Source organism: Pistacia vera, unplaced genomic scaffold, assembly GCF_008641045.1.
Source record: "Pistacia vera cultivar Batoury unplaced genomic scaffold, PisVer_v2 Contig506, whole genome shotgun sequence".
In the NCBI taxonomy this organism is placed as follows: domain Eukaryota; kingdom Viridiplantae; phylum Streptophyta; class Magnoliopsida; order Sapindales; family Anacardiaceae; genus Pistacia; species Pistacia vera.
The window spans coordinates 1-72089 of record NW_022196342.1 but is presented as its reverse complement, the minus strand read 5'-3'; the positions used below and the strand labels follow the sequence as shown (position 1 = coordinate 72089).

Here is a 72089-nt window from a genome sequence, read left to right as displayed (position 1 = left end):
ACTTGAGATCACATATGGAATCCGGTGATTGTTAGAGTAGATGTGATCTCAAGTCACCAGATTCCATATGTGTACTCAAGTCTAAGGATCACATGCACCACCATTCGTTAAGGATTTGTTCCATAGACATTGGGCTTACCATCCATATGAAATCCTCTGGTGGGTCAGTCCAGTGAACTTGCCTACAACAAGCACCCATGTGTTGCACCAGGTTGTCACCAAACAACCTTGACAAGTGAGATCAGTCACTACCTTTCGATAGGGTCGTTCAACACTATGATAGCCTTACCGTATTATCTGTGCCCTTACTTCAGAATAATACTGGGGTATGGACGTTTCTAGAATGGCCACCATGTAGCTCATAGGGTTCTCACATCAAGATTTGAAACACTGATACCTTCATCACGGTCTACCCATTCTAATGACATAATCAATACATACAATGATGATTTACGCGATATAGTATAAAATGCCTTTTATGATCAATTAACTTATTACGAAGAGTCAATTCTACAATAATTGATTGGCCTAGGGCATTACTCTAACAAGTCGTTATACTTATTAAGGTGAAAAGCAAGGTGGACACATCACTCACCACACATATTTCAAAGAGAGAAACAATCTTTATGACTCACCACAGATCATATACACTTGTAACTTTAAAGACAAATAAATTTTTTTCTCGTGACATTATTAAAGGAAAAACTCTACTCAAGTTGAGTTAGTCCAATAGACTTTCTCAAATTCACAAAGGTTTGAAAGTCTAAAGCCTTTGTAAACAATTCAGCAAGTTGAGACTCAGGTTCACATGTGCCAGGGTGATCTCTCTATCTTCAACTAAGTCTCTAATGAAATGATGCCTAATATCAATGTGCTTATGTAAATACTATATAGCTAGTAATTCTTTGAGAAATATATGGTAAAATCCACTAATTCAACCAAATTGTGAGCCAAAAACTCACTAAATTTAGTATCAAACCTGGCCGAATTTCTCACTTCTCTACACTCCAAAAATTTCAACACAAAATCTTCCACAACTTCATCAAATCATCACACAACCATACACACTTCTCATGGCTAGAATTTATACATCATTAAACATAAACAACAGCCAATAATTCTCTCATATCATCACATACAAACATGCAATAATTCATTCACACAAGTCTTGCTCAAATTAAGGTTCAAACTAGGTTTACTTACTTGAATATGTGAGATCACTTCCCTTTTGTCTAACTCTCTTCCTCTTGACCTAGATCATATAAAACCATAAAAAATTAAAACTTTAAAGTTTAATCACACTCTTTTTACTAGAATCTTACCTTAGGATGCTTTAGGATTGAAAATCTATGAAAATTCAAGCAAATCTAGAGTTTCCCTTTGAAATTTAGTGAAGAAAATTGAGAGAAAATGGGGAAGAGATGGTGTGAACAAGGGCTGCATTTTGGTTAGGGTTCTTCAAATGAAACCTATATAAAATAATATAGCATGTATTCCCATTTTGCCCTTGCACTTTCTATGAAATTCCATCTATGTCCTTTAGTCAATTACTAAAATACCCTTATTTTTATTATCTTCTCACGTTATTTTGCTTCCTTTTACTTCCCACTTTTGCAACGAATTAGGAGTGAAAAAACCATTTTACCCGTAATGAAGTTTTAAAGAATTTTCCACATTTGTCTAAGGTAACTTCAAGAAATCCAACTAAGGGTATTAGGGCATAAGTAAAATTACGTACCTTGATGTGGGTGTTACAGCTCAATTCTAGAGTGGTGAACTGGATCTTGGAAATTTAATTGCATTTGTATTATCACAGAAAATAGTAACACATTCTTGATCAAAACCATGGTCACTCAACATTTGTTTAATCCACAAAACATGGTACAACAGCTCCCTGTAGCAATGTACTTTGCCTTTGCTGTTGAGAGAGAGATGGAGTTTTGTTTGCTCTGTACCAAGTTACCATGTTGTTTCAAGAAAAAAAATCCTCTAGAAGTACTCTTCTTGTCATCCAAGCTTCCAACCCAATCTGCATCACTAAAGCCAACCAAGGTAGGGTTAGTGTTATATGCAACCACAATCCAAAGTTCATATACGAGACATATTTCATGATTCTCTTCACAACAGTAAGATGGAGTTCAGTAGAATCAGCTTGAAATCTTGCACAAACACCTACATTGAAACATAAGTCAGGCCCACTTGCAATTAAAACAAGTTTCTATCATACTTCTAAACAATTGTTGTCTACCTTTTCCCATTCACATCCTTGGAAAGTTTTAGGGTAGAGTCCAAAGGTGCTTTAGCATGTTTTGCATTTTCAAGGTTGAATCTTTTAAGCGTGTTCTTTGCATATTTGATTGTGATACAAACAAACCACTATCAAATTGCTTAATTTGTAGTCCTAAGAACATGTTAATTCTTCTACCATGCTCATTTCAAACTCATCTTTCATTAAGTAATAAACTCCTGCAATTGTGTGTGTGAAGTGGAACCAAATACTATGTCCTCAACATAAATTTAAGCACAAAGAAACTCACCAATACCATGTTTAATAAAAAGAGTCTTATTAGCATTACATCTTCCAAAATTGTGATCAAGGAGGAATGAGGTAAGTCTTCATACCATGCTCTTGAGCATGTTTCAATTCATATATTGCTTTCTTCAGTTTGAACACATGATCGGCTTGTAAAGGTCCTGAAATCCAATAGGTTGCTCCACATAGACTTCTTCCATAAGTAAACCATTCAAGAATGCACTCTTACATCCATTTGATAGAGCTTCAACTTTAAGCAACAAGCAACTCCCAAAGCAATTGGATTGACTCTAATCTAGCCACGGAGCAAAGGTTCATCAAAATCAACCCCTTCTACTGTGTGGTACCATGAGCAACAAGCCTGGCCTTATTTCAAACAATATTTCCAAATTCGTCAGACTTGTTCTTAAAGATCCACTGGTTCCTATGACATTAATCCCTTCAAGCCGAGGAACCAAGCCCAACAAATTTTCTCTCGAATTGTTCAAGCTCCTCATGCATGGCAGCAATCCAGCAATCATCCGCTAGAGCTTGTTTTACGTTCTTTGGTTTTGAAAGAGAAACATAACATACACGATTAATTTCATTAAACATTTTTCTCCTTGTACCTCTTTAGGATTCCAATGCAGAGAGTGGATTAACCTTTCTTGATGTAAGATGGAGGCTCTTTGGTCTTGGGAGTCCTTCTCTAAGTGAGTTCATCTAATAGATCAACTACAAGTCAAGTCCTTTTTTTTGAGAAACAGATCCCTGTTGAGTGCAGTGAGCTCATTCAGGTTCTGGGGTGGTCACCTCATTTGGATTGTTCTAGAAGGAGTCACGATGGGCATTTCGTCACGATTGTGGTATCTCAGTAAAGCAATCATATCATCAATTTCATCTTCCTGTGAAAACTATGAGGTAATTTTCTGAATCAAAGAAAACACATTAAAAGATTCAATGATATGTTCTGTCCTCATGTTACAAACCCTATATGCCCTACTGTTTGATGATTCTCAAGGAAAACTCCTTCATCACTCTTAGCACCAAATTTCCCTAGATGATCTCTATCGTTCAAGACATACACCTTGCAACCAAAAACATGGAAGTATGAGAGATTTGGCTTTTTACCTTTCCATAACCTATGGAGTTTGAGATGTACCTTTCATTACAAAAATTTGTTGGAGATGTGGCATGTAGTGTTTATTGCCTTAGCCCAAAGTCTTGTAGGCAACTTTTGCATTTAACATAACTCTTGCCCTCTTTGAAGAACTCTATCTTTCTTTCACAAAAACCATTCTGTTGGGTGTCTTAGGGGCAGAAAACTCATGCCAAATGCCTTGCATTTCACAACTGTTAGAAAAATCAGAATTTCAAACTCCCTCCCATGATCACTTCTTATCCTCATCACCTTCTTTAACAGCAGTTTTGCTCCACTTGCAACCTTTTCACAAGACACTTAAAAGCTTCAAATGCATCAGATTTTTCTCTTAAAAAATCAACCTGTGAAATCTAGAAAAATCATCAACACAAACTAAACATATCTCTTTCCACCTAAAATTTCAGTTTGCATTGGACCATAAGATCCATATGGAGAAGTTCTAAAACACAGGGGGTAGTCAAATGAGATAGAGGTTTGTGAGATCTATTGGTTTGCTTACCTTGTTGGCAAGGCCCACAAACTTTACCTTTGGGAAACACAAGCTTCGACCGTCCTTTAACAGCATCCTTCTTGGAGAGTTTCATGAGATCTTTGAAGTTCATATGTCCAAGTTTCTTATGCCATAGAGTAACGGATAGCATGGTGGGCCTTATTGCTACCCGCCGCTTCACACTATCCGTCCTTCACGGCAGGCATTGTCCTCCCCCCTTAAGGGATATACTAACACGTCCCATACCACTCGAACCCATGCCCAAGGGGCTATAGGCAAATGGGAAGTAGCCCAGTGGCAAAAATGTACTGATAGTAACCCAAGCCCATCTTGACTGGCTCTTGGTTTGCACCACCGCTACACCCTTCATTGCTTGTTGATGAACCATTGACGAGACAACACAAGCGAGGCTTTATGGAGCATCTGCTCAAGTCCATCATGGACAAAGCAATCTTAAGTCTATAAAGGCAAATCACAGGGTGGAAGGAACTGTATCCAAAATAGTCCAAGCCCTAAACCAAGATAGATTCCCAGGGGCTGTATACTCCAATGCCTAGTTGCCATGCATGGCATGAAACGGTCGAGTAGTAGTAGGCCCACCATGCTATTCATTACATAAAAAGGCATGTGTCCTTCATGTCGAAGTTTCTTATGCCATAGATGTAACGGATAGCATGGTGGGCCTATTGCTACCTGGCCGTTTCACGCCACGCATCCTTCACGGTAGGTATTGTCTTCCCCTATTAAGGGATATCTAACGCCTCCCACACCACCTAAACCCATACCCAAGGGGCTATAGGCAAATGGGAAGTAGCCCAAGTAGGCAAATGGGAAGTAGCCAAGTAGGCAAAAATGTACTGATAGTAACCCAAGCCTAATCTTGACGGCTCTCGGTTTGCACCACCGCTACGCCCTTCATTGCTTGCTGAAACCACTGACGAGACAACACAAGCGGGGCTTTCTGGAGCATCTGCTCAAGTCCATCATGGACAAAACAATCTTAAGTCTATAAAGGCAAATCACCGGGTGGAAGGAACTGTATCCAAAAATAGTCAAGCCCTAAACCAAGATGGATTCCCAGGGCTGTATACTCCAATGCCTAGTTAGCCCAATGGTACACACCAAGCTTCCCATTTTCCTATAGCCCCTTGGGCATGGGTTCGAGTGGTGTGGGAAGCATTATAAATCCTAAGGTGAGGGGAGGGGGGGGGGGGGGGGGGACAATACCTACCATGAAGGATGCATGGCATGAAGTAGCCGAGTAGTAGTAGGGCCCACCATGCTATTCATTACATAAAAAGGCAGCGTCCTTCATGGTAGGATAGTCCTCCCCTCCAAGGGATTTCTAACGCCTCCCACACCACTTGAACCATGCCAAGGGCTATTTAGCCCAATGGTACACATCATGCTTCCCATTTGCTTATAGCCCATTGGGCATGGGTTTGAGTGGTGTGTGAGGTATTAGAAATCCCTAAGAGGGGGAGGGACAATACCTATCGTGAAGGACTCGTGGCATGAAGCGACCGGGTAGAGTAGGGTCCACATGCTATCCGTTACAAAAGCATGGTGTGTACCAGGGCTAAGTTAGTCCAATGGTATACACCATGCTTCCCATTGCCTATAGCCCCTTGGGCAGGGTTCAAGTGGTGTGGGAGGCGTTAGAATCCTTTAAGGGGGGGGGGGGGGGGGGGGGGGGAGGGAGGGGGGACAGACAATACCTACCGTGAAGGACTCGTGGCAGAAGCGACCGGGTAGCAGTGGCCCACCATGCTATCCGACATAAAAAGCATGGTGAAGGACTCATGGCATGAAGCGACGGGTAGCAGTAGGGCCCACCCATGCTATCCGTTACATAAAAAGCATGGTGTGTACCATTGGGCTAAGTTAGCCCAATGGTATACACCATGCTCCCATTTGCCTATAGCCCTGGGCATGGGTTCAAGTGGTGTGGGAGGCGTTAGAAATCTTTAGGGGGGGGGGGGGGGGGGCAGACAATACCTACCGTGAAGGACGCGTGCTTTTTTGTACGGATAGCATGATGGGCCTTACTACTGTTAGGAAACAACCCAGTTGCGCAGCAGAAAACAAAATTTTATACAACCGTAGGTCGTTCCTTAAAGCCCAAAATCAGCTTAGATTTATAACCACGTTGCACCCATGTGTTGCACCAGGTTGTCACCAAACAACCTTGACAAGTGAGATCAGTCACTGCCTTTCGACAGGGTCGTTCAACACTATGATAGCCTTACCGTATTATCTGTGCCCTTACTTCAGAATAATACTAGGGCTACAGATGTTTCTAGAATGGCCACCATATGTGCTCATAGGGTTCTCACTATCAAGATTTGAAACACTTGATACCCTCGTCACGGGTCTACCATTCTAAGGACATATATCAATACATATTGCAATAATAATGATTTACGCGATATAGAATAAAATGCCTTTTATTATTGATTAATGAACATTATTACAAAGAGTCAAGTCTAAAACAATTTATTGGCTCTAGGGCATCTACTTTAACATTCCATATGGGAATAGGGCAATTAAATTTTACTATAAAAGAAAAAGGTTATTTGTAAAAGGCAAGAGTTATTTCATTCGTTCACTATTCATTAAAAAGAGAAAACACACAGCCCCCAAAAACTCTCTCCCACGCCAGTTTCAGTTTTGATTGAAAATCAAAATACTCTTCATTTCTTCTTGTTTCTTAAGGCTAAAGAGGATCTAGCAAATCCCTCTTTAGCTCCTTACGATTGTCCTCGTGTGGACTTCATTGGTTCGATCCTACACTTGGGTCGATAGCAAAATATATTCAGAGACAACTTGGAAGAGCCTCCAAACGTGCGTATGATTTCTTAAACTCTAGATTAATTTTCTGCAGATTCTTATTTTGATATAAATTGTAAAATTGTACCCTGATCTTAGTTCTATGGAACGATCCTTGTTATTATTGTTTTTGTTTTTCGCTGCCTCAATGGATCGTTTTTTAATAGAAAATGTATTGATAAAACGAGCAAAAAGTTGAATAGGCCCGATACGCCATTTTACTCAGTTTTTTGACCTGTAATGGATCTCGATTATGGGTGAATCGAGGGCTATTTTTGGAGCATTCTCTTTACCATCTAATCAATACAGAGGTTAGGTAAGTAGCATGGTAGTTTTTGCTCGTTTTATCATCAGATTTGGAATAGGATCGAGCATGTTGTTTACCTAACCCTAGTATTGATTAGACGGAGAAGAAAACGCTCTATAAATAGTCCTCTATTCACCCACAATCGAGATCCATAACCGGCTGAAAAATTGAGTAAAACGGGGTATCGGGACTAAGCAGATTTATGCTCGTTTTATCGTCAAATTTGGGATAGGATCAAGCATGTTTTTTACCTGACCTCAGTATTAATTACACAAAAATAAAATGCTCAAAAAATAGTCCTTGATTCACCTACAATTGAGATCCATTACCAGTTGAAAAATTGAGTAAAACAGGGTATCAGAACTATGTGACTTTTTGCTCGTTTTATCATCAGATTTTTGATGACATCAAGCATGCTATTTTCCTAACGTCAGTATTGATTAAACATAAAAAAAACACCCCAAAAATGGTCCTTGATTCACCCACAATCAAGATCCATTACCGGTTGAAAAACTAAGTAAAACGGGGTATCGAGCTTATGCTGGTTTTTGCACATTTTATCATCAAATTTTTTATGAGATTAAGCAATTTGTTTACCTAACCTCAGTAATGATTAGACAGAAAAGAAAACGCCCCAAAAATAGTCCTCGATTCACCCACAATCGAGATCCATTACCAGTTAAAAAACTAAGTAAAACGAGGTATTGGGCCTATGCCGATTTATGCTCGTTTTATCGTCAAATTTTGGATAGGATTGAGCATGCTATTTTCCTAACCTCAGTATCGATTAGATGGGAAAGAAAACACTCAAAAAGTAGTCCTTGATTCACCCACAATCGAGATCCATTACCGATTGAAAAATTGAGTAAAACGGGGTATTGGGCCTATGCGGGTTTTTGCTCATTTTATTGTCATATTTGGGATAGAATCAAGCATGTTGTTTACCTAACCTTAGTATATATTACACAAAAAAGAAAGCGCTCCAAAAATAGTTCCCGATTCACCCACAATCGAGATCCATTACCAGTTGAAAAACTGAGTAAAACGGGGTATCTGGCCCCTGCTGGCTTTTGCTCATTTCATCATCATATTTTTTATGAGAACAAGCATGCTGTTTACCTAACCTCAATATTGATTTGACAGAAAAGAAAATGCTAAAAAAAAAGTCCTCGATTGACCCACAATAGAGATCCATTACCGGTTGAAAATTTGAGTAAAATGGGGTATCGGGCCCATGTTGGTTTTACTTGTTTTATCATTAGATTTGGAATAGGATCAAGCATGCTATTTACCTAACCTTAGTGTTGATTAGACAAAAAATAAAACACCCCAAAAATAGGCCTCGATTCACCCACACTCGAGATCCATTACCAGTTGAAAAACTAAGTAAAATGGGGTATCGAGCCTATGCGAGTTTATGCTTGTTTTATCATCAGATTTTGGTTAGGATAAAGCATGTTGTTTACCTAACCTCAATATTGATTAGACACAAAATAAAACAGTCAGAAAGTAGTCCTCGATTCACTAACAATCAAGATCCATTACTAGCTGAAAAACTAAGTAAAATGGGGTATTGGGCCTATGCGAGTTTATGCTCGTTTTATCGTCAGATTTTGGACAGGATTGAACATGCTTTTTACCTAACCTCAGTATAAATTAGACAGAAAATAAATTTCTTAGAAAGTACTCCTTGATTCACCCACAAACGAGATCCATTACAGGTTGAAAAATTGAGTAAAACGGGGTATTAGGCCTATGCGGGTTTTTGCTCGTTTTATCATCAGATTTGGGATAGGATCAAGCATGCTCTTTACCTAACCTCAGTATTTATTAGAAGAAAAAGAAAACACTCAAAAACTAGTCCTCGATTCACCCACAGTTGAGGTCCATTATCGATTGAAAAATTGAGTAAAACGGGGTATCGGGACTGTGCAACTTTTTGCTCGTTTTGACATTAGGTTTTCAACAAGATCAACCCTAATATTTACCTAACCTCACTATCGATTACACGGAAAAGAAAATGCTCAAAATGAGTCCTTGATTCGTATTACCGAATGAAAAACTGTGTAAAACGGAGTATCAGGCCTATGCGCCTTTTTGCTTGTTTTGTCATCAGGTTTTCGACAAGATCAACCCTGCTGTTTACCTAACCTCAGTATTGGCTAGAAAAAATAGAAAACACTCAAAAACTAGTCTTTGATTCACCTCCAATCGATATCAATTATCAATTGAAAAATTGAGTAAAATGGGGTATCGAGTCTATGCAGCTTTTTACTCATTTTGTCATCATCTTTTCGATGAGATTGAATTTTCTATTTACCTAATCTTAGTATTGATTAGATAGAAAAGAAAATGATAAAAAACTAGTTATCGATTCACCCACAATCGAGATCCATTATCGGTTTAAACACTGAGTGAAATGGGGTATCGGGCCTGTGTGGTTTTTTGCTCGTTTTGTCACTATGTTTTCTAAGAGATCGACACTGTTGTTTACCTAACCTTATTATTGATTAGATAGGATAGGAAATGCTCAAAAAAAAAAAAAAAAATTCCTAAATTAATGTCCAATTGAGATCAATTACTAGCTGAAAAATTTGAGTAAAATGGGGTATCAGGCCTATGCGGGTTTTGCTCGTTTTGTCATCAGGTCTTCAATGAGATTGTCTGTGCTCTTTACCTAACCTTAGTATTTATTAGACAGAAATGAAGACGCTAAAAAAATGGTCCTCGATTCATCCACAATAGAGACCTATTACCGATTAAAATCTAAGTAGAACAGGGTATTAGGCCTATGAGGCTTTTTGCTCGTTCTGTCGTCAGGTTTTCGATGAGATCAACTCTACTATTTATTTAGCCTTAGTATTGACTAGGCAGAAAACAAAATGCTCAAAAACTAGTCCTTGATTCACCTCCAATCAGATTCATTACCAGCTGAAAAACTGAGTGAAACGGCGTATCGGTCCTATGCGGCTTTTTGCTCATTTTGTCATTAGGTTTTTGATGCGATCAACCCTACTATTTACCTAACCTCAGTATTGATTAAATGGTAAAGAAAATGATCAAAAAATAGTCTTTGATTCACCCACAATCAAGATCCATTATTGGCTGAAGAATTCAATAAAACGGGGTATAGGGCCTATGCTGCATTTTGCACGTTTTGTCATCAGGTTATCAATGATATCAACCTTACTATTTACCTAACCTCAGTATTGATTAGATGGAAAATAAAACGCTCAAAAACTAGTCCTTGATTCACCCACAATCGATATCCATTATCGGCTGAAAAACTGAGTAAAACGGGGTATCAAGCCTGTGCGGCTTTTTACTCGTTTTGTCATCAAGTTTTCATTGAGATTGACTTTGCTATTTACCAAAACTTAGTATTAATTAGAGGGAAAATAAAATGCTAAAAAGCAAGTCCTCAATTCTCCCACAATCGAGACCCATTGTCACATGAAAAACTAAGTAAAACGGGGTATTTGGCCTATGTGGCTTTTTGCTCGTTTTGTCATCAATTTTTTGACGAGATCGACCATGTTGTTTACCTAACCTTAGTATTGATTAGAAGGAAAAGAAAATGCTCAATAATTAGTCATTGATTTACCCACAATCGAGATCCATTATCGGTTGAAAAACTGAGTAAAATGAGGTATCGGGCTTTTGCGGCTTTTTGCTCGTTTTGTCACTATGTTTTCTAAGAGATCAACCCTACTGTTTGCCCAAACTTAATATTGACTAGACGGAATGGAAAGTGCTCAAAAAGTAGTCTTTGATTTAGTCACAATCGAGATCTATTACCAACTAAAAACTTAGCAAAACGGGGTATTGCGCTTGTGCGGCTTTTGCTCGTTTTGTGATCAGGTTTTCATCAAGATTGACTTTGCTATTTACCTAACCTTAGTATTGATTAGAGGGAAAAGTAAACGCTGAAAAACTAGTCCTCAATTCACCCAATCTTGAGATCCATTATCGGCTAAAATTGAGTATAATGGGGTATCGGGCCTATGTGGCTTTTGCTCGTTTTGTCATCAGGTTGTTAGAGTAGATGCCCTAGAGCCAATCAATTATTATAGAATTGACTCTTTGTAATAATGTTCATTAATCAATAAAAGGCATTTTATTCTATATCACGTAAATCATCATTGTATGTATTGATAGATGTCCTTAGAATGGTAGAACCGTGATGAAGGTATCAAGTGTTCAAATCTTGATAGTGAGAACCCTATGAGCACATATGGTGGCCATTCTAGAAACGCCCGTAGCCCTAGTATTATTCTGAAGTAAGGGCATATATAATACGGTAAGGCTATCATAGTATTGAACGACCCTGTCGAAAGGCAGTGACTGATCTCACTTGTCAAGGTTGTTTGGTGACAACCTGGTGCAACACGTGGGTACTTGCTGTAGGCAAGTTCACTGGACTGACCTACCAGAGGATTCCATATGGATGGTAACCCCAGTGTCTATGGAACAAATCCTCTAACGAATGGTGGTGCATGTGATCCTTAGACTTGAGATCACATATGGAATCCGGTGATTGTTAGAGTAGATGTGATCTCAAGTCACCAGATTCCATATGTGATCTCAAGTCTAAGGATCACATGCACCACCATTCGTTAAAGGATTTGTTCCATAGACATTGGGCTTACCATCCATATGAAATCCTCTGGTGGGTCAGTCCAGTGAACTTGCCTACAACAAGCACCCATGTGTTGCACCAGGTTGTCACCAAACAACCTTGACAAGTGAGATCAGTCACTACCTTTCGATAGGGTCGTTCAACACTATGATAGCCTTACCGTATTATCTGTGCCCTTACTTCAGAATAATACTGGGGCTATGGACGTTTCTAGAATGGCCACCATGTATGCTCATAGGGTTCTCACTATCAAGATTTGAAACACTTGATACCTTCATCACGGTTCTACCATTCTAATGACATATATCAATACATACAATGATGATTTACGCGATATAGTATAAAATGCCTTTTATTGATCAATTAACATTATTACGAAGAGTCAATTCTACAATAATTGATTGGCTCTAGGGCATCTACTCTAACAAGTCGTTATACTTATTAAGGTGAAAAGCAAGGTGGACACATCACTCACCACACATATTTCAAAGAGAGAAACAAATCTTTATGACTCACCACAGATCATATACACTTGTAACTTTAAAGACAAATAAATTTTTTTCTCGTGACATTATTAAAGGAAAAACTCTACTCAAGTTGAGTTAGTCCAATAGACTTTCTCAAATTCACAAAGGTTTGAAAGTCTAAAGCCTTTGTAAACAATTCAGCAAGTTGAGACTCAGTGTTCACATGTGCCAGGGTGATCTCTCTATCTTCAACTAAGTCTCTAATGAAATGATGCCTAATATCAATGTGCTTATGTAATATACTATATAGCTAGTAATTCTTTGAGAAATATATGGTAAAATCCACTAATTCAACCAAATTGTGAGCCAAAAACTCACTAAATTTAGTATCAAACCTGGCCGAATTTCTCACTTCTCTACACTCCAAAAATTTCAACACAAAATCTTCCACAACTTCATCAAATCATCACACAACCATACACTACTTCTCATGGCTAGAATTTATACATCATTAAACATAAACAACAGCCAATAATTCTCTCATATCATCACATACAAACATGCAATAATTCATTCAACACAAGTCTTGCTCAAATTAAGGTTCAAACTAGGTTTACTTACCTTGAATATGTGAGATCACTTCCCTTTTGCTCTAACTCTCTTCCTCTTGGACCTAGATCATATAAAAACCATAAAAAATTAAAACTTTAAAGTTTAATCACACTCTTTTTACTAGAATCTTACCTTAGGATGCTTTAGGATTGAAAATCTATGAAAATTCAAGCCAAATCCTATGATTTCCCTTTGAAATTTAGTGAAGAAAATTGAGAGAAAATGGGGAGAAGATGGTGTGAACAAGGGCTGCATTTTGGTTAGGGTTTCTTCAAATGAAACCTTATATCAAATAATATAAGCATGTATTCCCATTTTGCCCTTGCACTTTCTATGAAATTCCATCTATGTCCTTTAGTCAATTACTAAAATACCCTTATTTTTATTATCTTCTTCACGTTATTTTGCTTCCTTTTACTTCCCACTTTTGCAACGAATTAGGAGTGAAAAAACCATTTTACCCGTAATGAAGTTTTAAAGAATTTTCTTCACATTTGTCTAAGGTAACTTCAAAGAAATCCAACTAAGGGTATTAGGGCATAAGTAAAATTACGTACCTTGATGTGGGTGTTACAGCTCAATTCTAGAGTGTTGAACTGGATTCTTGGAAATTTTAATTGCATTTGTATTATCACAGAAAATAGTAACACATTCTTGATCAAAACCATGGTCACTCAACATTTGTTTAATCCACAAAACATGTGTACAACAGCTCCCTGTAGCAATGTACTTTGCCTTTGCTGTTGAGAGAGAGATGGAGTTTTGTTTCTTGCTGTACCAAGTTACCATGTTGTTTCCAAGAAAAAAAATCCTCTAGAAGTACTCTTCTTGTCATCCAAGCTTCCAACCCAATCTGCATCACTAAAGCCAACCAAGGTAGGGTTAGTGTTATATGCAAACCACAATCCAAAGTCATATGTACCTGAGACATATTTCATGATTCTCTTCACAACAGTAAGATGGAGTTCAGTAGAATCAGCTTGAAATCTTGCACAAACACCTACATTGAAACATAAGTCAGGCCCACTTGCAATTAAATACAATAGGCTTCCTATCATACTTCTAAACAATTTGTTGTCTACCTTTTTCCCATTCACATCCTTGGACAGTTTTAGGGTAGAGCTCAAAGGTGCTTTAGCATGTTTTGCATTTTCAAGGTTGAATCTTTTAAGCGTGTTCTTTGCATATTTTGATTGTGATACAAACAAACCACTATCAAATTGCTTAATTTGTAGTCCTAAGAACATGTTTAATTCTTCTACCATGCTCATTTCAAACTCATCTTTCATTAAAGTAATAAACTCCTGCAATTGTGTGTGTGAAGTGGAACCAAATACTATGTCCTCAACATAAATTTAAGCACAAAGAAACTCACCAATACCATGTTTAATAAAAAGAGTCTTATTAGCATTACATCTTCCAAAATTGTGATCAAGGAGGAATGAGGTAAGTCTTTCATACCATGCTCTTAGAGCATGTTTCAATTCATATATTGCTTTCTTCAGTTTGAACACATGATCTGGCTTGTAAAGGTCCTGAAATCCAATAGGTTGCTCCACATAGACTTCTTCCATAAGTAAACCATTCAAGAATGCACTCTTTACATCCATTTGATAGAGCTTCAACTTTAAGCAACAAGCAACTCCCAAAAGCAATTGGATTGACTCTAATCTAGCCACCGGAGCAAAGGTCTCATCAAAATCAACCCCTTCTACTTGTGTGTACCATTGAGCAACAAGCCTGGCCTTATTTCAAACAATATTTCCAAATTCGTCAGACTTGTTCTTAAAGATCCACTTGGTTCCTATGACATTAATCCCTTCAAGCCGAGGAACCAAGCTCCACACATCATTTCTCTCGAATTGTTCAAGCTCCTCATGCATGGCAGCAATCCAGCAATCATCCGCTAGAGCTTGTTTTACGTTCTTTGGTTTTGAAAGAGAAACATAACATACACGATTAATTTCATTAAACATTTTTCTCCTTGTACCTCTTTAGGATTTCCAATGACAGAAGATGGTGGATTAACCTTTCTTGATGTAAGATGGAGGCTCTTTGGTCTTGGGAGTCCTTCTCTAAGTGAGTTCATCTAATAGATCAACTACCAAGTCAAGTCCTTTTTTTTGAGAAACAGATCCCTGTTGAGTAGCAGTGGAGCTCACTTCAGGTTCTGGGGTGGTCACCTCATCTTTGGATTTTGTTCTAGAAGGAGTCACGATGGGCATTTCGTCACGATTTGTGGTCATCTCAGTAAAAGCAATCATATCATCAATTTCATCTTCCTGTGAAAACTATGAGTAATTTTCTGAATCAAAGAAAACCACATTAAAAGATTCAATGATATGTTCTGTCCTCATGTTACAAACCCTATATGCCCTACTGTTTGATGAATTCTCAAGGAAAACTCCTTCATCACTCTTAGCACCAAATTTCCCTAGATGATCTCTATCGTTCAAGACATAACACTTGCAACCAAAAACATGGAAGTATGAGAGATTTGGCTTTTTACCTTTCCATAACTCATATGGAGTTTGAGATGTACCTTTCATTACAAAAAATTTGTTGGAGATGTGGCATGTAGTGTTTATTGCCTTAGCCCAAAGTCTTGTAGGCAACTTCTTTGCATTTAACATAACTCTTGCCCTCTCTTGAAGAACTCTATTCTTTCTTTCCACAAAACCATTCTGTTGTGGTGTCTTAGGGGCAGAAAACTCATGCCAAATGCCTTGCATTTCACAACTGTTAGAAAAATCAGAATTTTCAAACTCCCTCCCATGATCACTTCTTATCCTCATCACCTTCTTTACACAGCAGTTTTGCTCCACTTGCAACCTTTTCACAAGACACTTAAAAGCTTCAAATGCATCAGATTTTTCTCTTAAAAAATCAACCTGTGAAAATCTAGAAAAATCATCAACACAAACATAAACATATCTCTTTCCACCTAAAATTTCAGTTTGCATTGGACCCATAAGATCCATATGGAGAAGTTCTAAAACACAGGGGGTAGTCAAATGAGATAGAGGTTTGTGAGATCTATTGGTTTGCTTACCTTGTTGGCAAGGCCCACAAACTTTACCTTTGGGAAACACAAGCTTCGACCGTCCTTTAACAGCATCCTTCTTGGAGAGTTTCATGAGATCTTTGAAGTTCATATGTCCAAGTTTCTTATGCCATAGATGTAACGGATAGCATGGTGGGCCTTATTGCTACCCGGCCGCTTCACACTATCCGTCCTTCACGGCAGGCATTGTCCTCCCCCCTTAAGGGATATCTAACACGTCCCATACCACTCGAACCCATGCCCAAGGGGCTATAGGCAAATGGGAAGTAGCCCAAGTAGGCAAAAATGTACTGATAGTAACCCAAGCCCAATCTTGACTGGCTCTTGGTTTGCACCACCGCTACACCCTTCATTGCTTGTTGATGAAACCATTGACGAGACAACACAAGCGAGGCTTTATGGAGCATCTGCTCAAGTCCATCATGGACAAAGCAATCTTAAGTCTATAAAGGCAAATCACAGGGTGGAAGGAACTGTATCCAAAAATAGTCCAAGCCCTAAACCAAGATAGATTCCCAGGGGCTGTATACTCCAATGCCTAGTTAGCCCATGCATGGCATGAAACGGTCGAGTAGTAGTAGGGCCCACCATGCTATTCATTACATAAAAAGGCATGTGTCCTTCATATGTCGAAGTTTCTTATGCCATAGATGTAACGGATAGCATGGTGGGCCCTATTGCTACCTGGCCGTTTCACGCCACGCATCCTTCACGGTAGGTATTGTCTTCCCCTATTAAGGGATATCTAACGCCTCCCACACCACCTAAACCCATACCCAAGGGGCTATAGGCAAATGGGAAGTAGCCCAAGTAGGCAAATGGGAAGTAGCCCAAGTAGGCAAAAATGTACTGATAGTAACCCAAGCCTAATCTTGACTGGCTCTCGGTTTGCACCACCGCTACGCCCTTCATTGCTTGCTGATGAAACCACTGACGAGACAACACAAGCGGGGCTTTCTGGAGCATCTGCTCAAGTCCATCATGGACAAAACAATCTTAAGTCTATAAAGGCAAATCACCGGGTGGAAGGAACTGTATCCAAAAATAGTCCAAGCCCTAAACCAAGATGGATTCCCAGGGGCTGTATACTCCAATGCCTAGTTAGCCCAATGGTACACACCAAGCTTCCCATTCATATAGCCCCTTGGGATGGGTTCGAGTGGTTGGGAAGCATTATAAATCCCTTAGGTAGGGGAGGGGGGGGGGGGGGGGGGACAACCTACCATGAAGGATGCATGGCAGAAGTAGCCGAGTAGTAAGGGCCCCACATGCTATTATTACATAAAAGGCACGCGTCCTTCATGGTAGGTATAGTCCCTCCCCTCCAGGGATTTCTAACGCCTCCACACACCACTTGAACCATGCCCAAGGGGCTATTTAGCCCAATGGTACACATCATGCTTCCCATTTGCTTATAGCCCATTGGGCATGGGTTGAGTGTGTGTGAGGTATTAGAAATCCCTTAAGAGGGGGAGGGACAATACTATCGTGAAGGACTCGTGGCATGAAGCGACCGGGTAGCAGTAGGGTCCACCATGCTATCCGTTACATAAAAGCATGGTGTTACCATTGGGCTAAGTTAGTCCAATGGTATACACCATGCTTCCCATTTGCCTATAGCCCTTGGGCATGGGTTCGATGGTGTGGGAGGCGTTAGAAATCCTTTAGGGGGGGGGGGGGGGGGGGGGGGGGGGGGGGGGGGAGGGGGAGGGGGGAGACAGACAATACTACCGTGAAGGACTCGTGGCATGAAGCGACGGGTAGCAGTAGGGCCCACCATGCTATCCGTTACATAAAAAGCATGGTGAAGGACTCATGGCATGAAGAAGGCGGTAGCAGTAGGGCCCACCATGCTATCCGTTACATAAAAAGCATGGTGTGTACCATTGGGCTAAGTTAGCCCAATGGAACACCATGCTTCCCATTTGCCTATAGCCCTTGGGCATGGGTTCAAGTGGTGTGGGAGGCGTTAGAAATCCTAGGGGGGGGGGGGGGGGGCAGACAATACCTACCGTGAAGGACGCGTGCCTTTTTATGTACGGATAGCATGATGGGCCTTACTACTGTTAGGAAACAACCCAGTTGCGCAGCAGAAAACAAAATTTTATACAACCGTAGGTCGTTCCTTAAAGCCCAAAATCAGTTAGATATACCCACGTTGGAGGCTCCACCAATATTGTCTCTGAACGTGTTTGCTACCGATTCAAGTGTGTAGGATCGAACCAAGAAGTCTACACGAAGACAAACCACAAACCAAGAGGGATTTTGCTAGATCCTCCTTGGCTTTAAGAAATCAAGAAGAAAAGGAAATATTTGATTTTTCAATCAAATAGTGAAAAGTGGCATGGGAGATGTGTTCTTTGGTGTATATGTTTTCTTTTTCTTAAAAGGTAAATATGAATTAATTAACAAATCACACAACACTATTCTTTATAGGCAAACCAAGTTGCCCTATTCCACAGGAATTGCTTGGGCTCCAACAAACACCCCATGTGCCAAACACTCCACTTAGATATTTTATTAATTCATCATTATCTCAATTAAATCAATTAATATTATATTACATTTAACAATAATGATGATTCAATTAAATATGTGCGAACACACATTTAACAGTAATTTCACTTATTTAATTTTTCTACAAATTAAATAAAGGCTACGACCCCAGCAAATTTAATTGTACTGTAAAATTACCAAATACCTTTCGCCTAAAAAGATGAAAAAGCCCTTCTTTCTTTTTGGCTCTTAAATTATCTTCTATGTGTGTGACCCATAGGCTCCTATCATACCGACAGTGTAGTATCGCGATTAACACCAATTAATCGTCTTACTAATACACATACAAGATTGGCCCCTAGCAAGGCATCATGGCTACCCGAGAGTTCGGATTCAGCAAAGTAGCTACCTGTAAATGATATGGTTACCGTGCAATTCGATCCTTCATCATTCGTTATCTCGACGAGACGAAGGCATAGAAATAGTGTCAACCTTCGATTACTCTCGATATTATGTATTAGTTTCTGGACCAATGATCGTATTATAATCGGATAGAGCAACAACTCAATCCCACTGTGGCCACAGTTTTAGTGTCATTGCCATATACTGAATGCACCGTGAGATAACTTCTCCCATACCCGGGAGTGATGATCCTCTATCAATCCACCATAGTCTTGATACACTCCTTGATGCAGCCAATCACCACCGTATTGACAGCTCTGAAAAGAACTGCGTTAGGCTAGTGTCAAACTGCACCAATCGGTGCACAAGGCGCTCCGGTGATCTCAAGTCTAAGGATCACATGTACCACCATTCGTTAGAGGATTTGTTCCATAGACACTAGGGTTACCATCCATATGGAATCCTCTGGTGGGTTAGTCCAGTGAACTTGCTATAGTGTATCCGCCTACAACAAGTACCCATATGTTGCACCAGGTTATCACCAAACAACCTTAACAAGTGAGATCAGTCACTGCCTTTCGATAGGGTCGTTCAACACTATGATAGCCTTACCGTATTATCTGTGCCCTTACTTCAGAATAATACTGGGGCTACAGACGTTTCTAGAATGGCCACCATATGTGCTCATAGGGTTCTCACTATCAAGATTTGAAACACTTGATACCCTCGTCACGGTTCTACCACTCTAAGGACATATATCAATACATATTGCAATAATAATGATTTACACGATATAGAATAAAATGCCTTTTATTGATTAATGAACATTATTATAAAGAGTCAATTCTACAATAATTGATTGGCTCTAGGGTATCTACTCTAACAACTACTACTTGGCCGCTTCACGCCATGCATCCGTCACGGTAGGTATTGTCTCCCCCCTCCCCCCACTTAAGGGATTTCTAATGCCTCCCATACCACTTGAACCCATGCCCAAGGGGCTATAGGCAAATGGGAAGCATGGTGTGTATCATTAGGCCTTTTTATGTAACGGATAGCATGGTGGGCCCTACTGCTACCCGACCGTTTCACGCCACGTGTCCTTCACGGTAGGTATTGTCCCCCCTTAAGGGATTTCCATCGCCTCCCACATCACTTGAACCCATACCAAGGGGCTATAGGCAAATGGGAAGCATAGTGTTTACCATTAGGCAAATGGGAAGTTAGCCCAATGGTAAGCACAATGCTTCCCATTTGCGTTTAGCCCTTTGGGCATGGGTTTGAGTGGTGTGGGATGCATTAGAAATCCCCTAAAGGGGGACAATACCTGCCGTGAAGGACACGTGGCGTGAAGCGGCTCGGTAGTAGTAGAGCTCACCATGCTATCCGTTACAATAGATCAACACAATATGATTTAGTGCTCAAATAAGAAACTTTGTTAAGCAATAAATAGCAATTATCATTTGATCTGTTTCCCTTAAGCAAACAAGAACCATTAACATTCAAGGCTTGACACATATTCTTTGAGAATTGAATAACATAATTCATATCACAAATTTGACTAATGCTAATAAGATTCGCCTTTAGACCTTCAACATAAAACACATAATTTAGCATTGGGAAACTAGGAATGACAATAGAACCTTTTCCAAGAATCTTACCCTCTTTCCCATCGCCATAGGTAACATGGCCATCTTCCACAAGTTCAAGATTAATCAACAAGGCTTTGTTACCTGTCATGTGCCTCGAACAACCACTATCAAAGTACCACAAGTCATTTTGAAAAGCAAGCAATGAAGTATGGACAATAAGACAGTCGGCACTAAGCTTAGGTTTCCACACTTTACGATTTTTGAAAAAAATTGTTCTAGTATGGTGACATGAGAGACTGAATTGGTGACCTTACTAAATTAAAATCATGATTTCCAGTGCATCTTTTCAAATACGAAATGAGTTTAAAACAATTTGGACTAATATGACATTTCTTTTAGCAAAAATGACAGATAAGAATGAATCTTTCTACCATCAAGGTTTGATCAGATGGGGCAGCAACTGTTTTCTAAATTGATTTAGTGGCTTTCACGAAGGTGGTCACACCAGGTTTGGAGGTGCTAGCACCAGAAGAGAATCCCAAACCTCAATCTCTACCTTTAGTCAAACTACATACTACCATAGATAGCTCCAAGTACACGAAATGACTTGGTCAGCCTTGAGCTCCCCTCAAGGTACAGCAATGAAGATCCACTTCAATTGAGCAAGCTTAGCAAGCTTCGAGCATCAGCTACGTAACCAAACGTAGAGAGAAAGGACAATTTCTAAGAACTTTGAAGAAAGTATTTGTAAGCTTACCTAAGCATAGAAACTTGATAAAAACAAAAGAAAACTTTAGAAATATTCAGAGTACTTTCAAGGAAATAATCAGGCTTAAAAAGAAATTGCATTGGAGAAGAGTTTATATAGAGAAAATCCGGCCAATGCAAAAGGACATGTGGCTAACAAGAAACTTTATGGATTCAACTTTATGAAAAGTTTATTCCATTTCTCTTGGGACTACTAACCACTGAAAACAAACTTTCCAGCTCATTGTATAACAAATTGACAAGTGTTATGAACCACAACAATATCTCATTATGAGAATAATAACAACTCATGGGAATATTGAAATACAATACGTGTTTAAACAAATTATCTGCCAAATGCATTGTGACCGCTTTGACTAAGGTGCTCACACGATATAACAAAAAAACAACTTAATTGAAGGTCGTCACTTTGACAGAAGGTCATCACACCGGAAAATCAAACAAAACGATTGTGCTATAAACAAAATAAGGTGTTCATAGCATGACTCTATAACAATATTATTTATATTAATCTAGAAAAAAAATTACAAAAGAGATAACAAACTATCCACAAAATTAAAAATCCATCTAAAGCATCCCAAAAAAAAAAAAAAAAAAAAAATCATAAAAAAAAAAAACACTGAGAGAAATAAACAAAAAAAAAAAAAAAAAAAAAAAAAAAAATCTGTACTATATAGCTTGAATATATAAATGAAAAAAATATAAATAACTCAAAAAATCTCCTAAAATGCTTTGAAGACTGAACTTTGTTCTGCGAAAAGGAAAACTTCTGAACTTCTTTTGGAACTAGTATGATCTGTCTATGCTTGAACAAAACTTGAAACTAAGTTAATTGAAAATTTCACTGGTTTTGGTTGGGAGAAAGAGAGTGTACAATTGAGTGATATGGCATGTCAAATTATTTTCTAAGGAACAGTCACATTTGATAGCAGGATTTGTGTCATCCAAGCCGGCATTTGCATATGTTGCAGTTTCAATGCATGGCTCTCCACTTATGTTCCACACGCGTGGCTTTGGTTGTGTATTCCATTTTTGAAATATTGAGTTCAATGCCTTCACTGCTCACAACAAAAAGCCAATCAATAAAATTTTCATAAGTGGCTTATAGAAATGCATGCATGCATACAAGTAATCGCACACTTTCATAAAATTAACACATAGAAAGATAAACAATAGAGAGAGAGAGAGAGAGAGTACCTTCATTAGCATAAAAAACTAGAGCAATGGAGTTGCGAAATAAGAAGAAAAAGATGAAGTAGAAGTGGGAAAATCCTGAAGAAGAAAGTAGAATTTTCACTCTGGAGTTCATGTTTGTGTGTTTATATGAGAACTTGGGAGAATGATTTCAGGTTTCCAATTATTATACACTAGTTGAACGCGCAAGTTGCTTATGATATTGGTTTTGACAGCACGTTTGTTTGAATAATTGGATGTTTCAATTGGTTGATATCTACTATTGAGGTACATACATTGTATAGGTCTATCAAATTAAACATTTTAATTATATATAGTTTTAAATTATGATTTTATTGTGAGGTGTCGTTTTTTAGCATCAAAATGTCTGACGTTTTAAAATGATGTCGGTTCATACATTGTTTTAAATAATTTGTCATTTCTTTTGAGTGTGGTTCGACCATAATTGGAAGTGTCTACAGTTATCTAAATTCAGCGTATAATTTATCAAATTAAATCCATTTCTATCTAGTTTCCAACGATTCAAACCACTCATCAATTGGATTTTTATTGAGCAAGTTATGGCCAATTTACTATTGATTGTTAAGTGGAAACTGAGAAACAACGGAAATCGAAATGTGTGATATGATAAAATGAATGGTTTGGTAGTGTGTCTACAGTTATCCATATTTAGCGTATAATATATTAAATTAAAGCCTTGTCAGTATAGTTTCTAAATATTCAAACCCTTCATCAATTGGATATTTATTGAGCAAGGTATGACCTATTTATTACTGACTGTTTAGTGGAAACTGAGAAACAGGGAAAACCAAAATGTGTGTGATGATAAAATGAATTGTTCAGCAGGAGTCTATAGTTATCCAAATTCATCATATAACATATCAAATTAAAGTCATGTTTGTCTAATTTCCAAAGATTCCAATCGCTCATCAATTGGATTTTCGTTGATCAAGTTATGGTCAATTTACTACTAACTATTCAGTGGAAACCGAGAAACAAGGAAAACCAAAATGTGTGTGATGATAAAATGAATGGTTCTATAGCGGGTCTATAGTTATCCAAATTCATCATATAATATATCAAATTAAAGTCATGTCTGTCTAATTTCCAAAGATTCCAATTGCTTATCAATTGGATTTTCGTTGATCAAGTTATGGTCAATTTACTACTAACTATTCAGTGGAAACCAAGAAACAGGGGAAACCAAAATGGTGTGATGATAAAATGAATGGTTTGGCAGCGAGTCTATGGTTATCCAAATTCATCATATAATATATCAAATTAAAGTCATGCCTGTCTAATTTCCAAATATTCCAATCGCTCATCAATTGGATTTTCGTTGATCAAGTTATGGTCAATTTACTACTAACTATTTAGTGGAAACCGAAAAACAGGGGAAACCAAAATGTGTGTGATGATAAAATGAATGGTTCGGCAGCGGGTCTACAGTTATCCAAATTCAGCATATAATATATCAAATTAATGCTCTCTTTGTATAGTTTCTAAAGAATCAAACCTCTCATCAATTAAATTTTTATTGAGCAAGTTATGGCCATGACCAATTTACTACTGACTGTTCAGTGGAAACCAAGAAACAAGGGAAACCTAAATATGCGTGAGATAAAAATGAATGATTCGACAGTAGGTCTACAGTTATCCAAATTTAGTGTATAATATTTTAAATTAAAGCTGTCTAGTTTTCAAATATTAAAACCCTCATCAATTGGATATTTATTGAGCAAGGTAGGGCCTATTTATTACTGAGTATTTAATGCGAACCGAGAAACAGGGGAAACCGAAATGTGTGTGATGATAAAATGAATGGTTCAGCAGTGGGTCTACAGTTATCTAAATTCATTATATAATGTATCAAATTAAAGCTCTATCTGTCTAGTTTCTAAAGATTCAAAACGCTCATCAATTAGATTTTTATGGAGTAAGTTATGACCAATTTACTACTGATTGTTCAGTGAAAACCGAGAAACATGGGAAACTAAAATGTTTGTGCTGATAAAATAAATGGTTTGGTAGTGGGTCTACAATTATCCAAATTCAGCGTATAATATATCAAATTAAAGCCTTGTCTGTCTAGTTTCCGATTCAAACCACTCATCAATTAGATTTTTATTGCTCAAATTATGGCCAATTTACTCTGATGGTTTAGTGGAAACCGAGAAACAGGGGAAACTGAAAAGTATGTGATGATAAAATGAATGGCTCGGCAGGGGATTTATAGTTATCCAAATTCAGCATATAGTATATCAAATTAAAGCCCTATATGTCTAATTTCCAAAGATTTAAACTGCTCATCAATTGGATTTTTATTGAGCAAGTTATGGTCAATTTACTATTGACTTTTAAGTGGAAACCGAGAAATAGGGGAAACCAAAATGTGTGTAATGATAAAAATTAAACATTGTTCAACATATTTTTTGAATAGGTAATACTAATTTAAATGGTGGATTTTTTAAAGATAATAACAATGGTTCGACATATTACAATGGTTCCAAATAATACAAATTGATCATCACACACATCATTGTATAGTATTATAATTGGATTATAATACTATTACTAGCATGAAATTATCTTGAAAAATTGACTTGCTATTATAAAATTCATCATGTCAAACAATATATAATACATTTAATTATCTATTCCATCAAACACATTTTAGAAAACAATATTTTAAACATGTGTCGGCACAGCATCAATGAAAAAGTAGAGAAAAATATAGGCTCCATTTGGTTCATTATTGGGTAGTTTTTAGAATAATCTTTTGAAAAAAGTTAAATTGGGTGGGTATTACGATATAGAATTTTAAAAATTAACATAAACACCCCATATATTTATTTATTTACTAAACAACCCCAAATATAATATTCAAAATTAACAAAACACCCCCAATCCACTCATAAATAAGGACAGCCGGCCACCACCGCCTGAGAGTGGCCGGAGTTGCCGTATCGGCATATGACCGGCTCGATATTGCCGGTCGTGCGCCGATATGGCCTTTTCCGGCTAGATCCACCATGGATTTGGCTGGAAAAGGCTAGATCGGCGCACTACCGGCAAGATTCAGCCGGTAGTGCGCCATTACACCAGATTTCGACAGTGGTGGCCGGAATCTGGTAAATTTGGGTTGCTGGGGTGTTTTTGTCAATTTTTAAAATTTTTTTGGGGGTTGTTTAGTTAAATTAACAAATTTAGGGGGATTAAAGGGAATTGAATAATTTAGAAAACTATTTTGAAAATAGGTGAAATAAAGTTAACTTTTTGGGAAAACTAGAAAAGTTTTTCCAATATGTGAACCAAACCGAGCCAGACTTTGAACTAAAGAAGATCTCTGTTTATTACAATTGTGGATGAATTATGGTTCGGTAACTTGCTTGCAGAAATTATAATCAATAGCATGATTATAATGTCTTATAATTAGACCTGGCAAAACGGGTCCAGACCCGCGAGTCGGCCCGTACCCTGGTAAAAAATATAGGGTATGGGTTTAATATGTTTGACCCGTTTAATTTTCACCCGTACCCGGACCGATTCGTTTTTTGACGGGTTACACGGTTAAACCCGCAGGTGCCCGCGGGTACCTGTTTTTTTCAAAGCTGAACCCTAAGTCCCTAACCCACTAACGCCACCCAACTCTAAAACAAACTTTCTCTTCTTTCTCGCCTCTGAATCTCTCATCACTGTCACTGATTCATTCTCTCAATCTCTCATCTCATCACTTTGTTCAGTGTTCACTTCAGTAGACTCTCATCACTCATCGCAGTCATCATCATTCATCACTTCAATGTTCTCATCCGTGAACCGTGATCCCATTCCCAGATCCACCGTCGCCGATCGCCGTCATTTATCCTCGTCGGCTCGTCATCTCTTTAGCTTCTCCTTCCTCTTTAGGTTTCGATCTTCGCTTTTTTGATTATTTATTTGAATGCTTTGGTTTCTGAGAAAATTAAAGGAAGTTAAAGAAAGTTTGTGAGTTTTGATGATGTTATTTTCTGGAAAGTGTTTATTTTGTGATTGGATCATAATTTTTGGATTTTACAGATCTGGTTCGGTGGTTTTAGTTCTTCCTTTCTGTTTGGTTGCCAAGAAAATGCAGGAAAATGAAAAATAAAATAAAATTTGAGTCTTGATATTGTAATTTGTACCAACGAGTTTGGAGAGTGTTGCTTTGTTAATTGAATTGAAAATTTTGGATTTCTGTAGATGTGATGCAGTCATTTTAGTTTTATTTTCTATTTGATTGCTGAGAAAATGCAAGAGAAGTAAATAAAACTTAAATGAGTTTTTTGTGATGAAGAGTTTGGAGAGTGTTGATTTATTTTTGTGTGTGCTTATGAAAGTTGTTGAGTTTTTTTTGTGCTTGATGGTTATAGAAGCATGGAAAAGGTGAGCGTTGTGGTTAGGTTTGATGGAACATGGACAACTTCAGCTGATGGGCGTTATGCTTATGATGGTGGTCCGCACGATTGGAATGAGAGTTGTGAAGGGGATCGCATATGAACGTTTTTTGGAAGACCATTAACGAAATTTTAATTTAATCGGTAAATTCTATTTTCATGCTTCTTATTTCTTTTTCCCTTCACATCACTTCAATTTTGCAGCACACTTGTGTCCCTGTTGTAGATTCTGCTGATAATTTTGGTAACAATACAAGAGAAAGTCTCTGTAGAAGATTTGAAAAGCTGTTGGTTGTGAGATCCGTCCACCCAAATCGGTTTTGCAGAAATATAAGTAAAATGAATGAATTGGACAAAAAACTCAAATCATTGCAGAAACAGATTGCAAAGGATGAAAATTCACTGGAAAAGCTTTTGTTCCGTTGGACAACTTTGAAAGTTTCATTAATTTTCTTATATTTAAGTTGCTTCTTATTTGAATTAAGAGAGTTGAATTAGAGAGTTTTATTCTTCTCCATAATTTTGCAGAATTTGCACTTATGGCTCTCGCAGAAGGTAGCTGAGGGTGGAAGTGGGCTTACTAAGTTGGATAAAGGTGGTCTAGGTGTGATACATTTTGCAGCTGCTCTTGGTTATGATTGGGCCATAGAAGCCATAATTGTTGCTGCATAAATGAAAATCGATTTGAGAGATAAGAAGGGATGGACTACACTTCATTGGGTAGCATGCTTTGGCAGGTGAACCGCACTTAAAAATACAGCCTCACTCGATCTTTTCATTTACTCGTTTAATTTTGCTAATAGTAAAGTTGAATTTGTTTTGATAACAGAATGCATACAGTTGAGTTTCTCACATTTAGTCGTTTAACAAGGATGCAAATATCTGCCCTTTGGAAATCAAAGTCTTATTGCCTTGTATTAACATGTCTGCTCCCCCCATGAGGATACGTGATTATCCTACTCTTTGCTTTTACATTTATTAATATTCGTAGTTGATCATTGTTTTGTAGATGATGAAGTGAATGATGATTCGGATGATGATCTTGATGTGCCATTAACTAATCTCGAGACTATGGAATCAAGAGACTCTATTTTGTTTGTTTATGTGTAATTGTGTATTAGTGATTTTGTATTTGTTTATTTTGGTTGGTATTTGTAGTTTTGTATTATATGTTATTGTTTGTTTATGTGTTATTTGTTTATTTTGGTTCCTATTTGTTTATATTCTAAATTGAATTGAATTTAGAGTAGTTGATTTAGGGGGTGTAAATGTAAAAAATTAAAATTGTAGGAATTTTGGGGGTGTAACTGTCATAATTAAAAACTATTAGGGGTGAAACAGTAAAAACTAAAATCTGGAGAGAGAAAAAACGGGTTCACCCGCAGGTCCACCCGTACTCGTATAGGGTAGGGCACGGGTCCAATATTTTGGACCAGTATATTTCGACTCGTATATGGACCCGTACCCATTTGACCCGACCCGACCCGTACCCGACCCACCCACCCGTTTTGCCAGGTCTACTTATAATGAATGGTTCGGCATGAATATGTGTTATTCATGTTACGTGGATATAACAATATAATATTACAAATCCACCAAAATGAATGGATTGAATATTATAATAGTAAAATGAACAAAACTGAATATTATAACAATTGATGGTTGCATATTGTTTTTTATATATAATATTGTAATTGCAATGGTTCATAAAACTGTTTATGAATATTATAATAGTAAAATGAACCATTGATAAATTATAATATTATGTTATAACAATATAACTAATGAAATATTGTTCGGCAACTTGCTTGCAGAAATTATAATCAATAGCAAGAAATTAACTTTTCATATAGTATTAACTAAAAAGGACGGTATAGTATATTACAACTGTTAATGAATAATGGTTCGGCAACTGTCTCTTGTAATTCTATAGTACAATATAAATAGAATTGCATCTTTCCTCTTACAATTAAACAGTATGGTTCGGCCAATGGCTGATCAAAATGGTTCGACCCATAGATTAGAAAATATTACCAAAACCATTGATCCAAATAGTTCGCCACATAGATTTTTTAAGTACATCAGTAGACAAATAGAAGGTTCGGAATGGTTCGGCCTATGTCTTCTTATAATTGAATAACAAAATTACTGGTTCGGCAAATGGATCTAACAACTCTGCAGCAGAATTTACGGTTCACCATTTGGAATAAAACAATCAAATATTCAAAACCATACAATAAATTACATAACTTTTTTAACAAAAACTAATAGCAAACATGATAAGCAATTGAATAGGAGTATAACAATACAATAGCCAATAAATTACAACTATGAGAACAAATTTTACATTTCTAACAAAAAATATGTAGCAACCATAATGAGCAAAGGCGTAGTAAAATGAATACATTACCATCAATAGCACATAATTTGCAACTATGAGAACAAATATTATGTTTCAACCAAAAGTATATATATCTACATCAAATCAGGATCAAAAGGTTTAACAATATTACTGGCAAAAACAAAAGAAAATCATTACAAATAACAATTAAAAATTGACTACCTCTTTTTTTCAGATAAATCATGTAACAAACTATTAATATATCGACATGCATATATATATGATTAATAATAAACTGGCAAAAGAAAAAGAAAGCCATTACAAATAACAATTAAAAATTGACTACCTCTTTTTTTCAGATAAATCATGTAACAAACTATTAATATATCGACATGCATATATATATGATTAATAATAAACTGGCAAAAGAAAAAGAAAGCCATTACAAATAACAATTAAAAATTGATTACCTCTCTTTCTTCAGATAAATCATGTGACAAACTGTTAATATATCGACATATATATAGGATTCAAAGTAATAAATCCATTAACTGATATAACGTATCTTTTCACATTCATGAAATTCAAAAATACACCTTATCAATCCATTAATATTCACGTTCATTCATGCATAATAATAATTATTATTAATTAATATTAATATTTTTGTACCCCTTCACATTCAATTAATTATTATTAATATTAATATATCTTTACCCCTTCATATTCAATTAATTATTACTAATATTAATGTATCTTTACCCCTAGCCTTTACATTCAATTAAACAAAAACAATTAATCAAACTAAATTCATCGAACAAAACTTATAATCATAAAACAAAATTTTAATTATCAAACGTATAATCATAGAACATTTAATGTGAATGTGAAATGTATTTATCTAATTAAACACATCCAACGAACATTGAATGTATCTTGTTATATAGATATTTGTTATTCATAATACCAAATAGCCTAAACCAATAACATGCAGACACTTGTTACAATTATAGAGTTTTTGAGATCCTATGTGGTGATCAAATAGAAAGTGCTTCAGAATTATATAGATAGATAGTGTTGATGCTTGGTTTAAGCACCAACGAATTCTCACGTGCGTAACATTGATTGGCTGTTAAATACACGTGAAAATGGAATATATAGAGCGAAAATAAATGCAAATGGAGTTTTTTAAGTGGTTCGGATGCTAAGGTAGCAAGTCCTACGTCCACTGATTTGTATTGATATTAGTGTGGGTCAGGTCGCAACTGCGGACTGACTTTCAAAAGAGTTGGAAAAGTAAAATGTCTTTACAGGAGAGAGAGAGATTTTTCTCTTTGTATGAAAATGGCCGAATCCCCTTAATGAAGGGGTCTTCTTCATTTTATATCAAATTGAAGCGTGTAATCATCATTAAATCCATGGTTTGGTGTGATTGTCAGGATTTAACTCGGCTTTATGTCCCATTTTCCCTTTCCCAAGCTGACTTTGCACGACTTATTGCAGGGGAATGGACGCGTGTGAGCTCCATATCATTTGGCAGGTCTGACGTGTGCGTGTTGCTCTGATGGGAGCAGGTTACCCTTCACGTGACTTTCCCACGTCAGCCCTTTATTTTTTCGGGCATAACAGATAGATAGATAGATATATAAATATATAGATATAGATTGGCATATTAATTAGAGAATTGAGTTGAACACTGTTCAAACAAAGAATGGTAGCTAGCCCGTGGACTTTGCTCATGATGAGTCAATGTTCAAGCAAATATTATAAATACATTTTTTTTGTAAAAAAAGTGAAAATTCTATGATAATATTTAATATACCCAGATTTTTTTTTTTATTAATTTTGATTTGTAATGTGCTATAGATTTTTAGAATCCAAGCTTAAGTTCTAGCTAACATTTTTCTTGATTGTTTAAATAAACTCTGTATCAAATAGAAATTTGGAGTTTGAATCTTCATGTGTATAAATATTCATCCTCTTTTGGAAAATATGTTTTATTAAAAAAATAAGAATTGGACAAAGTTCTAATGTGAAGAAATGGTTACAGGACAATATATTTTGTAGTTTTCAAAATAGGTTGTTTTTTATTTTTATTTTTTTATTAATAGCTTCATAACATAAGTTAAAATTCTTGAGGGATGTAATAAAAAATGATGTAATATAAATCAAACATTGTAAAAGACTTAGAAACAAATATATTGACAATGAATAGTAAAAGACTTGGAAATAATAAAGGTAAAAGACTTGAAAAGAAATAATGAGATAAACTTACAAGTATATACTAGTTTGATGAAGAAACGTTTTATTGCTTTGATGATGTTTACAAAGGACACTATAAACTTTTTTGTGCTATTGTTTTCTCTCTATTTTTTTTCTCTCGCCGCTTACAAAGGAAGTGATACATACTTATACTACAAAGGAGTGGATTTCAAATACATCTGAATCCGTCTTCATAATTACAATACAAAATAAAAGATAAAGTTGTTGATATGCTGATGAGCTGTCTTGGAAACGTGTCTTGAATTATTGAGGACTTGTCTTGATAGTGGCCGACAAACTGATTTTGTTGATAAAGGAATCTTGAAAAATCTTCTTGTTGATAAGGGAAATCTTGAAAATTTTCTAGGAAATCCACAAAAGCATTGAACATGTGATAAAGGTGCTGCTGAGTCATTGTCCTTTATTTAATAATCTTCAACTTGGGAATCACCCAAAAGAAAATTATCTGAATCACTGTCTTCAGAGTTTTGGGAATTGTCTAGAACTTAAGAATTTAATAAATCATTTTCATTTTCATAATCTTCTGCTTCAACTAGGTCAGCAGCTTCTTTAGCTACGACTAATTATTGAATATAATTATTATTTTCAGATGTTGATGCTGAAAATTTATTGTTAAAAAAAGTAGAAACCCAATTACTAAATGGTTCTTGTGGATTTTCTTCCTTATATTTTATGAGGACTTTTTTGGCACGGATTTTGGTTTCAAGAATAATTTTGTCAATGGCTTTTGAAGAAAGGGGTAAGGCTTTGGCTTATTGAATTGGTGTTGGATTTTTAAGATATTTATTTAATTCCAAAAAATCATCAATATGGGTTTCAAAAAGAATTATTTGCCAAATATCATTTGAAAGAATATTTTTTAGAAATTTTCTGTGATTATTTTTCTTTTGGGAAAGATGACGATTTTGGATGATGGTAAAAAGATTTTTTGATTTTTGAAAATTGGGTAATATTTTTTCTTCATGAAAATTATTGTTTTTTTATGGGAGTGCCCATCTTTCACTCAATCACTCTCTTTCTTTCATCACTCAACTTTTTTTCTTTCAATCACTCTCTTTCTTTCATCACTCAACTTTTTTTCTTTCAATCACTCTCTTTCTTTGTCACTCAGCTTTTTCTTTCCCTATAAGAATTCACGAGGAAGAAAATCAGGTGATGAATTATTATATCCTTTGATATGTTCGATTTCAAAGTCAAAACAAGAAAGTATTGCTTGCCGTCTTGNTTTTTCGGTCCTCACCTCGGAGGAATTTGATAGGATTAAACAGCAGTTTGACGTCCGCGTGGAGGTGTTCCTCGACCATACCAGGTCGTCACGGCGCCCTGCCAATGGCCTTGCCGCGATCTCTGAAGAGATCTTCAAGGGTGGGGGAAGGATTCCCTTCCATCCTTTTATCAGGTCGGTTCTGGATCACTTCGGGATCGCGCCGATGCAGCTGACGCCAAACGCATACGTCATCGCTGTCGCGATGTACATCGCGTGCTGCGAAAGCGGCTTGGGCGAGCCAACTGCAGTGGAGCTCGGCATCGCCTACTATCTCAAAAAGAGCAGGGACAAGGACTTATACTATTTGTCTCGGTGACCTACCATTGCTGCGGGGATACACAGCTATCCCAGCAACGCGGGGGCCTACGAGACAAAGTTTTTCTTCTTTTGCTATGACTGCTACTGCCGCTTTCAGGACCCAAGTAGGTTTCTCTTCGCTGGGTCTATTATCTGCTCGCATGATCTATAGTAACGACCTGTTTTCTTTTGCAGTTAACAGAACGACTAGCCAAGACTTACTCGCCGACCCAAACAGGCTCGTATCTTTTGGAGTACTGGACGAGGAGATCCGGGACGCGAGGAGGCTTGTGATGACCGCGAACTTGCGGAAGTACGGGTTTTTCAGCGACAAGGCGTCTTTAGAACCTCCAGAAGGTAAGTTATACTGGTTCCCTTCTGGTCGTAGAATGATTTCGTTTACTAATGAACTTGAATGCAGAAACGATGCCTCCAAAGGAGTCCGGGCAGTCCCGTCGAGCACCATTCGTCTTTCCTCGATCGAGGAGCGAGAGGGCGGCCGAAGCTGCTCGTACTATCCCGGCACAGCCGGTGCGAACAGTCCCAGCTTCCCAGCCCCGTCCTGTGCAAGGAGCAACCAGGACTGAATAGGCTGCTCAGGCGCCAACTGCTTGCCCCAAGCGGAAGGCTCCGGCCCAGAGGTCGAAGAAGAGGAAGCAGATTCAGCCCAAAGAGTCGAAGACTGAATCTGAGGGAGAGCCTCTGAGGTCGCGCCAGGGATCCCGGAGGTCGGGCAAGGAGCCCGTGAGCGAGGCAGGTGCTAGCGACAAGGCGAAGGACGCACCTGTTCTAGACTCGTTGGGGAGTCTGCCCGAGTACCTGCAGCCGATCATTTATGGCCTGCTCGAGTGCGAGCTATCGGAGTCGTATGACGAATTTGCAGACACGGGCGACGACCTGATGGCCACGTCGTTCCAGCATCTGAGCAAGGTAAACTAGCCGTACTTGAAATTTCAATCTGATTTATTTCTAACTCGTACCCTGCTCGCAGGGATTGCTTGCGATGAGGATGTCCATGGAGAAGACGCGGCTAGGGGACGCAAAGGGGACAAGCGACCTGGAAGAGGAGGTCGTGAAGCTAAAGCAGAGCTTGGAGTCCGTCGAAGCTGAAAGAACACAAGCGTTCGAAGCGGCGAACAGGTATCTGAACCAAAAGGATGCCGCTTTACGAACGGTGGATTTCCAAAAGGCGGAGCTCGACTGACGTGCGGAGGAGATTAAAGAGCTTCAAAGGACAACCGCCCGGCTCTCCAAGGAGGTCGGAGAAAAGGACCAGTAGATGCGGGCGACCTTCGAACGGGCTCAGCGAGCTGAAGAAGACAAAGGGGCCTCCGAACAGGAAAGGCTAGCTCTTGAGGCCGAGCTTCAGGAGAGTCGGGAGAGAGTCGCTTCTCTGACTGTAGAAATGCAGAATCAGTCTGAGGAGATGGAGGAGAAGGCCGCGGACTGGGCAATCGGGTCCATCTACACCCTGCGAGCAAGGAACCTTGCTTTGGACTTCTCCGACCTCCCAGAGGTTTGGCAGGCAACCTTGCTGATCATGGCCGAGGAGGACGACCAGGCTACCCAGGCCGCCCAGGAACCCGACCAGGCAGGTGGCTCTGGCTCGAAGGATCTTCCCGACCAGCCTTAGCGTTAAGAGTCGTTCCCATTGTACTCGAGTCTTGACTTTTTGTACATAAATGAAGACATATTTTCTTTACAATTGTAGTTCGTTTTCTTATAAATATGCACTATTTACAATTGTGATTTACATAAGCGATTACATATAAATTCTTACATGCGAACAGAACACATGCGAACTGTTTTAAGCGAACTGTTTTAAGCGAACAGAGTAATACTTTAAAAAAGAAATTAACAAAAACTGAGAGCTGAGTTTAGGATTACTGATAGTATCGCCGGAGGTGCTCGGCATTCCAAGCTCGGGGTACCTTTGAGCTGTTCAATCTTTTGAGATGGTAGGTCCCCGGTCTGATCACTTTGTTGACCCGGTACGGACCTTCCCAGTTAGGCCTTAGTACCCCCGCACTTGGCTCTCTGGTCCCGAGGAGAACTTCCTTTAGCACCAGGTCTCCGACCTGGAAGTCTCTTCGCCTGACCTTTGAGTCGAAGAACCTTTTTGCTTGCTGCTGGTAGGCTGCTATCCTTAGCGAAGCCTTGCTGTGATGCTCTTCGATCAGATCCAAACTCGCTCTCAGAAGTGCTTCGTTTTCGTCTTCTGTGTAGAGGTCCCTCCGAAGAGAACCGGTCCCGACCTCCACGGGGATCATCGCTTCGCAGCCATAGGCTAGCGAAATTGGGTTTCCGAGGTGGTCCTGGAGTTTTCCTGTACGCCCTAAGACCTCGGGGAGATCGTCACCCAATTTCCTTTGGCTGCCCGAGCTTGACCTTCAGAGTGTGCTTGATGGTCTTGTTGACTGCTTCAACTTGGCATTCGCTTGCGGTCTGGCGATTGAGGCAATTTTTATGGATGCCCAGCTCGTCGCAGAACTGCTTGAACTCCTCATTATCGAATTGTTTTCCATTATCTGAGATAGGGTGTAGGAATTCCGTAGCGGCACACTGGTTCTTGAAAACGAAGTCTTTCAGCTTTCTGGTCGTGATCGCGGCTAATGGCTCGCTTCGACCCATTTTGTGAATAGTCTACCGCGACCACGCATACTTGACCCTCCCTTTCAACTGGCATGGGCCGATAAGGTCGATCCCCCACATGGAAATGGCAGGGGCTAGACATGGTAATCAGCTCGTGAGATGGACCCGCGAACGTTCGCGAACCGCTGGCACTTGTCGCACTTCTTGACAAAGTTGTGCGTATCCTCTGGATTGGGGCCAATAATATCCCTGGCGAACACCTGTTCGCAAGAGATCGAGCTGCTGTGTGGTTACCGCAGATTCCTTCGTGAATTCCCTCATGATGTTGTCTGCTTCTTCACTGGTTACACATCGGAGGAGAGGGACACTGAATCCTCTCTTGTATAGCTGATCTCCGATGAGTACGAAAGAGCAGACCTTACTCGTAGAGACCTTCCCTCGACCTTGTCGCTAGGCAAGGTCCCATCCTTGAGGTACTGGACAATGGGAGCCATCCGGGAATCTGGCTGAACCACGCTCACGGCCTGTTCGGTCGAGCTGATAGTTGGAGCCTTAACAAAACGAACAAGATGCTATCAAGCCTCTGAATCTAGTGACAGGCTATCTTTGCCAAGGCGTCCGCTATAGAATTGCCTTCCCTGGGGATCTGAGTGATTTTCAAAGTGCTTAAACGACCCCAGAGAGACTTTAGCTTCTTTCAGGTAGCGGACCATGTTCTCTTCTTTAGCTTGGTATTCCCCTAGAATCTGGTTGACGACCAGCATAGACGCCTATAAATACTGATCGCGGTTGCACCCATTTCTTTGGCGAGTCAACCCGGGAGCAGAGCTTCGTATTCGGACTCATGTGTTGGTCGCTTTAAACCCGAACCGGAGAATACCATGAATTCGGATCCCCTCGGGGCTTCAGGAGAAGACCCCACCGGCTCTTTTCCTGTTTGATGACCCGTCGACGTAGAGGTTCCAGGTCGACAGGTTCCGAATAGTTTCTTCTTGCCCGACTTCGCTAGACTGTTGCTCGCTTGGGAGATAGAAAATTCCGAGATGAAGTCTGCAACAGCCTGCCCTTTGATGGTCGACCTGGCGTATAATTTAAGTCGAACTGGCTCAGCTCCATGGCCCATTTAAGCAGTTTCCCCCGAGGCCTCCGGTTTCTGGAGGACCTGCCTGAGAGGGTAACTTGTCATTACATTGATTGTATGGGCATGGAAGTAAGGTCGCAGCTTTCTGGACGCGACCAGCAGGGCAAAGCTAGTCTTCCATTTCTGGATACCGCATCTCGGCATCCGATAGACGCTTACTTGCATAATATACCGGCCACTGAACTTTTTCCTCTCCCATATTAAAGCTGCACTGACCGCGAACTGAGACACGGACAGGTAGATGAGCAGGATTTCTTGTGGAAGAGGCTTGGAGAGGAGAGGTGGCTTCCCAAGATGCTCTTTTACTCTGGAATGCCTGCTCGCATTCGGAGGCCCATTCAATTTCTTATGGCCTTCAGAACATTGAAGAAGGGTAAAACAGCGGTCTGTTAGTCTTGATATGAAGCGACTATGCCCGCTATTCGCCCGTTCAGACTCATGACCTGCCTTTTGCTGGTCGGGCTCTCCATATCGAGCAAGCTTGAATCTTTTCAGGTTTACTTCTATGCCCCGCTGATTGACCATATATCCCAGGAATTTTCCTGACGATACCCCGAATGAACATTTGGAGGGTTCAGCTTCATTCTGTAGCCGGAGTATGTCAAACATCTCAGCGAGATGCGTAATGTGCTCTGAGGCGACCTGGATTTGACCAGCATGTCGTCCACATAGACCTCCATTGTCCTCCGATCTGGTCGGAGAACATTCGGTTGACCAACCTCTATAGTCGCACCCGCATTCTTGAGGCCGAAGGGCATGACTTTGTAGCAGTATAGCCCCCGTCCGTAATGAAGGTCTATGCTCCTCATCTGGCTTATACATCGGGATTGTTGTATCCCGAGTATGCATCCATGAAGTTTAATACCTCGTGCCCCGAGGTGGCATCAACGAGCTGTGATCCTTGCAGGGGGAAGCTATCTTTCGGGCAAGCTTTGTTCAGGTCGCTGAAGTCTACGCAGGTCCGCCACTTGCCATTTGGCTTCCTTACCAGGACCGGGTTAGCGACCCAGGTCGGGTAGAGAGCCTCGCGAACAGATCCATTTCGGAGAAGGTTCTCCACTTCTGATTTTAACGCGGCGTACCGCTCCGGATCCATTGCCCTTCTCTTTTGGCGAACTGGCTTAGCTTCGCTGCTGACGTTCAGTGAATGGTAAATAACGTTCGGGCTGATCCCAACCATATCTGCATGCGACCAAGCGAACACATCAATGTTCTCCTTCAAGAAGCTTACCAGCTCGGAAGCGAACTGAGGGTTGAGACAGCTTCCGATCTTTAGCATTCGGCTCGGCTCTTTTGGATCAACCGATACTTCGGACAGATCCTCAACCGGGCAGCTCGGGGGGATTTCCTGAATTCGTGGATCTATATTATCCTCCGCTGGACCAGGCTGTGGCTCGATCCGGCTGATCGCCATAGCTTGGCGGGGTGCACCCCTTGAAATGCCCTTTCCTTTGTCGGCCATTTGGACCGATTTTACATAGCATTCGCGAGATGCGCTTTGTTATCCGCTTACCTCCCCTATCCCCGTTGGAGTGGGGAACTTCATCTTGAGATGATAAATGGAAGTGACTGCCCTTAAAGTTCTCAGTAGAGGTCGCCCTAAGATTCTATTGAAGGTTGATGGGCAGTCCACGACCAAGAATTCTGTAACCCTAGTCACCTCGTCGTAGTCACCGAGCGTGACTGGGAGCTGGATTGTTTCGCTGGGGATCAGGTGATCCCCTGTAAAACCGTATAGAGGCATCGAGGCTGGCTTCAGGTTGGCCTCGACCAGGTTCATTCTATCGAAAGCGGACTTGAACAGAATGTTCACAGCGCTTCCGTTGTCCACAAGCATTCTGCAGACATTATGACACCCTATCAGGGGGGTGATCACCAGAGTATCCTCGTGAGGATGGTGCAGGCAAGCTGCCTCTTTCTCGCAGAAGGTTATCGGTTCCTCTTTTCGGGCTTTTTGAGGTCGCTGCGAAGTGTTCATTATCCTGATCGGGTCGTGGTGCGCTTCGCGAGCATATCTTTCCTGCGCTCCTCGCGTGTTTCCCGCGAGGTACGGACCTCCGAAAATTATGTTAACACTACCGTACCTGCTGCGATCACGGCGCTTCTTCTTTCGCTCCCCTTGGTTTTCTTTTGGGGAGTCATCAATGTACTCTTTGAAGTGCCCCTTCTTGATGAGCTCTTCAATAGCCTGCTTTAGAGCTCGGCATTCATCAGTGAGGTGCCCATTATCCCGATGGTAACGGCAGTATTTTTTGCTGTTTCTGGCCGTAGCAGGGGTTTTCATGGGTTCGGGCTCACCGAGCAGGCTGGCCTCCTCGGACTTATCAAGGATTGCCGATATGGACACATTCAGCGGAGTATATTGAGCCCCGTCGCGGTCGCGACGAGGAACAGGAGCATAGGATTTTTTCTGCTCGTAGCGGGGTTTTTTCCCTTTTCGCTGATCGTCAGCGTCTCCTTTGCGATCAGCTCGCCTGTTATCTCCCCGACCAGGCGTACTGCTAGAAGTGTCGCGATCACGACGGCGGAGTGCTGCTAGCGAATTCTCTATTCAGAGATACTTTTCTGCTTAGGTTATAGAACCTGGTGAGGGAAATATCGTCCTCAGCCTGCAGTTCTTTCCACAGGTCAGTTTGCGGGCGAACTCCAGCTATTATAAGAGTTCGGATGGACTCTTCTGGTGCGTGAGCTACTTTGTTGAGTTCCCTGTGGAAGCGGTCAACGTAAGACTGCAGGGATTCGTCTCTTTCTTGCCTTATGTTGCTGAGGTAGCTCAAAGACATTGAAAATTTCCGGTTGGCTTGGAAATGCCGCAGGAATGTCGTGCTCATCTGAGGCCACGAACTGATAGACCCCGCTGGGAGCGACCTTAACCACCGTTTAGCGTGAGAAGTCAGCGTCACGGCCAAACAACGGCATTTCGCAAGGTCCGAAACCTGGTGGAGCTCCATCAGGTCGTTGAATTCATATAAATGATCATGCGGATCATAGTTTCCATCAAACGGCTGCATATCTAGCATTCTGAACCCTGGTGGGAGTGGAGCAGCTAGTACTTCAGGAGAAAATGGGGATGTAGAGGCGACCTGCGCCTGTTCGTTTTGCTGCTCCCTTAACCTGTCCAGAGCTCGCTGCAGCTCCTCAATTTGTGGTAACGGAGCCATACCTGGGTTGCTTTCATGCACTCATGCGAGCCCGGCCTTCCCGGTTGCCGTTCAGGAGAGTTCGGAGGTCGGATCCCTCCTCGCCTCGGCCGGTATTCCCAGCCGCGCTTGACACACGCTGACTAGAGGTGTGTGAAGGCGATGTATTGTTCGTGGCATTTTCACGACCCTCGCGGTGGTATGAACCGCCCTGCGAGGTGTTGGGGCCACCCGCATGAGAACGATCGGGATCGTTCTGTTGGTGGTGATCGGAATCATCGCGCCCAGCATTTTCGCTTGGGTTTGCTTGCGACGTGGCATGGGACAGCTCGGGATTTACTTTTTCACCGAGTCTCAGCTTTGCCGATACCCTGCTCGGGGTACCTTTTGTATTCGCCGACCCTTGGGAGCCCGTAGGCTTATTTTTTGCCACTTGCTTACCCTTGCGCTTACGCGCTGCAGTGCTCGCGGCACGGGCTATCGCCTTTTGCCACGCTTTCGCGCTACCTACAGGCGTTTTTGGCTGTTGTACCGCTCCGGCTGTCGTAGATGACATGCCTTGGTCCAGACGGTCCAACCTTTGGTTGACCGTCTGAATAGTATTGTCGAACCTCTCCAGGTAGCTTCTGATGGTGGGGTCCAGTTGCAGAGCTGCTGGGGTATTCCCAGCAGCATTTTGCGAAACTGGAGGTATGTTGGAAGGGGTGTGCCTCTGAGCTGGGGGGACTCCTTCCGCATGCTGGTTCCCCTGCTCAGGTTCAGATTGGCGGGCCATTGTAGCTGTAGGATCAGTAGGTCAAAGATTCTCCTGATGAAGGGTAGACACTAAAGCATGCCCTCCTTCTAGCGCCAAACTGTTGATGCTCGATTTAAGCACCAACGAATTCTCACGTGCGTAACGTTGATTGGCTGTTAAATACACGTGAAAATGGAATATATAGAGCGAAAATAAATGCAAATGGAGTTTTTTAAGTGGTTCGGATGCTAAGGTAGCAAGTCCTACGTCTACTGATTTGCATTGATATTAGTGTGGGTCAGGTCGCAACTGCGGACTGACTTACAAAAGAGTTGGAAAAGTAAAATGTCTTTACAGGAGAGAGAGAGAGTTTTCTCTTTGTATGAAAATGGCCGAATCCCCTTAATGAAGGGGTCTTCTTCATTTTATATCAAACTGAAGCGTGTAATCATCATTAAATCCATGGTTTGGTGTGATTGTCAGGATATAATCCGGCTTTACGTCCCATTTTCCCTTTCCCAAGCTGACTTCGCACGACTTATTGCAGGGAAATGGACGCGTGTGAGCTCCATATCATTTGGCAGGTCTGACGTGTGCGTGTTGCTCTGACGGGAGCAGGTCACCCTTCACGTGACTTCCCACGTCAGCCCTTTATTTTCCCGGGCATAACACCTACCAATATATACCCATTGTCACTACTGAAAGTTCATTAACAGGTGAATCTGTTGTCAGTTTATGGTTAACATGGAAAGGAGGTGAATACAAGTACAAAAACACTTTGGGGTTAGTCAAGTGTCTTGACCTTTCCGTTAATAAATTGGATGGAGCAGTTCCTGAAGAGATTATGAGTCTAGTAGGATTGATTGCCTTGAATCTTTCGAGAAACAATTTTAGTGGATCAATCCCTTCCAAGATTGGTCAATTAAAATCATTGGATTTCCTTGATCTATCAAGAAACCAATTTTCTGGTGAAATTCCGTCAAGCCTTTCTCTAATAAATCGCCTAAGTGTTATGGACTTGTCAAACAACAACTTGTCGGGAAAAATTCCAACAGGCACTCAACTCCAGAGCTTCAATGCCGCAATGTATGTGGGGAATCCCGGACTGTGTGGCCTCCCACTCCCAAATAAATGTCCTGGAGAAGAACCAGCCCAAGGTCCAACTACTACTAAAGGCAAAGAGGACACCGACATTGCAGAAGATGAGTTCATAACCCTTGGCTTTTACATAAGTTTGGCCCTTGGTTTCATTGCAGGGTTCTGGGGTGTTTGTTGCACTCTAGTGCTTAGTCAGTCAAGGAGACATGCCTACTTCAATTTCTTAGTTAATACCAGAGATAGGATCTACGTGGCAACAATGATAAATTTCGCCAAACTGAAGCAGTGGTTTAATAACTAAATGGTAATGCTTCTTTCAATACTAGTTAATGGGTGCCAACAACCAATTATTATGTTTAACATTATCCATAATTTGCTTTTAAATTTGTGATTTGGACAGGGAATTTATGGAAGTAAATTTTTGTCACCTTCTCCAAACACGCAATAATTCACAAAGATCAATTTAACTAATTATTTTACAAGAATGTTTTTAACATCAATGTTAAGAGCACTTCCAAATAAATTCTGAAATGTCTTTTGTTTTATATGTGTTTATTATGGTCCACCTTGTGAGATTGAGCCTCCTCAAATATGTTTAGTGTTGTTTCAAAAGTTAAGATTAAATACTCTGTTTTTTATCGTAAAAGTTATATATAAATATGCGAATAATACTGTATTTTCTTTATAAATTTTTAGGGTACAAAATAATTAGAAGAGTAATATAATATGAATATATTTGGATATAAAAATTATATTTAGTAAAAAAATATATGTTTAGTTTTTGTTTTCCTTTCAGTTGAATGTTATTTCTCATAGTAATGCATTTTTTTTTTTCTTTTCCCAGTCTCTGAAAGCAGCTGTTATGTCTCTGGGATGACATTCTCTCCAGCTAATTATGTATTTCACATTATATAATGTTAAGACTTGTTTGTTATGGAAAATAAAGAAAATAAAGAGAATGTTACCATCTTATAATATCAATGAATTCCAGTAATTACTCTTCAAAATACGTTATTGTAGTAGAGTTTTGTATTTATTATATATATATATTTTAGAATGAAAAATCTTTTTTAGTTAAACAAATTGTTTGAAATACTCTTTGAAGAATCGTTTGACAGAATTTTTGCAACATCCTACTTTAATGTGAAAACATCTACATTCAATCAAATTGGTTCCCTCAGCAAATTGACGTACCTTTGTCTCCATCAATTAAATTGGCGCTACGAGAGCCATAACTCCACTTTCGTTACAGTCTCACCTCAGATCTGCTTTCTCCACATCTCCGAGTATAGCCAATCGGTTCTCACTTCTTCCAGAACCTTAACAGTTGTTCACAAGTAAAGATGGACATGGAAGGCTTATCTGCGATCTGCGCCGATCTCGGTATGGTTGAAGAGGACGAACGAGACAATCGGTTTAGCTACTTCAAGGGCGAGTACTGTTTAGGTAAGATTCGTCAAAAGAAAGAAAATTGAAAACATGATTTATCAATTTACATTTAAAGGATTGGCTGTAAATGGAACATTGTGTCTACAGATTTGATACCGATTATTGAACACTGTCAAGATGATCGTAATTTGGTCTCAAATGCAGGTAATTTACAGTTAATTTGTTTTTGTTTATATCTTTATTTATAATGATAATTTTCTTACTTGGCATTTTGCAGTGAAGGTTTTGGTGTTTTTGACTATGCCCGTTGAACCTTCATCCAATGATATTCCTCAACAGATAGAGCATCTATGGGGTTTGAAGTCTTCAATTACATGTAGTGACACAGTCCCGGTGATTGTATTACTTCTCGAGGGTCCGTAGAAAATTTGGAACGGTAAGCTTAGAATTGGATTTGTGACCGGGTTGACAAATTACTACCAATTTTATTATTAAATAGCAATTAATGCTCATCATGTCTCTGCGTATATGTTTAATTTTGGTGAATTATGTTGATTTGTTTTATCTATTGTGATTGTTATTGTCAATGGATAGGTATAAATTTATATAGTGAAGCATTCACGGAGGATGACTGGAAGTTGGTACAATTGGTTCTGACTTTATTCCGCAATGTTCTTGCTGTCCAAGATATTCCGCGGCAGCAGCAGGCTGGGGGTTCTGCTAGTCAATTCATAACCTTGAGTGATGGATTTCTGGAACTTTTGTTCAATGAGAATGTGATGGACATAATTCTTGTGATAACTCTGCGTGTTGGTGGTTCTTCTGGCTATTTTGACAGGATATCTTGCTTTTACTGGAAATTTTTCATTACATATTTATGAGTCAAGATCCCGAATTCGTTGCCTCTGCTCATCTTAAGGGTTCCAAGGTGGACTACTTTATGTCCCTCTTTATCTGTTTGGCAAACGGGGAAGGTTAGACTGAATTAGCTAAGAAACTTTGAATAGAGTAATGATCAATTGGGAAGAAAACAGTACTTTTTAAATTTGTGTATGAAAGTTTTAAAATAAAACTAGAAACCTGATTTGGTGCTCAGAAGTTCAAAGAATATTTTTGATAACAATATTTTGAAAATTGAAATAGTGAATTGCTTTTCATCAACTATTTAGAAAAGAGTAGATCATTGAAAATGGATTCATTTTTTTTCCAAAAAATAACTTTTAAATATATTAAAACCATCTAAATAATGTCTTCGATTTCCCTTCAAAAAATCTGTTAAATAGATAGATTGAGAATTTTGTATTTGAAAATTGAAAATAGAAAAGTACTCTTGGAGCATTTCTATTAAGACTTATTGAAATTTGCCATGAATAGATTGAGAATTTTTTTTTTTTAACTTATAGAATTGCTTGATCTATGAAGCTTCTGTCCATCAACGTGACCATTGATTTAGTTACTCAATTGATTGGCTTCGTAAGTCTAATATTTGGTTCTAATGACTTTTTACACGATAGATGGGTGGAGACACGAAGGCTGCTCTTGATTTTCTCAAATCACTAATAGCAGAGGAAGAAGAGAAAAGAAGGCTTTCAAGACTACACCAGAAAATGGTTTGTCATTCACAATTTAGTGGAACATTTACCAGGCTTACCATAGATGATCCTGTTGCACAAATCTTTCACCTCGTTTTCTTTTCTATTTTCCTATTTAATATTGATGGAACCCTCTTCCACAACTGAACCAAGCAATAATTCCACAGTAAACAAAATAGCAAATACCAGCAAAACAGTAGAAAGCATAGCCAAACCCAGAAAGATGATAAGTATATTGATATAATCGAGAACTGTATCAGACAAGAACAACCAAAAAGGAAAATTAACACAACTAAAAGAACAGTAAAAGGATAACAAAAATGGACATAAACATGTTGGACTTCGAGGGCCAACTCCTCCCTAATTGCTAACTTCAAGGATTAGCTCCTCCCAAATTTTCTTATATTCTTCTCTACCCTAATCTGCTCTCTCCCTCTCTTTTTCTTTTTATCCTCTCTCTAGCTCTCTCTCTCTCTCTCTCTTTCTCTAACTGAATTCCTTTGCTGTCCTAACCTCCAATCGCTACCTGTCCCAGCCTAAAACCATGGAAGTTTCCTGCCAACATCCCCTCAATCCACTACTTGCTACCTTATTTCACTTTTTTGACACCCTCATTGTCCTGGTCCCATCATTACCCTCCCCAAGCAGCACCACCTTGTCCTCAAGGTGGGAAGATGGAAATTGTTTACCCGACGCCACCCCATTCCTTCACTCGGTCATCATCCTTCCCTTCTTTACCCAACTCTTCCTCATCTTCTTCTTCGACCAAAATTATTTGAAATTGTTTTTCACCGCAACAGTGTCCCGAAGAGAATTTGGCGTCACATCGGAAAAAGAGCCCTTTCTCTTTTTTCCATTGAATCTCTTCTTTTGTCATTCACCAGAAATGGGGTGATCTTTGTGGAATAAAACTGGAATCGGACGGGCGATTCACTATTGCACTCAAACGCCGGTAACTAAAAGCTGTCGCAACACCAGATGGTGCCTCTTCCCAAGATCGACGCACTGGCAAAAAGTTGCCGGCATATCTTGGCTGATCGATGAAGGGAAACACCCGTCAACTCCCACTCTAAGAACTCAACAATTTGGGCTAGGTCATGGGTTTTTCATGGGCTTAGGTAGAACTCTCCTTGGAAAACCGGTTTGCCAAGAGAGGGTGCCCAAGTCTTTATAACCCACATGCCCACCCTTTTCCCTTTCAATGTGGGATCCTAACATTCCACCACGCTTCCGCAACTGACGTCCATGTCTGCCTCTTTGCCCTCGTCGGCCTCTTTACCCCTACGCGAATCCCCTTTCCCACGGGCCTCCATGCCCTTTCTCGGGGTAGCAGCCCGGACCCAAGGTCAGCCTGCCACTGGTCAGCCTACCACGCGTACGCTGCTACATAGGCGCAGGATCATGCTCTGATACCAATTGATAAGAACCCGCTCTAGGCCATAGGTCTTTCATAGGCTTGGGTATAACTCTCCTTGGAAAACCAGCTTGCCAAGGGAGGGTGCCCAAGCCTTTATAACCCACATGCACACCATTTTCCCTTTCAATGTGGGATTCTAACAAATATTTAGTTATAAACATTTCTGTTAGGGCACTTATTATAAATTACTAGTAATGGTGTACAAGCATAAGTGTTCTTTGCCAAAAACCATATACTTAGTAATGCATGTCTAGAAGTCAAAATCAAATGTATGGCCTCTGATGCTATTTTTGTTATTCTTCTTTCTAGTGATCTTGCAAATTTAGTAGAAATGATATATGTACTTGTACGACTCATGGAGAATCTTCAATCACGTGGTGTGTTAAGGGTATGTTTCTTATTTGCATAGTGATTAGGTTGGAAAACTGGTTAATTGTAGTTATCTTAGGTTGTATCATCTTATCAAACATCTCAATAATTAAGTGTTATTGTAATACCAGACATATTACTCCTACATAGCTAAAACATTCTGGAACATAGGGGATTTTGATTAACTAGATAGTTGAAAGTTCTGAGTGTTTTATTACGTGAAGTCCTCTGTGTGTGTATATGATAGAGACCTGAACTTCCCCTGTGACACTCCACTCACGGAACACCTCCCAGATTATTTGGATTCTACTGGTTATCAACCCAGAAGTTTTAGTCAGCCAATTTTAATCAAAACACTACTCTCAATGGAACGCAACAATGTTGGACAGATTCAATATTTATATTCATTGACAATTCAACGTAAATTCTATTCGAATAACAATTCTCTTACAACTAAAATAAAGCATTAATCAATTAAATCATAAACCAGCTCAAATGAGTCTGCATACAATAAGAACCCACTGGACTTCGAGAGCCAGCATCTCCCCAATTCCCTTCCCTTTACAAATTCGATACCCTGACAGATCCTTCCCGCTGCCTTTTATTCTTCGTGCTCTATTGTTGTAACTGAATTCAGCTCGCCAACCAATCAGCATTTGCCACTTGTCCCTTTCCCATAAACCCAAAACCACCTTCTATCACGCTCAAAGTCTGACCTGAGTCTCTCAATCCTCTGTTTGCACCCTTATTTTTTCTCCTATATACCAAGGTGTTGTTGGTCTCATCATTACCACCCCACCCCACCCCCCAAGGAGAATCACCTTGTCCTCAAGGTGAAAGGAGGGAAACTGCAGTTGGATGGTGGAGAACTCTTCCCAAGCACTTTCAAAATCTGGTAGGCCTTTCCATTTAATTAAAACTTCCCAAGTCCCATTCAGTAGCTTTCTTTTCTTTAGCACAGCTTCTGGTGACCTTACTAAAATCAAGTCCTCATCCAGGCCAGTTGGAAGGGGTTGGACATTCGAGGGTGGAGAAGACTACTTCCTAAGTTAGGACACATGAAAGACGTTGTGAATCCGAGTTGTGGATGGTAGCTGCAGTCGGTAATCGACTGATCTAATTTTTTTTGTAATCACAAAAGGCCCATAGAATCGTGGACTCAACTTCTCATTCTAACGACAGGCCAAGGAGCGAAGGCGGTAAACTGAATCTCCTACTTCAAAGTTGACTTCTCTCTGTTTGTTGTCCGCAAACTACTTCATCCGATTTTGAGCTTTGACTAAATTATCTTTTAGTTCTTGAAGGATATTGTTGCGGTCATGTAGTTGTTGGTTTACTTCTTCAACATGGCAGGGATGTTCAGAATGTTTTAGGATGACTGGAGGATCTCGACCATACAGTGCCTTAAAGGGTGTCATGCTAATTTAGCTGCTAAACGTAGTATTAAACCAAAATTTTGCCCATGGAATCCATTTGGGCCACTGTTGAGGTTGAGCACTAACAAAGCAACGGAGATATGTTTCCAAACAACGGTTTAATACTTCCGATTGACCGTCTATTTGTGGGTGATAGGTTGAACTCATACGGAGTTGGGTTCCGGACTGCTTGAACATCTCACCCCAAAAATGACAAATGAACACCCGGTCGCGATCCGAGACAATAGAACGCGGGAACCCATGTAGCCGGACAACCTCTTTAATGAATAAACTTGCAACATCTTGAGCTGTATATGTTAGTGTATGCCCTAAGAACCAATCGTGTCATCGGTTCCGAGGCATTATGTTTTGTATATATATGTGAATGTATATAGTTTGTATATACATTTTATCTTATCAATAGAAGAAAGTGTTCTTATTTCACATGTGGTTTATTACTTCATTTATATATATGTATTACATGTGAAATGTCCGGATGATACAAATCTTTAGAAGATCAAAATCATCAAAGTATTCCCTACATAGGTAATATTAATTGGGCAATAATATTACATAGTAGGCATGCTGAATGCCTCCGTAGAATATCATGTGATGGTATTGGTGTGGGTGATTATAAAAGTTATATCACTAGGGCATTAGCATGGATACGCGGTTAGTGAACTGTTTATCGAATATGGCCATTTATGATGAATCACATGGACATTTAAAATGTAGTCAATGATTTATCATAAGATCGTACTAGGGTATTATTAATCCTTAGACCTGAGATATCACGGTTGGATTCTGCATAAACGCATATGGTTCATATGGTGTATAAACATGAGGCTAATCATGCCATGTGTTAATAAGCCGATTTGGCCATGTGTTGTTTATGTGTGAGGACAAGTGATAGTCAAGATGGGATCCGTTGACTTGGTATAGATTGATATCAAGTTCCTAGACAAATGTCAAGATACATTGGAAAAGGGAAATCTCCGGCCGGGGTATATAAAATGTTACATGAAAGGTTGTTTCATGGTGACACGTTCCATATGTATTGAATTAAAATTAAGATAAGGATTTTGACATACCATGAATCCATTCTTAATTGGGATTAGATAACGGAAGGATTTGATTATACAACGTGTATGATTGTAAAAGGTTCGTTGGAGTATATCTTCATTGTGACTTAGGGGTTATGGAGCATTGCTAGATGCCTACCATAATCAGTGGGAGTTTTGTTCATAAAGAGTTATGACAAAACATATCGAAATAGATTATGATATTGGGCCCACGGCTAGGCCACAGTGAACCTAAGAGGTCACACATAAAAACTAAGGAGAATGGAGAAATAGCCAAAGAGAGTTGATTATCCAAGGTTGGCTAGCACCTACCAAGGGTAATAAAGTTATTTATATGAAACATTTTCTTTATATTAAATTGGATTTTACAAGGGGTTGTAATTGTAAACAATTTAAGGGTTAAATTGTTATGTAAACAATTTAAGAGTTAAATTGTTAATTGTGATTAAATGTTAATCCAATGTTATAATTTAAAGAAGTTTAACAACTTCATAACAATTATGGAATTGTTTAAGGAAGTCCAAAACAATTATTGAATTGTTTACAAGGATTCCTATATAAAGAAAATGATATATCAATTTTTGTGTAGAGATCAAAATCTCTAGGAACCCTAATTTCTCTTGGTCAAATTTCTTCTTCCCTTGGTGTGGATACTCTTTTGCTTAATTTCTCTTGAAATTAAGAGGCTCCAAGGTTGCTAAGGGCTTAAGGTAACATGTTCTACCTTACTTATTTCAATTTGATTGAAATTTATTTTTAAACTATGACTATACTTGTTATAGTATGATATGCTTGATTCTCCATGCATCCATCTTTCAGTATACGGGTGCTTCAGGGTGAGAAAGTGGCTACACTTGGTCAAACGGTCTACCACCACCAAAATGGTATCAACTTGGTAAGCCCATGATGAAATCCATCGAAATGTCTTCCCACACCTGATTTGGAATAGGTAACGGTTGCAACAGCCCAGCCAGACTCAGAGTCTGATATTTACTCCTTTGGCAAACCTCACATGCCTCAATAAAGGTGCGTATATCTTTTTTCATACCCTCCCAATACACTACATTGGCCAAGCATTTGTAAATGCGAAAAAAACTTGAATGACCACCCATGGGAGACGAGTGAAACTCTTGTAATAACATCTAAATATGCGGCCCCGTGCATGGCACAACCAACCTGTCATGGTACATCAACTGGTTCCCCACCAGTTTATAGGGTAGTCGGCTGGATGGTTGAATAAGCAGTTCTTGCACTATTTTCCTCAACTTGGCATCTTGGTGGATCGCATTTTTCAAATCTTCTCTACCTGCAAAATAGCTCATGGATAAAGCATTAAGTTCCCCAACCTCAATTCTTCTAGATAGTGCGTCAGCTACTTTATTCTCTTGACCAGGTTTGTATTGAATATCAAAGCGGAGCCCCATCAATTTCATCACCCACTTTTTCTGATCTTCACTCAACAGTCTGACCATTTAAGAAGTGTAAACTCTTCTGATCTGTTTTTATCACGAAATGTCTGCCCAATAAATAGTGTCGCCATTTCTGAATTGCCATGACCACAGCCATAAGCTCCCTCTCATATACTGACTTAAGTCGGGACTGTAACAACAACCCTTTACTCAAAAACGCCAAGGGTCTATTTTCTTGCATGAGAACAACCCCCAACCCATGGCCAAACGCATATGCCTCAATCACGAATTCCTTAGAAAAATCGGGTATAGCTGAAACTGGTACTGAAGTCATGACCTACTTCAATTCTTCGAAGGCCCTCTGTGTGTCACTATTCCATTTTAATGCATCTTTCTTTAATAGTGCAGTTAGAGGAAGTGCAATTTTGCCATACCCACTGACAAAACTCCGATAATACCCTGTCAAGCCTAGGAATCCCTGAAAAGCTCTTAAATTTTTTGGAACTAGCCACTGAAGAATGCTATTAATTTTGAAAGAGTCAACTGCTACTTCGGCCGACGAAATGATGTGTCCTAAATACTCGAGTTCTCGTTGCCCAAAGAAACATTTTTTGTGGTTGGCGACTAACTTGTTCTCGTACAATGTCTGCAAGGTGATTGTTAAGTGTCACACGTGCTCTTCCATACTCGCACTGTATACTAGAATATCATAAAAAAACACCAGAATAAACTTCCGCAAGTACGGTCGAAAAATGGCATTTATTAGAACTTGGAAAGTTGTCGGTGCGTTGGTTAGTCCGAAGGGCATGACTAGGAATTCATAATGGCCTTCATGGGTCCGAAAGGCGGTCTTAGGGGTATCTTCTCCTCTCATTCTCCCGATGTCAAATCTAATTTGGAGAAGATTGTAGCCCCCTCCAATTCATCAAATAACTCATCCACTACTAAAATTGGGAATTTGTCCGGGATTGTTATTTTGTTTACCGCTCGATAATCAACACAGAATCTTCATCCGCCATCTTTCTTCTTAACCAGTAACATGGGCCTAGAGAATGGACTTACACTCGGTTTGATAATGCCAGAAGCTAACATTGTTCTGACAATTCTCTCAATCTCGTTTTTTTGGTAGTAGGGATAGCGGTAAGGTTGGATGTTTGGTGGTTGTGCTTTGGGTAAGAGCCGAATGGTGTGTTCATGGTTCCTAATGGGAGGTAATCCTGTTACAGGTTTAAAAACCCATTGGAACTGCTCCAAAACTTCCCTCAATTGACTGTCCACGTTGTCCCCATTTACCGGCTATTTTTGCAAAGATCCGAACTCCACTAAATAGCCCTGCCCTTCCTTCTAAATTGTCTTCAACATTGCTTTCAAAGATATCAACGTCTTGCTTAGCGCTGGATCCCCATAGAGTGTCACCGTCTTGCCCTTCTCCTTGAATGGCATTACTTGGTTCTTCCAATCTATCACGGTTTCTCCCAACGTTTCTAACCAGGCCATTCCTAACACCACATCCGAACTGTTCATGTCAAATAGGAAGAAATCCAACACTACAGTAACTCCCTGAAGATTAATACAGACTCCTCGGCATTCACCTTCACTTCTCACCCGGTAACCATCCCCTACCCTCACTCCAAACGACTGTGTTCCAGTAACAGGAATTTTTAATTTGTCCACTACTCCTCTACTAATGAAATTATGAGACACCCCACTATCAATCAAAACAATTAGCTTTGTATCCCGAATCTTCCCCTTTAATTTCATGGTTCTTGGCCCATTGATTCCCACGACAGAACCGAGTGACAACTCCACATCCTCTTGGTTAGCTTGCTCAGCTTCCTCGTTCATCTTTTTCCCTTTAACAAGTTGGGTTTCTTCCTCTTCTTCTTCAACAAGGATGACTTGAAATTGTCTGTCTCCACAACAATGACCAGGAAATTTTTTTGCATCACACCTAAAGCATAAACCTCTCTCTCTTTTCTTCTGGATCTCATTCTCAGTCATGTGTTTAAAGGGAAACTCTTTGCGATTAGGAAGGCTCTGCTCTATGGGTTGATTAACGGTGGGGTTAGTATTTGGAGTTGGAAATCGTCGCTGTTGGTCATAGAGGTTGTTAGGTTTGGGTATATTCGTGAAGGAAGGCTGGAAGATATTAGATTTGAATCCTTGGCTATTGGATCCTAACTGACGACCTGAACTCGTTCCAAAAGCGTTTTGACTTTTATTTGCAACACTAATTCCACCAAAATGTGTCCCTCTATTCAGCCCACTTTTAATTTCCTCTAAGGCCTAATTTTTGTCTTCAATCCTTTGGGCTAATTCAATTAATTGGATCAATGTTTCAGGCCTCCTCAACCTTACTTCAGCTTTAATCTCGGGCTTAAGCCCATTAATGAATGCAGTCCACAAAACACCTTCCCTAACCTCACGAAGAGGGGTAGATGTTGCTTCAAATTTTCTCTAATACTCCTCCACAGTTCCTATCTGTTTAATTGTCATTAACGTTTCGTAAGGTCCTTCCTCTTGAGACCCACTAAACCTATGAATAAGGGCAAGTTTAAAAGTGGCCCACGACGTCACCGGAGCTCGAATTTCCATCCATTGAAACCAATTCACAACATCACCTTCCATGCAAACCGCAACCGTGTTTAATCGATCATCTTCCTCCATGATTCTATACACACCGAAGTATCTCTCAATTCTGAAAAGCCACCCATATGGATCATCTCCTGTAAAGATCAATATATCCAGTTTTCGGCCACCATATTCCGGTCTTCCTCGCTCACAGTTGTTGTGATTGTCATTTGCCTCACCCTGGTTTTGGTCGTTTTCCTCATGAACTCCAGCTGATCCACTCCCTTCTCCCTTTCCAGCTTTTTCTTCATCTTTTCGTCTCATCCACACCTGCATCTCCACCAAACACTCTCTAATCGTACCCAGTTCGCTTTCAATCTTATCAACCCTGTTCTCCATTCTCGTTCCAACCATAACCTCGCTTTAATACCACTTTGATAGAGACCCGAACTTACCCTGTCACACTCCACTCACGGAACACCTCCCAAATTATTTGGATTCTATTGGTTATCAACCCAGAAGTTTCAGTCAACCAATTTTAATTAAAACACTACTCTCAATGGAACGCAACAATGTTGGACAGATTCAATATTTATATTCATTGACAATTCAACGTAAATTCTATTCGAATAACAATTCGAATAACAATTCTCTTACAACTAAAATAAAGCATTAATCAATTAAATCATAAACCAACTCATTTAGAATGAGTCTGCATACAATAAGAACCCACTGGACTTCGAGAGCCAGCATCTCCCCAATTCCCTTCCCTTTACAAATTCGATACCCTGATAGATCCTTCCCACTGCCTTTTATTCTTCGTGCTCTATTGTTGTAACTGAATTCAACTCCCCAACCAATTAGCATTTGCCACTTGTCACTTTCCCATAAACCCAAAACCACCCTCCATCGCGCTCAAAGCCTAACTTGAGTCTCTCAATCCTCTGTTTGCACCCTTATTTTTCCTCCTATATACCAAGGTGTTGTTGGTCTCACCAGTATATTTTGCATTTTTATTGCTAGTTGAGTGTTCTAAACTTTTTATTTGTGTAGCCCTCTTTTTGTGTGTGTAAGTAGTTCATAATATTTCTTCTTTGGTTTTGGTATTTAGTGCAACCGCAATAATGCAAAAAAAAAAATGGTTGTTTTGTGATTTAGGTTTCTAGAAAATCAAGGAAGGGGAGAAAAAAGGAGATTGCAAAGGGCAATAAGGAATTTGGAAATGAATTAATTGAGGATCATGCTACCATTCAGAATGAGGACTACGTCTCAAATGGTGAACCTCTTGCAGATAGTTGCATGTCATAGAAGGGAAACCCAGAAAATGCAACTTTTGCTGCAAAAGAAGACATGGACATCCTTGCTAAGATTGATAAGTCTGAAATGTTCATGCCGGACATAGAGAATCCTGAAGTCAATCTGTTGCAGACAAATAACAAAGAGTCTGATCACGCTGATGATCATATTTGTTGCAGTACTGGTGATTCTTCTGATAGTGAGCAGTCGGTAGCAACTAATGAAGTTGATTTTAAGGTTTCTACTTTCCTTTCAGCTTTTGCAAATTGCAACATCATTCAAAAACTGTGCTGGTTGCTAAAGTTTTATAAGAGCAATTCCAACCGTACCAATCGTTGCATAATTTGCATGTTGCGGTGCATCACTGATGACCTAGAGCTCTCTCCAATGCTATATCAGGTTAAGATTTGAAGCATTGTTGTTAGAGGCTATGAACAATTACATCTGGTCAAGAGGCTATGATTAAAGTTTTATTTGAACGGTGAGGATAAACTAAATTTCTTTTACTCATGCAGATCTCCCATCATTGATGTGAGTCCCAAGATCTCTTGTTCAACTGTTTGAGATCTTACTGGCTTAACTAGATAGTATCCCCAAAAACTAATTTCTTCCCAATTGCAATTTTTGAATTGATTGTGTTAATTCACTTATTTACATTTTTACATCTTAAAGTCAGTATTTGTCCACTGGATAATCCTTAAACAATTGGGGAGGGTGGCACTATAACCATCCTCGTTTATGTCTTAAACATACCTCAAAAGAATCAATGTCAGCTTGGGGGTTAACTTCATTATATGTAAAAGAAATAATTAATTTGGGCTTTTTCAATCGACAGGTGCAAAGATCATAAGAGGTGTAGCTTTATGATTGCAAATGCGTTGGATGGTGAGAAAAGGTTCATCGTTGCCTAGGTCTCCCGTAAACTCAAGCAACTTGGTTTGCATCCTCCTCAACAGAAGAGGTCTGAAGCCCAAACGCACTTGAGAGATGAAGAATTTAATGACTCTTCTATAGCTGATGCACACGATTCCGACAAAAAAACATTGCTATCACTCAGAAATAGGTAGTTACTAATTCATATTTTTGAATATCAAGGTGTTTTTGAGTATTGGCTTTCGATTTTATGCTAACCATGTTGCTCATTTGGATCAGTTTTCAATAGTCTTAGATTTCCAGCGTGCATTTGCTTTTAGATAGTTGGTAGATGCTGATATATCATATATGAGTGTGGAATTTGACATAACTAGTAGACTTACAAGTCACCACTTTCATGTGTTCTTACTCGGTCTTGTCCCAGCCTCATCATACCGAAGCTTGTTCTCGAGCTTTTTTCCATTCATTCCATTTGGAATCAGGTATTTTATTGCATGGAAGTCCATTATTTTCTTATCTCCTACAAATCTACTTCAATTAAACATTCGGATTTCATCTGGCAGTATGTTTAAATTGAGGTGTGTGGTCTGGTAGAAGTTAGAAATACATCTTTGTTAAATGTGATACCATATAGTCATTACATCCATGGTATTACAAACGCATTTATTTATGACTTGATTTTTGGAGGAACGACTTACGCCTACCCAAAGTTTGCTGTAAGGACAAAGTGGTACCCAAAAAGTTTGGAAATGACAAACAACCACTTTCCATCATGTTCTATTAGGAATTTTCATCAGCTAAAAGACAAAAAATGGTGAAAAGACTATAATACCCTTAACATCTTCTTCTTCTTCTCGGCATCACACATTAGCAACCTCTGCCACCAGCGTTTTGGCCATTTTTCTGGCCATTTTCCACCCAAAAACTCCTCCATCCACCCTCATGGCCCTCCCTCATTAAACCCACCTAATCCCGACACTGGTGCACCCATTAATCGCGAAAATGCGGCCACCATTATTCCTTATGACTACCCATATTTGAGACCAGATTCTGGTCGATATTCACCCCAGAAATCCACCATTCCACCACCATTCGAATCCCCACCATTCCCTCTTCGAAACCTAACCGCCCATCGCTCCTTTCCACTTGCCGTTTGTTGTCTAGTACTCAGTGTTTGCCCGCCCTCCAACTGTTTGAGAAAATTTTCCAACCAACCCAACAGACTTCCACTCCTTTGTTGATGATCATGGGCTCTTCTGGAGTTTGTTGTTGAAAATATTGTTATTGAAGTGTTGTTTGCTTGTGTGGGTTGTGTTTTTCAGTCGTCGTCACTCCTCAAGTCTCCCATCTTCGACATTTTCCATCACACACACAACGTGCTCGATAAAAGGTCGCAGTCACCGATCTCCATTCCCAACATGCGCCAGCAAGAGTCAGTGCCATTGTTTACCATTGGACTTCGCTAAAAAATGCTAAATCCGATTAAAAAATCTATCGATGAGGCAAGAGGGCTGTGCAAACGAGCTTGGGGTGAGAATGGATGCGGAGAAAAAGATTTAAAAATTAAAAATTTTGTGGTTGTAAATGAAATTACTATACTAACTTTTAGCTGACAAAAATCCCTAACAGAATATATAAAAAAAAATATAAATAAAAAATGTATTTGTTTGTCATTTCCAAACCTTTCAGGTACCAATCTATCTTTATGGCAAACTTTGGGTACGTGGAAGTTGTTCGGCCCTTGATTTTTTGTCTTATTGTTCATCTATCCATGCATCATTTTTCAGCTCCATTTACTGTGAACATGTTTCTTTTCAGACTGCTTGCATTTAGTGCAATTGAGCTTACATTATATTGCATTCACCTTACAGATTTCTCTTCTTAATGGTCTAATGCTATTTTGCAGAACTTTCTCTTATAATATAATCAATCATGTAATGCTCAGAAACACCGATTCTTTTTTGAAATTTAGAGGGCATATATTTAGCAAAATCCATAATGCAAGTAATTATTCTTTTATATCTGTGTTTATATTTCCAAATATTCAAGGCACTTTTAATTGATTGTATGAAATTTACTTCCAAAAAAGTAAATGATTTTCGGTCTTCGGATGTGATTTGGATAAAAGCCTGGTGCTCTGCCACCTCATTTCTTGTGTGGGACCAATCCCAAGATTTTTTTTTTTTTTTTTTTTTTTTATGGTCATTGACTGGACAGGAATCCAGATCCACCGGTAACTAAAATTTTATTTAATTAATGCTAGCGTAATAAATTTTATCGGCTTATTTTCTTTCCATCCCTACGTTCAAGGAAATAACACATAGACCCTACCAATATTAGAAATCACATTATCTCCCTTGACATTTCATAAAATCATCGAGAGAATGATTTGATCCATCCTAACCTTTGGTCCAAGATTTAATCAAATGCTAGCAAATCTTAAATCCCTATAAAAGCAAAAGTAAAGTGAACAAATGACAAATAATTAACAATACACACAAACACAAGATTTATAGTGGTTAACTTTTTAAATGAGAGTTATCTTTCGCGAAATTTCATTATGAAGAAAAAAAAAATTATAAGAATTTCTCATGAGTTTAACAAATTAGTTCTCTCACTAAACATCTCTTTGGTGGCTCTCATTATCTTTAATATATGAGATATTATTTCTAATACGACTCAACTTTTATTTTAATTCTTAATACAATAATATTTGTATTCTTCATGTTAGAAAACATATCACGATACAATACTAATTTGGATTGAATTTGGTTCTACAATCTTAACAATATCCTCCTAAAATTAATAATTGCTAATCAAATCTTAACTCTAAAACAATGTTTTTTTTATGCAAAAAAGAGTAAACTAAAGGTGAATTGCAAGTTTTTTTCCATTACGTGTACGAGTAAATTGTTGGTTCTGACTTTAAATAAGTTAACATCTATTAGAATTAGGGGTCTATCTAGTAGTTTAATACACTTATAAATTATAATTAATACACATTTTATTTATTCTAAATAAATAAATACAAACATATTTTATTGGGAATTTTTAAATAAATTTTATTATTATTTTTTTCAAATAACCAGCCGACAAAAATTGGATTGCAATAAATAATGAAAATTTTGTATTTGACCCCACATATTGACACGACATGATATGCCTAGATCAATCGAAGTTCGAAGTATCTAAATTTTGTCAAATTCCACGGTTCCACCTACGTTTTAATTTTAATTTTTCTGTGTCATTAATTAGACAAATTATAAATTTTGTCAAATTCCAATTACGTTGGAACAGGGAAATCCTTGGTTTACATTTTTTTTTTTTTTTTAAAAAAATTCAAGAATTCTTTTATCACCATTAACAATAGTAATTAGAAATTAGAAATTGAATACAAATGGGTTAATATATGACTAAGTAATTTGATTATTTAACGGATACGAACATTTTAATTTAATTTTCCGACTTAAAATTTTCACAGTTATCTACTATAATCTAAGGGTTTAATATATACATATTAAATTGTAATAAATTCATGGCCATAGATTTGTATTCCAATTAAGTTAAAAAATGACATCTCCAAATCTAATAATTTACACGAAAGATAATTTTTTTGAAAAAAAATTATTTATAAAATATAAAAATAAAAAATATTAGCCAAATTTGCAGTCAACCTTCAGAGATGAGCGTATCCATAGATTTGGTCAGGCCGGTGATGCTTTTCGGCCGACCTCCCCTAACCTAATCTGTCTTTTCAATACTCTTTTATTGAGCCGAATTTTTTTTTATTAGTTCATCTAAGAGCATGATTTGTGAACACAATTTGGACTTCGCCCAGTGGATAGTAAACTCAGTAAAATGGATTATTATCCATGAAGAACAAACTAAAGTTGTGTTTGCTTTTTCCAAAAAGCTAAATGAACCTAAAATTAACTACTTATGGGTGATTGAATAGTTCAATAGAGACTCTTGAGTGTATTACTCAAGAAGTTTTAAGTTCGAGTTCTTCCTCAATTACTAATATGAATAGTTATTGGAGCTCTTATCTAACCGGTAGTCGCGTAACAAGAATATTCAAGATTGATCTTCACCACATTAATATCTTTCACGGTATAGGATTTTAATGTGCTTGGAATCAGACCCTCAATGCGGAGCTGGTTCATTACCTTGAGGTAATCCACAAGATTCAGTTCCTTGGAGAAGTCAGGTTGATTGTTTTTCATCAGGCATTATCATCAAGCCAGGAGAGATTGTAAGGGAAAGAAACAAGGGGATTGCGAAGAAGAAGATGAAAATCCTGTCAGGTTTCGCCATGATTGTGATTGAAATTTAACAAGCTGCGTATGGTTTTTGTACGAGAACTATGTTTTTGTTATGTAGTTGAATTGGAGACATTTGGAGTAGCCACATATAGATAGAGAGAGAGAGAGAGAGAGAGAGAGAGAGAGAGAGAGAGTTTGGGAAGTATTAGGACTCCCAATTAGAAACGGATAGTTATTAATTACTTTATAAAACTTGAATTGAAGTAATAGTTGTTTGTAACCATACTTACGTAGAACGTCTAGAAGATGAATTTTTGGAATTGGTTGAGTGTCAGAAGCCCAAACGCATGGCCTAAAAGTCTTAAATGGGAATGTCAGATTAAAACACTTATCACTTTTTATCCAAGAGGAGTTACGGAGCTTGTAAGATATCAACGAAAAACTCGTTTCGAGCCTTACGTACCAACACCTTTGTTGGGAGTAGTTTTCAAAGCCAAAATCTATTGTTTTAACGTGTTTTTGAGTCGTTTAAGTTTTTTACGCGTTTTTCCTATTTTATTTAGAGTTTTTTCTTATTTTATAATTAGTCAACAGTGAAGATTTCTTCTTTTAATTAATTTTCATGCTTAATTAAAATTTTATTTTCTTATTTAATTAAGAGTCTTGTAAGGGTTAATCGTCACCCCCCTATATAAATATATTATTCATATCTTTTGATGATATAAAATAAATATTCAAATTTTCCTCTAGATTTTATGACTTAAGTTTTTGTGATTCATACTTGTTTATCAACCTTAGAAACATAGTCTTGTGTTAGCCTTGATTTTACGTTAATTCACTGCATCACCGGGTACCCTGTACTAAAATCAAGTGGGCTTTCATTATTTGTATCCTACGGGGCCGACAATTCTGCGAGGCTTGTTTAGACAACACAACACAACCCAATGAGATCAATTCTCATCAAAACCTCTCAAATCGTCAGGTTTGATTGCTTAGTCTGGCGGCTCTGACTACTAAACTACAAAAGCACTTCTGCAATCCTATTTGTCAACTACCAGAATCTCAAAAACACATACAGAATCTTATTGCAAGTGATATACTCAAATCCATCTTTCATCTCCAATATGCTTCTTTCTGTTTCACCAGCAAGATTTAACCCACTTCACCTTAACACCCACCTTCAAAGACAACCCATTTCTCACACAACACCACTCAATAAGCCTACATTGTTCACCAGAAATTCCAAGACTCGTCATTTCATTTCCATTACAAAATGCACGGCTAAAGGCAACATTGTTTCTCTCCCAGTCGTTTCTCCTCATTTTAATGATAATGATGATGATGAACTTGTCATGCAACAGAAACCTCAGGAGACACAAGGAGTGAAGGAGAAGAGTTTCTGGGGTGCTGTTAGTTTGATCATTGGTACAGCTGTAGGGCCCGGCATGTTGGGATTGCCGGCTGCAACAATAAGATCAGGCTCACTTCCTTCAAGTATGGCTATTCTTCTGTCTTGGGTGTATGTTATTTCGTCAATCATTCTGGTTGCGGAGCTGACTTTTGCAGCCATGGAAGAGGACGGGGTTGAAGAAGTGAGCTTTACTGGTCTTGCAACAAAAGCATTGGGGAGTCACTTTGGTGCATTTGTTGCTGTGGTTTATGCCAGCTTGAGTTTTTCTTTGTTAGTGGCTTGTGTTTCAGGCATTGGTTCAATTGTGTCTCAGTTGTTTCCATGGATGAATTTTGTATTGGCTCATGTTTTGTTTCCTCTGGGGGCTGGGATTGTAATTGGGTTCTTTCCTTTTAAGGTCATTGATGTTGCAAATAGGTTTTTATGCTTCCTTATGTTTTTCTCCATAACTGCACTTGTGGGAATTGGTTTATCTGTGGCTAGAAGTAATGTATTAGGTTCCTTTGCTTATGCCTCCTGGAGTCTTTCATCAATTTTGCCTGCTATACCTGTAACAGTACTCACATTAGGGTTCCATGTTATCACTCCTTTTATTTGTAAGATTGCTGGGAACACTGTATCTGAGGCTCGAAAAGCAGTATTGATTGGTGGGGTTGTCCCATTGATTATGGTTCTGTCCTGGAATTTGATTGTTTTGGGGCTTGCTGGGACAAACAGAGCTGCCTCCTCCAAAGACCCCATATCCCTCTTGCTTTCAGTTAATCCTTCTGCTTTATCTGCAGTTCAAGGCTTTGCATTTGCCGCTTTGGCTACTAGCTTCATAGGATATGCTGTTAGCTTGCCAAAGCAGCTTGTTGATACCCTGGAGTTGATTTTTGGGAAAGGGAATTCGGTAGAACATAATTTCCATCAGTCTCAAATGGTTTCTAAAGGAGATGGATTTGGAAGAGTTGGGTTTGTAACTTATTCAGGTGAGAGTGATCAAGGAAATATTGGGAGAATTTCATTTAATGGCTCAAGGGGTATTGGTGCCTCAGAAGATAAATCTAGACCAAGCGTAGCTGGGTTCAACATATTGGAAAGATTTGTAATGCCACTTGTTCTGAGTCTTCCAGTTCTCATAGCATCATTCTTCCCCTCAACCTTTTCAAGAGCTCTAGATTTTGCTGGGGTTTATGCAAACTGCTTCTTGTTTGGCATTCTTCCTCCAGCAATGGCATACATACAGCAATCGAGGAAGAAGCTCAGGTATTGCTTAGAATAGGAAATCTAGATAATATTTGCTAACATAGTATTGATATTGATACATTTTCAAAACAACAATTCAACTAAAAGCCTTGCATTCTAAAGACCTGAGTCTTGAATGAGTTATTGTCAAGTTTGTGTTCTAAAAAATGCTAGCTTCGCGGCATTCTTCTTGTCCTACCATAATCTAGTCAAATCGATCTAGAGCCTTTGTTTGCTTTGTGAAGTATTTCACAAACTAAGAGATAACAGACTCCCCAAATCTATTACCTTCTATTTCTATGCGTAGTCTAAAACAATGATAGAGTAAAGAAATAATAAAAGAAACCAGTTCATTTGCACGACTATCTACTACATAAATTCGGTGAACTTTGAGATGAATTGCAAGATTAGTACTGAGATCACAAAATTTCAAGTTTTACTTGTTAATCTATATGCAAGTTTGAGTATCAACTAGACTACTCCTAATAAAATTGTCTAATATACAATGTCGTCTCTTGATTATGACTGACTGCATCTGAAAAGCTTGCTTGAATTTTGCAGGTCATCCATCCTGCCAGGGGGAAATGGTATACTTTTGCTTCTTTTTGGCATTGCTGTAATTTTGGGGATTTGGCATTAGATGTTAGATCTAACAGAGTAGTAGTGTCCTCTGCAAAGGTCTAAGGTGACATTGACAATAACTTCTTTGTATAGTTAAAATTTAGTACCTTTTACGGGTAAAAGACTCATATAGCTGTACAACAGATCTTTAACTCTAATACAAATCACGCATTTGTGGCGGAGGGATTGAGAGAGTAAGTTTTAAACGAAATAAATTAATCTGTTCTTATTGCAAAATGAAATTTCCCAGGCCATTATGGATGAGACATTCATTTTCAAATTCGTGAAGGATTGCAACTTATGGTTACTAATGGTGCTATAGTTTATAATTGTAGAGTTTCACTTTCAATATCGCATAATTATATTTGGTTCGCATAGCATCTTGTCCTATTGCATGCCTGAGATTCATCTCTAATATCGGTTTTAAGATCTTGTGTTGCAAACAATATCCAATTTATATTGTTTTCATTTCCTCCATACTGTTTCAATTTAAGAAGTCCACAAAATAATAAGAAAACCTTGTATACTAAAGGCTGAGAATTGATTTGCAATCCAATAAAGGATACTAGGATGTAATCATGATGCCTTGGCTTGTGAATGTAACTAAATTGAAAAACTGATGCATGAGGAAGACAATACTTGGTGAAGAAAGGATAACTTATAGCAAATCTTTGGTAACTGAAATAAAGATTTCCTCTGTATAACTGTAGATATATGATGGTTTCCAATGGACCTGAGTTCAGGTGTAAGAGCATAAATATATTCAGTTACAATGAAGAATACAGCAAGCAGATACTGAAATGAAAGAAGCCTATACGTATCTGATGTGCAGCATAAATTTCAGTCACTTTTCAATTCTTGAAGACCGAAAATGCCATGTTTCTTGAACGGAGTTCTGTCAACCTCTTATTGGCAATGCTTCAGGGAAATAGCCTTGTTTTCCAGATTTTACATCACTGAGAAAAGGCAGTGAACACCAAGGAAGCGCCGCACATCACAACCTGTTGCTTTCTTGGAAGAAATGAATCGTTTCATCAATTAGAACCAGAAGTTTGTAGCATAGACGAACAAAATTTTGTGTATCATGGCAGCATACTGAGGTAAGATAGCTTTAGGATCCACCTATGGAAGCTTGTTTAAAGTGATCTAAGCCTGCTCTTGATTAAACTCAAGACCACCCGGACCATTTCTTTTTGGTGACAAGCACCTAGAGCTGTAGACCCAGCCTGTTCTGGGGCGGATGCCTCCTAAAGAGTAACGGAGGTGTGCGAAGGTAGGCTCAAGCTAAGATTCTGCTCGTGAGCATAATGGTATAAGCCTGCCTGACTGTGAGAACTTCATTCACAAGAGAATAGGCATCCTCCATTCACATCATAATGATCTCGCACGCTAAGAACACAGCGGGAACAAGAGACCATCAGTTATATCATGCTATGCCCAGGAAGTTTGAAGGCATTCCTCTCATCCATCACTCTTCTCAACCTCTCTGCATCCCCAAATCTTCCAACCCCAGCAAGGATATTATACATAAGCACATAATCCCCTCCATATCCTCTCTCCATCTCCAATATCTTCCTTGTCACCCTCTCACCCATCTCAGCATTACCATGGAAGCTACAAGAACCTAAAAGGGTCCTCCAAATTATCACATTAGCAATCTCACTAGGTATCTCCAAAGCAATCTTCTCCGCTTCCTCTAACCTCCCCGCCCTTCCCAACATGTCTACTAAGCACCCATAGTGCTTAATGTCTGGCAAAACTTGGCACTCCTTAACCATCTTATAAAAAAACTTGAGCCCCTCCTCAACTAATCCTCCATGACTACAAGCACTCAAAACACTCAAGTACGTCACTCTATTTGGCTTCAAACCAATTTTCTCCATCCTCTCAAAATTTGTTACCGCTTCTTTCCCCATCCCATGCATTGCAAATGCAGATATTATAGATGTCCACGACACCAAATTTTTCCTCTCAGCAGCTATCTCCTCAAAGAATCTTGACGCACTCGCTATGCATCCACATTTGGCATAAGTATCTATTAAACAATTTGCAACACGTATGTCGAACGCAAGAAACCCTCTTTTCTCTCCATACCCATGAACCAATTGACAACTCTTAACATCCCCATTTTGCCAAACAGCCGGTAAAATAGCCAAAATAGTTATCTCACTAGGTTCAATATATTCCCACTCAACCATTCTTCGAAACAAAGCAAAAGCCTCCCTAGGCCGATTCATCCTAGTGTACCCATCTATAATCCCAGTCCATGACACAACACTCCTGCTAGGCATCTCTTCAAAGAGCGAACGCGCAAACTCCAGCTCACCCCATTTTATTAAACCAGTGATCATTACATTCCAAGTAACTATATTTCTTTCAGGCATTTCATCGAACAGTTTAGTACCAGCCACTAAAAACCCTAATGAAACATACATGTTAACCAAAGCAGTGTTCACATAAACATGAGATTCAAAACCCACTTTAATTATAACAGCATGAAGCTGCATACCCATGTTTGGAAAGCTTAAAATGAGGCAAGTTTTGATAAGGGAAAAGTAAGTAAAGCTATCAAATAAAGGTGGGCATGAATGGTTAGAATGTACGTAAATTTGTTGAAGTTGCTTGTAGAGCAAGAAAGCATGTTGAGGAGAGTCAGAGAGTGAGTAGCAACGAAGAAGAGTATTGAAGAGGAGTGTAGAGTTGAGCAGTAGAGAGTTAGTGGTGAGTAAATGAGAGTGAACTTGCTGGATGGTAATGAGGTTTGTTGGGAGGTCCTGAAAGAGAGTGAGAAAATATTTTTGTTTTTGTTGTTTCAAGGATTTCTGTTTTTCTTGTTGGTGTTGTGTGAGATTGAGATGGGTTTGTGATGAAACAAAAGAAAAGTGTTTTGGTTTTGTTTGGTTTATTGAGTTTGTGAAGTAGAGAAGAGGAACTCTTCTTAACTTCAGCATGGTTTACAAAGTAGTTTTGACATCAGTGTGTTTAATATAGTTTCTTGGTGGGAGTACACCCTTCATTTTATTACATTATTGTTCAATTTCACACGAGAATCTTAGAAGAAATGTCTGACGAAAATTTGAACAAATAAATTTACTTCTGTTATAGTGAATTCTAGATTTAAAAATTACACTACCTTTGAATAACTGAATGATTTGATAGAAACTCTTAGGTTTATCACTCGAAGTCTTGAATTCGAATCTCTCATTGATTGCTAAGAGAAATTGTCACTAAAACTTTTATCCGACTAATAGTTCTAAGGTTTCGAGAGATTATTTGAGGTGCACGTAAGTTAGACTGAACACCCCCAATCATCCAAAAAAACAAAAAAGATTTAAAAGTTATGATAATAATTACAGGTCTAATGATCGGAAGTTCGGTTGAATCGGGGTTGATGCTTGCTTGTATGCAGAGTTTTTGCATGTAGCCCAGAAATAGGAAGGTAAATTTAATTGAATTAACTTACTGGGTTTCAATGATACGATTCTGACATTGAGTTCTTTTTGTTTACACTACAAGACATTGGAGTTTCTCACAATGGAGAAAAAATGGTACAAGGGTTTTTCCCAATATCCTTGTGAATGCTACGATGCAGTAGAGAGTCCCGAGTCTTCTGCAATCTGCAGTGTTTTGAAAGTTGAAACCGTTGTAGAAATACTGATCATAAGAACATCAACAAATGGCTTGCTTTTACCAAGAGATCAAACCGAGCTTAAGCAGGGGAGTGTAATAAACTCTGCACCTTTCCATTCATTGATTAATGAACATGCTCGTACCCATGGAAGATCATGGATGTACATGATCAGAGCAACAGCAACCTTAACACTTCTGCAGCAGTAGGAATGTCTTGTTTAGAGCAGCGGCGTACGTATCCGTGTCCTCTCCTATGCATCTGCCTCTGTAGAAGTATTTGCCATTTTTATATAATGCAATTACCTACACTGAGCAGAAAGAGAGTTAATTTTCCAGCTTCTGTTTTGAGTATGTATGAGGCTAATGCAACCCAGTTAATTATATAGACATAAATCACAATATGCATCAATTCTCCAAGATTATGTGAAATTTGTTCATGTTGCAATTGAGTCAGTGAAGGAGCACCAGCCACTAAAAAAACATATAATCCAAAATTTGATGGATTTTCAGTCCAGCTTGATTAGGAATATGAGAAATGAATAATCAATAAAGAAGTAACCATGACAGCGCAGTACAAAGAGCTTCCTCCTATTCAAGCAGATATATTCAGTTTGCTTTTGAAGCAGCAGGATTCCGCCCAAACTGGATGATTATTGGTTTGCCTTTGAAAACATATCCATTCACTAAATTCTGCAACAAATAATTATGATCATTAAACGAGGAAGTCATTGTTTGGCAATCAGCATAAAAGTTTAGATTCTGCAATGAATCACTAAGAGCATTCAATGAATAAGTCATAGTTCAGCAATCAGCACAGAAGTTAGATAATGCAAGTGTGATAGATCAGCTAGATTATTTGAGCAAGACTTCATACCTTGTATGCTATGCGGACAAGCTAAAATTTCTGGAAATTAGAAAATTAGGATATGAATTGCATTGTGTGAAAGCATACCAAAGCACGATGGGCAAGTTCAACTGATGGAAATGTCACAAAGGCTTGGCCCCTCATTCTTCCCTCCTGCAATAGATGGCTTTTCAGTGTTAGGAAAATCCTCAAATAAAACCTGCAAGGCACTTTAGTAAGCTCTTCTAACGTGTCTCCAAACCAATATAAAGCCTAGTATGATAACTTTATAGCTAGGCATCATCTTAAAGGGAAAAAAATATATACGATATAACAAAGTAATGTAACCAGCAAGTCAAATACACACCTATGCCTAATAACAGTCCACTCATAATATTGCTCTACAAATAAACTTACTCCTTTGGAGTTTGGAGTATGTTTGCAGTTCCCCCTCAATACTGTAACAAGGCTTTAATATACTGGTAGCAAACCACTATGGTAACCTAGATGCTTATATATTTTCTGAGTGAATATTTTCCAACGCGATTTCTAGAAATACATTTATACATGAAACTTATATATGTGTATATAGACCATACAACTCACCTGCATTAGCTTTATGCTAAGACCAGATTTAGCTGCATCAATGGTTCCAAAAAATGATCCTACAGCACATTGAAAGCAATATATTAATAAGGCCAAAATACCTTTGCTATAACAATAAATAATAAGTAACAGAAGTATATGATTTCATGCACCAAAAGGATTTAACACTGACCATTTCTAGGTATATGATCATGATGTACTTAATTGTTTTTCTTATTATTATTTGTGGCTATGTAAGAATTATATTTGATAGAAAGGTAACATCAGGCTGAAAGAAGGCTACTATTCAGACACAGTAAGCATCAAGATTTGTGCACTCACCAAATATGAAGTAAAAATCATCAGGAACAACATCTTTTGCCAAGTTCTTTATGTACAACACAGATGCAGGATTCCCAGAGGTGTAGTTCTGCAACGTTCAAAAGGTTTCAAACTAATTATTCCATCACCATAAATTTTGCATGTTAACTGAATCTAAGATTTGTAAAATGTATCTGAATTACAACAACTGCTCTTCAGATCTATTAACAAATGATGTAAAATAGTGCTATGGTCAAGGAAGAGTCCTGCCAAGCCCAGAAGAAAAAACATTTAAACTGCTTTTATATTTATTTTTCTTATAATATCACAGATATGCATCACTCAAGCTAATAGCCTTTTAAGCATCAAATAACAGAACTAAATGAAACCCGAAAAAGATTAGAATTGACCAACCAGTTAATTTGTGTGTAATCACTGCATGTTCATTTCACTACTACAATTCACTAATATCAAATTCTGATACCTTAAACATTGGAAGTGACAAAAGTTCCTCTGGAGGCAACTTCCCCTTCTCTAGTTCTTCTGGGGTTGCAAAAGGTTTACCATCAGAATCCTCTTCATTGTGCTCCTCCAATTCCTTAGTCACGCTATCGTCTTTATGTTCATTATGAATTACTTTGGGGGCAATTTTAATCTGTGAAAAAGTAAAGAAAAAAATTATATAGTAATCTAAAAGAGAAAAATCATCACACAATAAATTCTATGAGATAAGAAAAAACCTGTAATACAGGGTTCTTCTTTTTTATCATTGGGATTTCTTTTGGGATTAAGGAGGAAGGTTTCAATCCAACAGCCTCATGAGCCACATCCTTATCAATTGCAGGGCCAACAATAGGTTCTCGCCTGGCACGCTTTCGCCCGGATTTTGCTGTTTTAACATCTCCCAACAAATTACCTTTTTCCTGTGAAATCATATTCATAAAACACTAAGTATCTACTAAATTTAGGAACTAGTGGAAAAAAAGAGAGAATCTTGGTGTAGGAGTAAAAAAGAATTAAACCCAGATCTCAAGGAAAAGATATGAGAAGCAGCATGCGCAATAACTTGCAAACACACAAATTGTAATTTTTAAATAACAGCAAACAAAAAATTGATCTGTTTCGTCATTCAGAAGGTCCAAAAATCAGGAGGAATGACATTTTCTACGATGTGTGATATGTGGAGCATGAATAACATCTTAGAAGCTAGCAGTTACCTCATCTGAGGACTCCAGTTCTGACTCACTGCTTGACAGATCTGCTACAGGTGGAGGCGGTGGTTGTGGTGCTGGTGGTGCAGGTACTGAAGGTGGCAGAGGAGGTGTGGGCAGAGCCATACGAAATGGAGCTGGAATGTTCATTTTGTTCATCAAGTGCAACACCTAGAACAGAAAAGCCAAGTGAATGAGTATGAATTCCCCATCAAATTATAACCACAGGAAATTAAGAAAGAGAAACTAGGGGTAACCTGAGTATAAAAGCGAGGAACAGCAATAAGGGCATTTACAATATTGGTCAGGATATTTCCATCTGGGGGAGGATACGCATACCTGCAACACAAGCAGGTTAAATAACTAGATTTACATAAATCAAAGCTACCTATGCGCCAAGATTGACCTAAGTGACAACAGAATCCACCAAATATAGAAATAAAAAATTTCACTGATAACACGTAACCAGATGACACATTTATGCAGGCAAAGTGTGTTAGATATCTGGTATCACATTTAAGAAAGAAGAATCTTCAGGGCCAAGACTTTTCTCACCCATTTATTAAGTCATATTTTATAAAGCCTTTACATATTGATATATTTTCTATATTGGTTGAAACAGCCAAAAACCCTAGCATCTATCACCACAAAGTAAGTTCGTAATGTTTGAAATTCAGCAGGATACAAAAGCAGGGAACAGAAACATAAAACAAAATAAAGAACAATTATTGACAACATTGGTCACAATACTTCCATCAGGTGGAAGAGGACAAGCATATCTGTAGCACAAGAAGTTTATGTAAACACAGTAGATGTAAACAGAACAAAATATTGTTTATTAACAAGTTTCCCTCTTTCAAATAGATTTGTTATTTTGGTGTCCCAAAATCACAAAGGTTCATGACCTAAATGAACTAAATTAAAGGGAAATTCAAAGTATGCATACAAATGTGGCTCTTTGACATTCAACTTTATAATGTATACATTGACAAGCTGCACAGAAAAAACAAAAGTTTTAGTGAGACTGAAAAGGAAAAACATACTCAAGGAAAGGAGGAAATGGATAGTCTACGCCAAGTCTTGGAGCAATTGGTTCACTAGCAGGTAGACCTCCTGATTTTAGACCATCATTATGGTCACTAGCATCCTTCATCAAAGATGTGGGTTTAACTTCAGTATCTTTGGGCTTCTTATCCTCATTCAGCTTACTAGCTCTTTCAACTGTTAAGACTTTACCAAGAAACCTCAGCCTGACCAACCAAAATAAGACAATAGTTCAAGGCCTATTTTCTTCATGGGATCAACAACAATGAAAAAGGGTGTCATGAAGAGTGAGATGGTGCTGTGTGAACACCATCCGGCCATACCTCCGGTAAGATGAGGCCACGACGTTTAGTAGGAAACAACAGAAAGTGTGAGGAAAGAATTAAGAGAAATACAAACGGGGATAAACAGATAGAGGGTTTACTTACTAAGCATTTTTTTTGTGCTCACCCCGTTATTTTCCTTTGTGGATGCAGGATCTAGGTGATGATGTAGTCGGAGGGGCGTCGGCAAGCGAGGAGCAATAGCTATACTATTTCCCCTATTTTTGTCTTTTAAAATGGCTTTCTGTAAATGATGCTCTTTGTGTATAAAAGACTTATTACTTATAAAAAAAAAGTAAAGGGCCCATTTTCTATTGTTATTATGCACGCATTGTACTAGTTTACATCAGTTGTTACATTGATTCAGTTTCCTCTTAGTCGCTTAAGCGATTTCAAATCGCTTAAACGATCTTGTCCGAGGTAGAATCATCTTAAATATAAGATTGCTTAAGTGATCTTTTGTATCGCTTAAGAGATTCTTTTAGTTTACTCTTGGTCGCTTAAGCGATTTCAGATCGCTTAAGAGATCTTGCATGAGGCAAAGTCAATATCTCTTAAGCGATCCGAAATTGCTTAAACGACCACGGAGGTAATTTTTTGTTACTGATATTTTGTTTATTAGTTGTTTTGGTTTATTTTTGTTGATGACATTTTGTTTATATCGATTATACAGATTGTGCGGACTATAAACTATAGAGACTAAAAGTTGGAGCTTGTAAGTAATAAAGTACCCTACTTCCCTGCAAGGGTGACGATCAGGTCGAGTTGGGATGTTTTTGACAAAATAAAGGAGGTTTTAGTTGGAATGAGGCATGGTGCAAGAGATTTCGAAGACACTTGTTTAGGTCGATTTTTAAGAATCGGAACAAATTGGAAAAAGGCGTTTTGGGGGCAGGGAGTTCATTAGATGTTGCTGAACTTAGTAAAATGCAATAAAAAAAAAAATGTGGTTCGTGGTGGACAGAAAGCCTCTATGTTTTGGGATGATGGAATATGCATCAGTGACAGGCTTACGATATGGGGAAGTGCCAGATAAGGCAGAGGCAGACACAATTAGGAAGAGTCCGGGAGCCATAAGGTTTTGTAAGAAGGTTTTGCCGGCGGCAAAGTCTATTACATGTAACGCCCCACTTGAGGTACATAGCTAATGTTTCTTCTTTTGCTCTTATTTGAGTTGGTTTATTAGTATTATTGTTTGGTTGACCTTTGATTGAGTGGTATGTTGAATACTTGCCTTGAAATTGGTTGAAATAGAAGAAGTTTAGTGTTCCAGGCTTTGCCGGGGCGAAGAAGAATCTTCGCCACAGTGAAGAGGTGTTGAAGCCACGGGAAATTGCTGGACAGTTTCGCCGCGGC

The 72089-nt window shown here is 38.8% G+C and overlaps 3 protein-coding genes and 1 pseudogene across 3 annotated transcripts; 2 read left to right on the top strand and 2 right to left on the bottom strand.

Annotated features, from left to right (window-relative positions):
- Positions 1-42937: 42937 nt before the first annotated feature.
- On the top strand, positions 42938-44969 carry LOC116105837 (annotated as a pseudogene).
- A 15646-nt stretch (positions 44970-60615) lies between these two features.
- On the top strand, positions 60616-62964 carry LOC116105864 (tyrosine-specific transport protein). The gene is made up of 2 exons (XM_031392260.1): positions 60616-62175; positions 62716-62964. Exons 1-2 carry the CDS (start codon positions 60641-60643, stop codon positions 62792-62794), a joined length of 1614 nt encoding a protein of 537 aa, XP_031248120.1. The 5' UTR covers positions 60616-60640; the 3' UTR covers positions 62795-62964.
- A 1185-nt stretch (positions 62965-64149) lies between these two features.
- Positions 64150-65980, bottom strand: LOC116105836 (pentatricopeptide repeat-containing protein At1g09220, mitochondrial-like). Its single transcript, XM_031392237.1, has 2 exons — positions 65909-65980; positions 64150-65549 (listed from the first exon to the last, which is right to left on the bottom strand). Exons 1-2 carry the CDS (start codon positions 65978-65980, stop codon positions 64197-64199), a joined length of 1425 nt encoding a protein of 474 aa, XP_031248097.1. The 3' UTR covers positions 64150-64196.
- A 216-nt stretch (positions 65981-66196) lies between these two features.
- LOC116105856 (U11/U12 small nuclear ribonucleoprotein 65 kDa protein-like) lies at positions 66197-70616 on the bottom strand (the record flags this gene model as incomplete). The annotated part of the gene is made up of 10 exons (XM_031392251.1): positions 66197-66708; positions 66965-67095; positions 67358-67423; positions 67856-67914; positions 68177-68264; positions 68640-68810; positions 68896-69078; positions 69373-69537; positions 69624-69705; positions 70410-70616. Coding segments are annotated over 9 exons (1105 nt in total), but the record flags the coding sequence as incomplete, so codon positions are not given.
- Between the last annotated feature and the right edge of the window lie 1473 nt (positions 70617-72089).

Bases quoted from the DNA above. Each gene is read 5' to 3' on its own strand.
- LOC116105864 (XM_031392260.1), top strand. From the start codon at position 60,641: ATGCTTCTTTCTGTTTCACCAGCAAGATTTAACCCACTTCACCTTAAC. The intron at 62,176-62,715 runs GTATTGCTTAGA...TGAATTTTGCAG, and splicing joins CAATCGAGGAAGAAGCTCAG to GTCATCCATCCTGCCAGGGG.
- LOC116105836 (XM_031392237.1), bottom strand. From the start codon at position 65,980: ATGAGAGATTCGAATTCAAGACTTCGAGTGATAAACCTAAGAGTTTCT. The intron at 65,550-65,908 runs GTAGTGTAATTT...ACTCTCTTTCAG, and splicing joins AATCATTCAGTTATTCAAAG to GACCTCCCAACAAACCTCAT.